General features: G+C 42.0%; 3 protein-coding genes and 1 long non-coding RNA gene across 4 annotated transcripts; 1 reads left to right on the top strand and 3 right to left on the bottom strand.

Moving 5' to 3' along the window:
• The first annotated feature begins 41,026 nt into the window (after positions 1-41,026).
• Positions 41,027-43,920, top strand: LOC141614795 (uncharacterized). The gene is made up of 4 exons (XR_012529375.1): positions 41,027-41,208; positions 41,310-41,407; positions 43,298-43,381; positions 43,476-43,920. It is a non-coding gene; the product is annotated as an uncharacterized LOC141614795 (long non-coding RNA).
• Positions 43,921-45,896: 1,976 nt separating this feature from the next.
• Positions 45,897-47,030, bottom strand: LOC141613250 (uncharacterized). Its single transcript, XM_074431989.1, has one exon. It carries the CDS (start codon positions 47,028-47,030, stop codon positions 45,897-45,899), a length of 1,134 nt encoding a protein of 377 aa, XP_074288090.1.
• Positions 47,031-47,188: 158 nt separating this feature from the next.
• On the bottom strand, positions 47,189-47,698 carry LOC141613249 (secreted RxLR effector protein 78-like). The gene has a single exon (XM_074431988.1). The coding sequence runs from the start codon at positions 47,696-47,698 to the stop codon at positions 47,189-47,191; it is 510 nt and encodes a 169-aa protein (XP_074288089.1).
• Positions 47,699-47,983: 285 nt separating this feature from the next.
• LOC141613248 (uncharacterized) lies at positions 47,984-48,985 on the bottom strand. Its single transcript, XM_074431986.1, has one exon. It carries the CDS (start codon positions 48,983-48,985, stop codon positions 47,984-47,986), a length of 1,002 nt encoding a protein of 333 aa, XP_074288087.1.
• Positions 48,986-67,933: the final 18,948 nt, after the last annotated feature.

The following is a 67,933-nucleotide window of genomic DNA, read 5'->3' as shown; positions in this document are numbered from 1 at the left end:
CGACGGGTGCCGGGTGGAGTTCGGGATCGTACCACCAGAGGCGGTATAATGATAAAACCCCCCTCGTCGTATCGGCCGCCGAGGTCTTCGCCCGAGCAAAACGAGGGCCGGAAGTGGGAAAGGCCCCCAAGCCGAAGGGAGACGGTGACACGAGCCGATCTTGTGAGTACCACGGCCACGGCCACACCGGCCACCTTATCGACAACCGCCGGCATCCGAAGAATGTCATTGAAGAGGCGATCCGGAAGGGGAGCCTCGGCAAGTACGTTGCCAAAAGCCAAAAGATCGACGCGGCGGTTCGGATAAGAAATCCGTCTTGAACGGATAGGAGTGATCCATGTTGTCATCGGGGCAACGAGAACGGAGGGTCCGCTCATGGGCACAAACGGCACCTGAACGAGCTATATCAGGCCATCAACTTTGTGCCCAACACAGCGATCCCCGCTTCCAACATCCCCGATATGACTATTGGAAGGATGGACTACGAAGGAGTGAGCGACCCACTTGTAGTCAATTTGGACATATCCAACCACCTGGTCAAGAGGTGTCTGATTGACACAGGCGCCTACACGAACATCATGTTCAGGGAGTGCTTCCTCGGCCTCGATGCGAAAGTCAAGGACTTAAGCCCCCGCACCAATCCACTATACAGCTTCTCTGGGGCCGGCCTGGTACCACTGGGGTCGATCAGACTGCCTATGATGTTCGGCGAAGGGAATGCGGCTAAGAATGTCCTAGCCGAGTTCGTGGTCATTGACGGCTCGTCCGCTTACAACGTTCTCATAGGCCGAGTCACTCTGAGCGAGGCCGACGAGTGATGTCCATCGGGCCCTAACACCGATGTATGTCTCGGACGGGGGAAGCGCATAAGCTCGTCTCCAAGGACGAGAAGGACGAGGTGGTCAACGTCCGATATAGGCGCGGAGGATGCAACATGCAATCCCTCAAAGTGGCAAAGAAGTCGGAGAAAGGAAAAAGTCCATCCTTACAACAGGAGGGCGACCTCATGGATGCAACTAGCGGTGGATCGGGAAGGTGTGCCTCGATGAGCCATTGGGGACGCTGGCAATCTCGGGAAAACTTTGTATAGCGGCGGAGGTGTCCAAGATAGCTGTGGGCACCCCAACGCATGTTTATACCTAATGAAAAATCGTCCAAGTCTTCCATCAAAGTGTCCATTTTTTCCCCATCAGTCGTTAACAGGAAGAAGATGCCGGCTCACACTGTCACACCGACAAGAGCGGTAATCTCCATAAAGAAGCAGACTACCGTCGCAGTCACCCCAAGTAGTAGACGCCACGGCAGTCACCCCAAGAGGTAGACGCCGTCGCAGTCACTCCAAGTGGTAGACGCCACGGCCGTCATCAAGAAATAGACGTCGGCTCACACTGTCACATCGACAAGAGCGGCAGTCATCAACAAGAAGCAGACTACCGTCGCAGTCACCCCAAGTAGTAGACGCCACGGCAGTCACCCCAAGAGGTAGACGCCGTCGCAGTCACTCCAAGTGGTAGACGCCACGGCCGTCATCAAGAAATAGACGCCGGCTCACACTGTCACATCGACAAGAGCGGCAGTCATCAACAAGAAGCAGACTATCGTCGCAGTCACCCCAAGTAGTAGACGCCACGGCAGTCACCCCAAGAGGTAGACGCCGTCGCAGTCACTCCAAGTGGTAGACGCCACGACCGTCATCAAGAAATAGACGCCGGCTCACACTGTCACATCGACAAGAGCGGCAGTCATCAACAAGAAGCAGACTATCGTCGCAGTCACCCCAAGTAGTAGACGCCACGACAATCACCCCAAGAGGTAGACGCCGTCGCAGTCACTCCAAGTGGTAGACGCCACGGCCGTCATCAAGAAATAGACGCCGGCTCACACTGTCACAGCGACAAGAGCGGCCGTCATTATCAAGAAGCAGACGCCGGCTCACACTGTCACACCGACAAGAGCGGTAGTCTCCATAAAGAAGCAGGCGTCGTCGCTGTCACCCCAAGTAGTAGACGCCACGGCAGTCACCCCAAGAGGTAGACGCCGTCGCAGTCACTCCAAGTGGTAGACGCCACGGCCGTCATCAAGAAACAGACGCCAGCTCGCACTGTCACATCGACAAGAGCGGCCGTCATTACCAAGAAGCAAACGCTGGCTCACACTGTCACACCGACAAGAGCGGCAATCACCCTCAGGAAGCAGACGCCGTGGCAGTTACGGCTAGCGCAGTTGATACTCGCTGAAACGATCGAAACGCCTTAAAAGCGTTTAAACACAGTTGGGACACGCACTCTAGACTGCCTCGGCCAAGCCGAGGCGGAAACAAAAAGGCAACTCAGACAAAGACGAAAAAAGACCTCGGCCAAGCCAGAGGCAAAGTGAAGATGCTAAGTACAGTTGATACGCTCAACTATTAGCGCAAGGAAACTCAAAGTAAGGTAAAGACCTCGGCCAAGCCGAAGACAAAAGAAACGAACTCTTATTAAAAATGATAAGTTACAAGTGAGGAGAATACAGACGACGGCCGTCCCCGTAAGGATAAGCCAAAACACAACCTACCAAAGTTGTACAAAATACAAGGAAAAGAAGAACAAAAGATTACAGGTATCATTTGAAGCGCCAAAAATGGCAGGGAGGGAAGGCTTAATAGTTGGCTCCCGAACAGCTGAAGCTGTCCGAGACGCCGGGTGAGCCTGGTGACGACCGCCCGTCTCCCTATGCCTGTTGCTGCTTGCCATCAGCAGCGGTAGCAGCACCTTCTTCGATGGGCAACCCAGCGGCGTTCTTAGCAGCCTCAGCTTCAGCAGCCTCAGCCTTAGCCTCGGCAGCCTCAGCTGCCCTTGCCTTCTCGGCTTCCTCCTTGGCCGCCTTAGCCTTCTCAGCAAGGGCTGCACTCTCCGCGGCCGCCTCTTTCTCTATCTTCACCCTCACCGCCTCCTTGGCCTTCTCCTCCACGGCTTTCTCCTTAGCTTCGAGCTTATCGTCAAACAGCTCGTCAAATTTGCCCACGGAAAGGAACCAGCAAGAGGGAAGAGCTCCTCAATCACTTCCCTGGCAGCTTCTTCGGCCAGATCCCGGAATTCGGTGCACATGTTAGGGAGCATGACGGTTTGGAGCATCTCAATGTCCTCCTCCTTTTGTCTAATAATGGCCTCCTTGCTCCGAATCACCTTCCCCTGGATCTGAAATTTGCCCCTAAATTCATTCTCTCTTTGGAGATAAAGGTCGGCGTGCCTCCGAACAAGGTCACACTTCTCCAGCAGACTTTGCAACTTGCAACTTCAGCCGCAGCAGCCTCGGCCTTGGCTCTCTCAGCAAGGACCTCCTTTTCAACGTCCTCCCTAAGTTTTCTCTCGGCCCAAGAGCGCTTTCTCAAAGCATCTCCCTAAGCCTCTGCTCATTGAGGAGATCCGCCTCGCCTTCGCGGCCACCTTCTTGGTGGCATTAAGCTCAAGAGCGGATCGAGCCACGGCCTTCTCTCGCTCTATAATACGAGCACCGGTCGGCTCGTTTCATCTCGACTCCTCGATCAACCTCGCTTTCCGCTACAAGCCGGGAGGGGAAGCCTTCGGGATGAAGGGTCGGTGGTGACGTTTCGATCACCGACTGCGGCCGAGGGGGAAGCCTTCTGGGATGAAGGGTCAGTGGTGACGTTTCGATCACCAGCCTGCAGCCGAGAGGGGGAAACCTTCTGGGATGAAGAGTCAATGGTGACGTTATGATCACCAGCCTGCGCGGGTTTCTCCTCCACTTGTTGCTCATTAAGAGCGACGGCCGACAGCGGCTGATCTGCAAAATTCAACGAAAGCATCAGTATCAACATGCATAGACATGCCAGAGAGCCCGTCATCGCGGCGCCTAATGGCAAGCTAAGGGCGAGCCAGAATAGATCAGTACCATGCTTGGCCTTCTTGTCCGGAGGACACGTTTCCTCGCCAGCAGCAGAAGCAACGACAGCGGTAGAGGTTGTCCCCTTTCTCTTACGGACAAGGGGAGACCCCTCCTCATCAGAGTCCTCCGCATTGGTGATATCAATGATCTCCACTGTTGCCTTCTGAACAGGGGGAATGGGAGGTGGAACTGATGTCGATGCCATCGCCGCCGAAGACCTTGTTTTTCGCGTGTGGCGCGGCACGTTACTAACAACCTTCGCCTGGGCCTCCACCACATTCAAGCTCTTGTGGCGATCCATGAGATCATTCGGCGACGTCCTGCGATCATGGGTTAGAGCCTTGGGATGCAAGTTAGCAACGGTTTTATCTTTGTGCAACCCCATTCTCCGGAGGATATCCTCAGACAGGTCCGGTCCAAAGTGGTCTGTGAAGGAAACAAAGCAAGAGTTAAGTAGAAGAAATAAATCGAAGTTCGAGAAATAGGAACATTGAGAGCGGTGATGGGCCTCACACCGACCCCACTCACCCTGTGCTAGGGCCGGTATGAGGCCGACATGGCAGAGCGGCTCATCCTGGAGGATGATCTGCGTTGGGGGAATCCATCTTTTCGGCACCCCACTCTTGTCCGCCTCAAAGAGCCTCATCGCCAGCTTCTCATCCTCCTTAAGAGGAACCTTGCCGGCATCCATCTTGAGCTTTTTCCGGGTGACCCATCTGTCGTGCTCCGCCTTAGTCTCACACCGCAAATTAACTTGGTGCTGAAAGGAGCGGGGCAGCGGATAGTCATCCGGCACCTTAACATACACCCACCGATCTTTCCAGTCCTTGCAAGAAGTAAGTTTGTCAACAGAGACATAACCCTGCTCCGTTTGCACACTGTACCATCCGACGCGGCCAGAGATTGATGGCCGGAGATGATGAAGCCGGCGGAATAAATTCACCGTTGGGGCCTCTCCCTTGAAGAGACAAAGCCAGACAAAGCCGACTATGGTCCTCATCGCCAACCGGTGCAGTTGGGCAACAGCAACGTTCATGGCCCTAATGATGGCCATAACGTACTCATTCAGCGGGAACCGGAGCCCGTACTCCAAGTGCCGCATGTATACGCCGGTGTAGCCCGGTGGAGGGCAATAGACGGCTTGACCCTCCTCAGGGATAACAATCTTATATCCCCTACCAAAGAAAAAATGGCCCTCGAAAAATTTCTCGCCGGAACAACTGGCGAGCTTATGGGTCCAAGCACGGTCAAGGCGGACCTTACAGGCGTCGCCGTGATCCATAACGTACTCCCTCCCCTTAGGACGAGCCCTTTCAGCAGCATCACCAAAATCGTCTGCGTCATCATCGACATCATCGTCGTCCTCCCATTCCTCCAAAATTTGAGGATCAACTTCAGGAGAAGGAGACCTAGGGCCCCCAGACCTTATCGGGATGGCGTCTGGTTTCTCCTCCTCATCAAGACGCGACGGGGAACCCCCCGGCGCAGAAGTGCTAGTCCCAGCGTCAGCAGAAGACATGATAGCAATGATTATTTAACAAAATAAGAAAGAAAATCTGTTTGTTTACCTTGAAGAAAAAACACTCGCCGGAGTAACAACTCTGAAAATTAGAAGACAAAGAAGCCCTTGAAAGTTTAGAGAGAAGAAAATTTTGGAGTGTGAAATTGGTGGCCAATTTCACGGAATAACTGCCCTATTTATAGGGAAAAGCCCATGAAGAAGGACCAATCGAGAATGACCCATGAAGCGCCAAACCAATCAAGAAAACCAGACACGTGTCAGACATGCAAGCATGGAAAGTCAATCGTCGCAACAGTCAAACGTCAATCAATGCAACAGTGATCAAGCGTCTTCAACACGCCCCTTCACCTCCCTTCGCCCATTCATCTTCCTCAACAAATTCCCAGGTATCTGCTCTCAGCCGGCCACATGATCAACCATGCTAGGGAGCACCGGCCTGGGGGCAATCAAAAACAACCGGCACTCTCAACCCTGGTCTCGGCCAGCGTCACTTTCTCTTCCACATCGGATGCCCTTTACACATCCATGCGGAGGGGGGATATATATGGTATGGCCTAATAAGAACCAGGCCGAGATAGAAGAAGCCGATACAGAAAAATTTCAGAAAATTACTTGCGCAGAATATACGCTCAAAGATACATCGGAGCCATATACCACGGCATAGACTACGCTGGGGCAAATTGATGGGGCATATTCGCCGCACCGACCAAGTCAACATATTGAGCAAGGTCAAGGATATCCACAGCAAAGTCAACGACTTAGACAGTCTAGCCGATGCAACCCATCGGCCTGTCACCTAGGGTCTCGGCCTGGCAACCAGCCAGCCGGGACACATATCCGCGCACTCATATCCAAGACCCTCGGCCGGCCTGCCATAGGTCCATCAGCCGAGGGTAGAACGGTCTTTCCACCTGCTAGCCACTTGGCCACTTGGCCACTACGTGACAAAAGGTGAAAGCCTATAAATACTCCTCAACCTTCATTGAGGAAAGGATCCATAAATTAACCTAAGAATCACTATTCATCTGGTAATATCTTCCTTATCTCTCTACAATATATCCTTAGCCAAGTAATAACAACTTATCCCTCTAAGTTCACTGACTTGAGCGTCGGAGTGAGTACGCTTGGCACAAAGCCAAGCCCTCAGTTCGTTCGTTGTTGCAGGAGAGGCCGAGAGGAACGATAGAGACGAGAGGGATCCAACTCAAGACATCATTCTACAAGCCACGGGTGGTAACAATACTTGCTCTGGAATTACACCCGGAACAGATACAATTCGATTACTCAGACCGTATCTCATTTAATCAAATTTCAATGTGATACGTAAATTTTACTTCCAAAATCGTCCGTCAATTTTCAAGTAATTTAATTAATTCGTAACATTATACGATTAATTAAATGATCAATTAAGAGTGTTGCCCTATAGGTATGACCTAGGGGGTCAACTGATCACCACCGTCGCACGACAGTACTGTCAAACTCTAGTCAGCCAATCATTACCGATATATGTTGACCAGTTGACAGTAAAAAAAAATTACTTCCCAATTGTATTCTTTATAATGAGATTTAAACATGTGATCATCATGATCAACAGTCGTGATCGCATTATTGTCGGAGGACACATATTCCAACAGTTATGCACCCTAAACCTAATATGGTAAATGGATGTTTAATTTCCGTCTTGCATGCAAATCAACCATTAATCCAACTCGACATTTTATACTTGATACTTGGATTAAATCAACCGACTTAGAAAGCTCTCACATGTTAGGTTTAAATTATTGGATGCGCATTCATGCATTTAAACCGTTTTATCAACTTTTGCATTCAACCAACCAAAATCGATCAGTAGAGGCCGCTAAACGCGGGCGGGATTGGGTGTCTAATTAGAGGGCTACCCAATACGTACCTTCACCTCTTACTCAGAAACTTTGGATAGTGGACGACCTTATCCAGGGCGTACGAGAGTCATTCTAGAGATAGGATGCTAAAGAGGGGCGATTTCCTTATCTTTAGTACCTATGTCAAACGTTGCTTTGTGCTTCGATTTGACCGAGGTATAAAGTGGAATTCGAACGGGTTCCAGGCATCTCACAAATGCTTGGTGGCGACTCCGAACATCTCTAATCGTTTTGAGACCCTTACCTTGACGAAACCGACCGATCTAAAACGATCCGGTCGAAAGTATCTTTACGCCAACGAGCGTGGCTTTCAAAAAGACCGTTGTATGTCCGCAGATCGAACCGGACCTGCAGGTGGGCCATGTCCACAGATTGGCGACTCTGCTGGGGAAAACTAGGACACTTACGTCTTTGTAATCCCTAGATGGTGAGACTCGAATGAGGTCTTGGTTGGAATGCATTAATTGATATTACGGTCACGGTCGGGTTCCTTATCCGGGCCCACAACCTAACCCTTTTCGACCAATTGGCTCGTTTCGTCGGCATGAGTCTTCTCATCCCCGCGTTTCGAATCCCGATTGAGTCAAGGATACCGTTGACGTTACATATTTCTGTTTCGTCAAAGAGCTTTCATCACTTTCGAGCACGAGGCTAGGGCACCCTCCTTACACATTTTGTTTGGATTGGTATCCCTCTCGCAAATCGGGGTTTGATTGCCTGGTGTGTAACCCACCCTTTTAAGCCAAAACCCGTGTCAGCATAATGCATAATATAATGAACTGTGAGTGCTTATGTGCTATCTGATCATAAGTCCTTCCGTGTCATTTTCAAACTTTCAAAAACACCCTTTTCGCGCCGTTATAATGGCCATTTCAAACCTCGGTCTTTCGCCGACCGATGCGCGCCTTTCTAGGCCGTCGTAATGACGATTTCCAAACCCAGTTTTGTATAACCATTTCAACACGCCTTTATAGGCCGATCTAATAACGATTTTCAAACCCGGTTTTGTATAACCATTTCAACACGCCTTTCTAGGCCGTCGTAATGACGATTTTCAAAATCGGTTTTGTATAACCATTTCAACACGCATTTCTAGGCCGTCGTAATGACGATCTTCAAACCCGGTTTTGTATAACCATTTCAAATCACCTTTTTACGCCGTTATAATCGCCGCGTCTAGACACGGATTTTAACCCGTTTCGCGCCGACAATGGCTCTTTCAAAAACCCGAGAAAAGCACACACCCTTTTCTCGAGACACTTTCGGGATCCCGAGGACCATGCACCGTCCCCGACACCTCTTCAAACATTTCAAACTCGATCTTCAAAACATACAATTTTTGAATTTCAAAACCGTTTTAGGAAACGACGCACTGTTTTCCGAACCAACTCAAACTCAAACCGTCTTTTGCAAATAAACTTAAGACAACCCCTTTCAACTGATCGACTTGTGGAGATTTCTATCTTCGGAAGCCGCCCATTTAAAGCGACAAACGAATCTTTTTGAAAATTTCTATTTTCGAAAACTTCAGTCCGCCATTCCAATTCCGCCTTGTGTCTATCGAGTCAAAGAAAACGTACTTATGGGTCTTTACTTATGAGTCGTCTCACCACGAGACGCGTCCAATGGCGTCGCGCCGTCATGATTGGACTCGTGTCAAAGGTTCGGTCAAACACCGTCACGTCATAAATCGAGTCAGCACCGAGGGACCACACACGGTCACCCCGTCTTGTTGAGTCGATATTTGTCTCGTCCTCTGTGTTGTCTGCGTTCAGTCTTGGAACCGTGTCGGATTGAGTTGTAATGTGAGCCTTTTTTCTGACTCAGAGCCATGACCCCATCTTCAGCTTCGTCCAACAACAACAATGATAACAACAGAGATGTCACAACTGATCAGCTAGCCAGCCTACTTACCGCTCTTCAGGTCACCCTAGATCGCATCGAGACCCGTATCGACGCCCTGGAGAACAAGGAAACTGGGGAACATAATACCCCACCTCTGACTGAAACTGGGAAGAGACTGAAACTCTTGGAAGAACAGCTCCTAGCCCGGGGTAACAATATCCATCTTGAGAACAACCGAAGGTTCGAGCCTGTCGGGGACCAGTTACCTGAAAACTTCACCCTGGCTGATGTGCCTAAGTTTAAGGGAGTGGAGGACCCACTCAACCATATCCGTGCTTTCAAAGACTACATGGCCATTAAGGGGGTCAAACAGGAGCTTTTTACCCGGATCTTCCCATCCTCTTTGGAGCCGATTCCTCGCCAATGGTACTACTCCTTGGACCCGAAAAACCTTACTACTTGGGATGAGATCGCAGTTGAGTTTGCCAAACAGTATGCCGACAACGTCGAAATCCAGGCCAACATCCGTACTCTCGAGGTGTTAACCCAAAACGACAAGGAAGGGTTCACTGAGTTCCTAACCCGCTGGAGGAGGGTGAGTACTCAATTGGTCAGTAAGCCGAGTGAATCAACTCTGGTCGAGAAGTTTGTCAACAATATCCGCCCGGTTTATGCCAACCTACTGAGGTATCAAAATATCAAAACTTTTCAAGATCTGCAGATTCTGGGGACACGTATTGAGGACGACCTCCGAAAGGGTGTCCTAGCAAAGACCACTGGCAGGGGTTACCAGGGATTCACCTCAATCGGATCTCGCCCTTACGATCATACAAACAAGATTGATGAGGTCAACCTCGTCGAACCATCTGCCAAGAAAACCGAGCGCGCCCAGAGAGTGTTCACCAACATAGGGTCGACTTATGCAAGTGCCCTGAAAAGGCTCATGGACCAAGGGAAGCTACAACCGATCTGACCCACCCCGGATCCGACCGACGCCAAGAAGTCCCGATTTTGGAACCCCAACGCCTACTGTTAGTATCATCGAGGGAAGGGCATGATACCGAAAATTGCTTCAAACTCAAGCATCTCATTCAAGACATGATTGAGAAGGGAGATTTGCCTATACCCCCACCAACTAAGCCGAACAACAAGACGAATCCTCTGGGAATTCACGCCATCTCTGACGATGAGCCGACCCTAGACCCCTCTCCCCTCATCCTGCCAATTGACGACGAGGTGAATGCTCTGGAAAAGGATCCTTCAGACAGAGTGTTTGTGTTTAGTGCTGCCACTATGCTCACTATGTTTCAGCAAGTTGAAGAGGCCATAGCCAGCCTCTTTGAGAGAATCACCCGACTCGACGACGCCTACCGTCGACTCATCTTCAATCCCCCAACACCGCGCCCAAGGGAGAATTCCCCAAGCATTGAAAACTACCCACCCCAGGATGGATTGCTCCCGCGACCATTCTGGCATAGACCTCACGAAAATCACCTTCAAGATAATCGCCCTCAAAATAACTACCCTCAAAATAACTACCCCCATAAAAATCGTCCTCACAAAAATATTCCCCACAAGAACTACCCACCGAGGAATACCACTCCAAGGAATCCTCGAGTCTCTGAAATTAACGGCATATGGCGGGATGATGTTGAGGATGTCTATATCATCCCAGGGAAGGAGACGCGGGCGAAAGAAATTGGGCATCTCACCCGGTCCGGACGTCCCTATCAAAATCCGAGCAACCCAACGGTCGTTCCAACAACGAATGACCAAGTCGTCCCGGAAGTGGACACTCAACCAAAGGCCCCCGAGAACTCAATCCTGAAACAGCTCCAGAAAGCAAAAGCCGAAATCTCAATTTGGCAAATGATCGCAACGTCTTTTGAGTATCGACAGGCCTTGCTGCAGGCCTTGGGAAAATTAACCGTGCCCTCCACCTCTTTCCCAGAAGAAATAGTGGCACACATGACGAGGGACGCCCCTGATCTGAGTAACCCGGCCGCCTTCTCCGACGAGGACATCCCTCCATTCGGAGCCAATCATAACCTGGCCCTGTACATCACCGTACAATGCCTCCAAAAGAATATACCAATAGTCCTCGTGGATGACGGTTCTGCCGTGAATGTCATCCCTCTCAAAACTGCCCACAGGCTGGGTGTCAAGGAATCTGATTTGATCCCACCAAATCAAGGAGTACACGCCTACGACGGCACTCGTCGCAAGGTCGCTGGGCTAGTCACTTTAACCGTCGCAACCGGACCCTTAGAAAGACAAACCAGTTTTCAAGTGGTCGAAATCGACGCGTCCTTCAACATGCTCCTGGGACGTCCCTGGATTCACGCCGTCAAGGCGGTCACATCAACGCTCCACCAAAAGATCAGGGTCCCCTTCAACGGGAAAACAACCACGATTCCCGCTTCCCCAGTCAAGGCAGTTATGAGAAGGGGGATAGCCTCCCAAGCCATTGAGGAGGACGACAATGAAATGTGGGGTTTCCAAGCCGTAAACGCCATAACTAATGAATCGGCAACCTCTGAGTGTGACCCGTTCAACAACCTCACGGTCAACCGTATCATGATGCGTCAGGGTTACTTCCCGGGTTTGCCGCTCAATCCACTAAAGGACCCATTGCCTCCCTTAAAACAGGCTAAGGTCCCCAACATTCCCTTTGGACTGGGGTACGAACCTACTGACCAAGATATCCGGGAGATGAACCTCCTAATCCGAAAACGAAAGAAGCACGGAGTCATCCTCCGTCCCTACCACCTGACTCTCAACGGATACTTTGTCCCCGAGGGAGAGTCTGAACTATACCACGGCTTTCCGGAGCCAATCTTGTGGGAAATAATCTGTATACTTCCCTTTAACATGAAGGATTATAACGATTTAATAAAGATGATCTAAGGTCATAAAATAAAGGACAAATTACAAATAACCACCCTGTATTTGCAATTTTTTACAAATTACCACCCTGTATTTGTATTTTTACAAATAACCCCCAAACTTTAACGTATATTCCCCAATCAACCCCGTATTTTTTCCCCGAACATGGTTTTTCTCATTTCCCGACTCGTTAAGTGACGATTTATGTAAAATACCAAAACTGCCCTCATTAATTTACACTAACACATCCTCCACAAATAACATAACATTTCCCCAATTTAATTAAGGGACCCTAACTCCCCAAATTCAAATAATTGATTTCCCTAATTCAATTAGAGAAATTAATCAACTTAAATTATCTCCATTATTCCTTTTGATGATTTTCGCAATTTCTACACCAGTCTGGCTGATTAACCCACCTGCATCACTGTCAAATATTTGAAAGTGCATGGATTTCCATAATCTCCCATAGCCCTCCTCCACAAAGCTAATGTTGTTTGAACGCATCTTAAGAACTTTAAGGTCCGTCATGTTTCTGAGCTGATTAATTTCCCCAATTTAATTGAAGAAATTTATTATTTGAATTTGGTGATTTAGGGTTCCTTGATTAAATTGGGGAAATGTTGTGTTTTTGTGGAGAGTGTGTTAGTGTTTAATGAGGGTAGTTTTGGTATTTTATTTAAATCGTCAGTTAACGAGTCGGGAAATGAAAAAAACCATGTTCGGGGTTAAAATACGGGGGTGATTGGGGAATATACATTAAAGTTTGGGGGTTATTTGTAAAAACGCAAATACGGGGTGGTAATTTGTAAAAAATCGCAAATACAAGGTGGTTATTTGTAATTTATCCTAAAATAAAATACATAAACAAAAGTAAAAGGATTTAGAATTAACCTCAGGTCCTAGCAAAATTGGCCTAAGAACAATATCAAAACTGATATTCGCCTATTAGTTGCACCCAAGACGATCTGAGATATACCCTTTGATTATGCTAGAAATCAATCTAAAATTTTCTGTAAAATTTTATTGTCTTTGTGTTTTTTTTTGTGCTGAGAAAGAGGAGGCAAGGTCAAGAAAAAGCATTAGGGTAGAAATAATTCTCTACCTTTCTTTTTATACAGACCGAAACTTGGAGTCAATTAGGAAAAGAAAAACTTTCCCTAATTTCGGCCAAGTGAACCGAAATAAGGAGTATTTTTTTTCCTTATTTTGGTCTTTCCAAAAATATATAAAGTGTGTTAAATTGTCATCTAGTGAGGATCGAACCCATGACCTCTTGGCTTGTGTACCCTCACTATTACCACTATGACACATTCAACTTGTTAATATTAAATACAACTGATTATATTTAACTACGAATTAACAGATTAATTCGTCCAAACTAACCTTATATATATTTAATTTAAATATAACTTATTATATTTAATTTACGAATTGACAGTTAATTCGTCTCAACTTAATATTATTTAATTTTCATTAAATAATTATCTCATCAACACATTGACTAACTTTTTAGTCATTTTGGGCATCAATGTAATTATATTTCTATAACCACATTTCTCAAACACGTCCTATAGGTGTGACCTTTAGGGACCAGTTGATCACCGCCATCTGTATGATAATAACGTCAAACTTTCTAGCAAGCCAACCGTTATTAGGTAAACGTTAATCAACTGATTAAATATACGAAGTATACCCTTGTGAACCTGTAAGAGATTTACAAATGTTATCACACTAATTTGTGGAGGACACCAGCTCCAACAAACTCCCACTTGTCCTCACAAGTGTATGTGCGATAACCGATTCTCAAATCCTTAAGCGGCATAGTACTCGGATTCAGTAGTAGAATCTGTTACAACACTCTGTTTGGAACTCTTCCAGCTGACCGCATCACCATTAAGAGTGAAGACGAACCCGGATTGAGATTTTGAATCATCTCGATCCGTTTGGAAGCTAGCATCTGCGTAACTGGTACCGCATAGCTTAGTATCGCCTCCATAAGTCAATACCCAATCCTTAGTCCTCCGTAGGTACTTGAGAATATTTTTGACTGCTATCTAGTGTGTTTCACCTGGAGTCTTTTGGTACCGACTCGTCATACTCAATGCATATGCCACGTCTGGACGTGTGCATATCATGGCATACATGATCGATCCTATTGCAGAAGCATAAGGAACATGACTCATGCGCTCAATACCTTCAGGCGTCGTGGGTGACTGAGACTTGCTCAACTGCATCCCAGTCGTCATAGGAAGGTTCCCATTCTTGGAGTTGGTCATGCTGAACCTCTCAAGAACCTTATCTAGATAAGACTCCTGACTAAGTGATAACGTCCGTCGTGATCTATTTTGGTAGATACGGATTCCCAAAATACATTGTGCCTCACCCAGATCTTTCATCTGGAAATGGTTCTTCAACCATTCTTTAACCGAAGAAAGGAGAGGAACGTCATTCCCAATCAAGAGTATGTCATCGACATACAATATCAAGAATAAATCTTGCTCCCACTCGACTTGATATATAAGAATGGTTCTTCGACCGATCGAGTGAAACCATACTCTTTTATCACTTGGTCGAAACGATGATTCCAACTCCGAGAAGCTTGCTTAAGTCCATAAATGGAACGCTTAAGCTTGCATACTTTCTTAGGATGTTTAGGATCTATGAAACCTTCGGGTTGCACCATGTACTGATGCGTGTCATTTATATGATGTTTTACACCCCATTTTACACGCATTTCAGAGCTCATTCATGTAGTTTATGCTACATTTCTCCCTATTTCCGTCTACTTCCATATTTTTGTATATTATTGCAGAAATGTGAAGAATCCAGCGGAAATCGAGCTAAATCCGTCCCCGAGTATCCTGCATTGCATATGACGTGAAGTATTCACCCGAGGAACGAGCTTGGTGCGCAATTCAAAGCCCAAAAGACAAGTCCACGAGTTTTCAGAAGTCAAATAGCAGCTAGAGCAGTCGATCGACCAATGCCATCAATCGATCGACCAACCATCGGGTTCGAAGCTCTCACATTTCTTGAAGACCGATCGATCGACCACCATGATCAGTCGATCGACCAAACTGCTATTCCAGACGAGAATTAAAAGACTGAGGAAGCATAAGCCCACTGTAACACCCCCATACTCCAAGTGCCTTACTAGGACCACTCAGGTATAGGGATGCCACCATCTCGGTTGCCCGAGGCAATGAATATCATAAGACAATAAAGAAATGCACTTTAAAAGTAATTACAGTTTAAGTGATTACATGTTCAAACCAAAACTGAGAAAAGGAACTACAAGTTCTCAAAACTATCTACTATCAAAATACTATCAAGCGTCAGACACAGCGGAAGACTTCTAAACTGCAACGTGGTGACTCATCCCAGCTATCCCATACGCATCGTCTCATACCTGCTCAATAACTGCTCACCACCCCCGAATGGATCACCACAGTTTTTAAAACATTTAAACGGGGTCAGTACTAATCACATAATTTATATGATCCAACAACACAACAAACAACATAGCTCAAACAGTCACACACACAATCACACCCACTCCAATCAATCTCCGTCACCGACTGTCCACTGGACCAGCCCTGCCAGTGGGGGACCGCAGCCGTTCCCACCTAAGCCCCGCTCATCATACCGAGCGATAACCCTGTCCCATTAATGTGCACATCCCCTTCCGTGGCGGGTTCCACGAAGGGCGAAACTAGGGCGTGAAGTCACTCCCGCAAGTGACCCCACTCAGCCGAGAACGCATCTCGAGAACCATAGACAACCAATCACAATCACAACATCAACAACCGTCCGAATCTATCAACAATGTACAATCACAATCACAGCCGTCACAATACAATTACTATATCAAACAATCAATCTCACACATCAACAATCATCCCATTATGGGACTAATACTGAGTAGGAAATCCTACCTGGAAAGCATAATTATCAGACGGTCTCTACAGCTGTATCAAAAAGGCTCTTCTACAAAACCTCCTCCTATCATACAAACATACAAACACTACCGAATCACAATCTACACAAAAACCCCCAAATCCCTAAATTAGGGTTTAACCAAATTAAAGGAAAGACAATAAAAATTATATTAAAAGCTTACCCTCGACGCAAGGAACTCAACGACACGAATAACGACAAGAACCGACCGTCTGAACTCCGGGAATTGCTAAGAATGCGATTAGGAAGATGAACTGGTTGCTTTCTCTCTTAAACAGGGTTTTAGGTTTTGTAAAAGTGATTTAAAACAATGACGACAAAGCTTATATACCTCAATCGCGTAATTAACAAAACCCGAGAAAACTCCCCCGCAAAACCGGCTACTCGATCGAGTACCCAAGGCTACTCGATCGAGTACCCCCTTACTCTATCGAGTACCTAAGGCTACTCGATCGAGTACCCCCTTACTCTATCGAGTACCTAAGGCTACTTGATAGAGTACCCCCTTACTCTATCGAGTACCTAAGGCTACTTGATAGAGTACCCTACAGGTCAGAAACTTTTCTAAAACGCAACTTACCCTTATTCGACAGAGTAAGGCCTACTCGATAGAGTACCCTAAGACTCCTAAATACGGAGTATTACACCCACTATGTTTTAGGTTTTGGAAATAAAAGTTACGTATGTTTGCTATATAACGTAAGAAAAACATTTAGTTTAGGTATCTCGATTTAGCCTCAAGTTTTCATACAATAATATTTAGTTTTGGAATTAGGGTTGGATTATTGTTAAGCATTGGATCTTTGGTTCTTATTCCTAATCTTTCCTCTGCAAATTCGGTATCCATCTGTCCTAATTTCAGTTTATTGTTTTATTTCATCATTAGTATAGAACTGCTAGCTAGATTCCCGCAACCAATTCATTGTTTATGTTAATTGTTTACTTTATCGTTTCAAGCATGAATTCAGTAGTTAGTTTCATCATCGTTATTATTGTTTTTACCCTTAGCATGAGTAGCTAGATTATTTGTGCTAGGATGTAGGTGAATTATAGCGTAGGCGGCAATAGATTGAACACGGCCTGATTCGCGTGTCAGTCGATCGACTGACATTCTTGGTCGATCGACTGACCTCGTGAGGCTACCCTTCGTTTTAATTGATTTTAATGTTGTATTTAACGAATCGAATGCATGCGACCAGTTAGATGCTTAATTTATGACTGACCCATTAGATCGAAAGATAGGGAAAGTTATTTGACCACCAATTAAGATGACTAAACTGTGGTGAGATCGAAAGATAGGTATAGTTTAGACCGTTAGTCACTTTTCAGGACGAGAGTCAGTATTAGTGATATTAGGGACCTATAGCGAGATCGAAAGATGCTATTTGTTAAGAGTGGACCGAGAGGACCTCTTGTTTCCCGCCTCACTTGTGTTCGATTTAGACCTGTTTAGTATGCTGCCGCCGAAGCTTTAATGAACCGACCATCCTAGTACCCCTTCTTTATCTGTTTAAACCGTCTTTTTAGTTTATTGTCTTTATTTATTCTTAGCTATAGACCATCTCAACTCAACCCCCACAATTGTTACCTTAGACTGAATATAAATCAACTAGAATTTACATCTGCCTCCTTGTGGTTCGACCCTGTTACCACTAGCCTAGGTTAGTCTTAATAGGAAATTATAAATCTTATTTTTGGTACTCACAACGACGGGTATCAAATTTTGGCGCCGTTGCCGGGGAGGCAATAGTTCTAATTTTAGTTGTTTTATTTTTAGTCTTTCTTAGTTTAAGGGACTTCTGTTCCTTAAACTTTTCTTATACTCTTTTTGTAGTTTCTTCTTATGCGCAGGTCACAGGGTGGTGAACTAGTACCATTTGATCCTGAGATAGAGAAATCTTTGCGCGAGTTGAGACGATCACAAAGGGTATTACCGACAGAGGAAGAGCTGAGTACCCTGTCAAGCTATCACGAGAACGATCTGTTCGAGGAAGACCCACAGTCTTCACCCGTTTCCACCTCTTCAGCCGAGTTAGTCACTTCTCCAGAAATTCCAGTCATGGCCGAGGAAGCGAGTATAGCTAGTCATTCTGAGCCGACAACCGAAAATTTATATAAGGGGTTCGAATTACCAGGAGATGCCAGGAAGTTCGAACCAAAGCCTTCATACATCAATATGGTTGAGAGAAACCAGTTCGGGGGAGCTGCAAAATGAAGATGCAGCTAAGCATATGGAGACCTTTATTGACTACTACTGTTCCATACCCCCACCAGCCGGTGTGACCCAAGACCAGATCAAGGAGACCATGTTTATCTTCTCCCTTCGTGATGCTGCAAGGGAGTGGTATAGAGATCTGGACCGAGCCATTCATGGGATTACTGACTGGAATTCCTTGGCATTGGCATTCTATAAGAAGTACTTTTCTGCTTCTAAGACGATCGCTATTAGAGCTCAAATCACAAGTTTCAAACAAGGGCCGGATGAGAACTTCCACGAGGCATGGGTCTGATTTAAGAAGCTGGTGCGAACCATACCGCACCATGGTTTCGAAAAATGGAGCTTGTGCAATCATTTCTATAATGGGCTGTATGACGATCAGAGGGCTATTTTGGATGCTGCAGCCAATGGCCGATTTGCTGAAAATTTGGGAGCAACCAAGGGTTGGAAGATCATTAACGATCTAGCTACCCACAAGGCGGAGTATGGGAATTCTAGAGGGAACCAGAGGAGAGCTGCTGAATCTTCCTCTATTGCTGCACTTGAAGCCCTCACCGCGAGATTTGACAAGTATGAACTGTGAGGAGCTTCAAAGGGAGGTATTTATCAAGTAAATGCTGTGTCAGACGGTCCTTTCGTCTGTGAAAGGTGTGGAGCTGAGGGACACGTTTCGAAGAATTGCCCTAGTCCTTTTGAGTCTTGTGTTGCCTTTCAACACTATAGGCAGACGAACACCTACTATGAGCCCAATGTTCATCCCAACCTGAGGTGGAGTAGCCAGAATGTCCAAAATGCCACTCCACCTCCGCAGCAGCAACCCTATGTGCCCCCTCATCAAAAGTAACAACAATATCAGAAACCTCCTTATGTGCCGCAGCAGCAACAACAATCTCATAGTTCTGATTTTGCTGAGTTCAAGAACTTGTTGATGAAGGAGTCCCAAGCACGAGAGGCCGGGATGAAGCTGCTAGAGAGCCAAATTGCTCAATTGGCTAGTAAGAGTACCTCTCGAGCTCCGGGACACTTGCCGACTCAAACCGACCAAAAGGAGACCTTGAACGTCATCACGTTGAGGAGTGGGTCCACCCTGGAGGGGCCTGCCATGGTCGAGGATGCTGTTGAAAAGAATGAGGCAGATCCGAGTCAAAAGAAAGCTGAAACGAATAATTCAAAGAAAAAGGCGTCTACCAGGTATATCAGTCGATCGACTGATACACCTGGTCGATCGACTGATACACGGGTTACAGCAGCTTCTGGAACTGTACACCTTGGTCGATCGACCAAGATTACTGCTGATAGCGAGTTTGTTCGTCCTCCGATGCCCGACAACTTGAGGGATTATTTGTTTCGGGGCACGACAGCTCCGAAAGTGTTAGGGCCAGACCCGAGTGCTGATGGGTCCGTCCCAATTCCGAAGTTCGATCCGACGACGGTTAATGGCTCACATTTGAGACGGTCTGAGGAGGATTCGAGCTTCAACAAGGAGAAAGCAGTGGAATTCCAGCCTAAGTCCACGGATGCCGGTATGCGCAACCTAGAGGAGAGGGCTAAGGTACTTCTTACAGCCCCATATCCGGAGAGACTAGTGCCAAAAAGGAACAGGTATCTTTCAGTAAATTTGAAAAAGTTATTCGTAGCTTGAATGTACAGGTACCCTTCCTTGAGTTAGTTAACCAAGTGCCAGCATACACTAAATTCATGAAACAACTCCTGTCAAAGAAAAAGTCGCTTGAACATGTTCACACTGTCGCCTTAACTAAAGAGTCATGCTCTTACTTGTCTCACACTGCACCCCATAAGCTAGAGGACCCGGGTAGCTTTTCTGTTCCTTGCAATATAGGTACCTTCTCTATTGAGAAGGCATTATGTGACTTAGGAGCTAGTATAAGCGTCATGCCTTTGAGTCTAGCTAGGAAGCTTAAATTGACTAGGTTCGCAGTGACAGATATGACAGTTCAGATGGCTGACCGATCTGCGGTCCAGCCAATAGGGGTCTTAGAAGACATCCCTGTCCAAATAGGGAAGTTCTTTTTCCCCGTTGACTTTGTTGTACTTAACATGCCTGAGGATGCTCATATACCCATTATTTTGGGTAGGCCATTTCGCACACTTTCTTTGGTGCGATCATAGATGTCGATCTAGGAACCTTGACTTTCAAAGTGGGAAAGCATTCTATTGTCTTTTTGACTGCTAAGAAAAAGGATCCCATGTGGCCTGTGACTTGTAACACGGTTTCTGAAAAGAAATCGTACTTTGTGCTTCCTGAATTGCCTGTCTCTATTATCACTCCTGTGTTAACCCCTCCGCCCCAGATTGGGAGCAAAAAGGAGGAAGAATCTGTTGTTTTAGATGTTGCAGGAGCTGGTTTGGGGAAGGAAGTGCTGCAAGTTGCTCCAACTGTAACGAAGCCTATCATTCAAAGAGGAGGTCTTGGTTGCCTGAGCTATAGAATTGATGAAGTTGTTGATGACGAGCCCGGTCAAAGCCAGAAAGTCTGATTTGGATTCTGACAAGCCCGAAGAGATCCTTGACTGGGGAGATGATGAGAAGGTTGATCCGTTGAGCCATACAGACGTGGAAGCTAAGAAGGGTGCAGCTGCTCAAATAAGCACCGTTGAGGCTACCTCTAGTAGCCAGAAGCCGACGAAGTGGGCCATACCGTGGTCTTTCTTGATCAACTATTAGTTGATCGAGTTCGTTATAAACTTCATTTTATTTGTTTTTGTTAAGACACTTTTTATTGCTTTTGTGTGCGCGAAAACTTCGCATTTTATTTTGCTTGCTTAGGATTTTATACGTTAGAGACTTTGTTTTGGGTTTTGCGCATTTTTGGGCGCGTATTATTGTGCACTTGCAGGTTTTTAGACCTCATTTGCTCAGGTTATTGAGCAAATACGAAGAAATAAGGAGTACAGCAGCACTTTCAGTCGATCGACTGGCCACATTGGTCGATCGACTGAGTTGCACTTTCCAGGAGCTACTGTTCCTTGACACATGGGTCGATCGACTGCCATCCTTGGTCGATCGACCGAGGACACTGCTGTACCTATTCACGACCTTTCCTCTGCTGTGTTTGGTCGATATGCGGACTTAAGGGAGTTTTCTACTCCACTTTATTTTCCGTCCAATTATTTATTTCTTCTATTTTCTCATTTGTGCACACTTTTACCGCTTTAAAATTGTTTTCTCGATTTTATGCGTGGGTTTTACTTGTCTTTCAGGTACCTTTTAGTAGCACTGCTGGCTACTGAAACCTCCTAGCTCACGCTGGTTTGGGGAGGTTTCCTTTTTGCTGCGCTTAAAGTCTTGTGAGTTCCCGATTACCACTTCATGTCTTGTTTGTTTAATTTAACGCAAATTCCCGTTTCTCTTCTTTCATTACATGATTTTGCACAATGGGGACATTGTGCGATTTGGTTTGGGGAAGGGTTTTGCGTCGCATTTCATTTGCTTGCATTCACGTTTACATTTTGTTTTGCATTGCTTTTTCATTTCATATATATATATATATATATACGAAAAATCCAAAAAATTGATTGAAAATTTCACAAAATTTCAAAAAAATGCACGTTTATTTTAGCATATAGGTCGAGTCGGAACGGTAGTATTTCAAGGATGATATTGCATTTTGCACCTGTTTTTGCCCAAGCCTTGCTTGATTAACATGTTATTAGTAGAATCGTAATTGCATATCTACGAGTTTTCGTTAATTATTTGCTGAACTTGAGACTTGACTTTGAAAATTGGCAAACTACTTATATATTCTGAGATTTAGAGCTTATAACTGGTGTCATTCATGACCGGTTTATTTAGGAATGTGAGTAGCACTCCTTATGAGGCATGTCACATAAATGTGCATAAATATGAACTTAATCTACTTAATACCTGTACGCATTCGATCTGTAGTTAGTTGACACATGTGGTAGAGGTTTCCCCTTATTCGTTTTGCCCATGAACTCCACACTGCCAAAAACACCTCTTTTTTGTCCCATTTACTACATCCTACATTTAGCCTGTCCTTTGTCAAGCTAGTAGTCTGTGTTCTTGGGGTTGTTACTCATTTTTGGTGGCATATGCTCATGTTTGAGATGATATTGGGGAGAAAGAAAATAAAGGAGAAAAAGGAAAGAAAGAAATAGAAAAGAAAAGAAGTGAAAAAGAAATTATTCGAAAAAAAAAAGAAAAAAGAAAAAGAGAGTTTTGTACTGTTTAGCCTGTCGATCGACTGCCCTTATAGGTCGATCGACCGAGGTTCGAGAAAGAGCAAGAATCAATTCGCATAATTCAATCCTTTATCTTTTGGCGATTTTTGCTCCCATGTATTATTCATATTTTATGGAGAGTTAGTTGATTACTTTTATCTCTGGAAATTGTGAGATTTGTGCTTGCTATAGCACCGTTTCGTTTGATTATGAGCAAGAAGAAGGATGTTGCCATTTGGTTTCGTTTTGGTACTAGCTTGATCACCTGTACCTCCACTTTACCATAAATGTTTTGCCTCTTCTTACCCATACCTCACATATCCACATATATACCTCGGCATGTGTCATGGTCTCTTGTTGGTTGGAATGCGTATGTACGGTTGTAGAGATTGCTTTCATGTTATATTGCAGGCATGTTCTTATAGGTCGTAGTTAGGTGAGCGTCATTACAATTACTTCTTTCTATCTTACATATATTCACCTGTACTTATTGAGTGATTTGAGCGACCCGTGAGAGTCCAATTTGATAAGTTTCTACAGTTGACGGTTCAACATGTTTTTAACGACTCCATAACTCGTTTGCATGATTCGCATTGCTAATTGATTGTTGGTTAAAGCATTAAAATGGTTTAGGCTTCACATGTTGTAATTCGCTCTGAGATTGAACTCGTTCCATTAGGTCATTAGATCGAGTCTAGTTCTTGCTTGGGGACAAGCAAGGGTTTGGTTTGGGGAAGTTTGATGCGTGTCATTTATATGATGTTTTACACCCCATTTTACACGCATTTCAGAGCTCATTCATGTAGTTTATGCTACATTTCTCCCTATTTCCGTCTACTTCCATATTTTTGTATATTATTGCAGAAATGTGAAGAATCCAGCGGAAATCGATAAATCCGTCCCCGAGTATCCTGCATTGCATATGACGTGAAGTATTCACCCGAGCAACGAGCTTGGTGCGCAATTCAAAGCCCAAAAGACAAGTCCACGAGTTTTCAGAAGTCAAATAGCAGCTAGAGCAGTCGATCGACCAATGCCATCAGTCGATCGACCAACCATCGGGTTCGAAGCTCATTTTTCGAAGACCGATCGATCGACCACCATGATCAGTCGATCGACCAAACTGCTATTCCAGACGAGAATTAAAAGACCGAGGAAGCATAAGCCCACTATGTTTTAGGTTTTGGAAATAAAAGTTACGTATGTTTGCTATATAACGTAAGAAAAACATTCAGTTTAGGTATCTCGATTTAGCCTCAAGTTTTCATACAATAATATTTAGTTTTGGAATTAGGGTTGGATTATTGTTAAGCATTGGATCTTTGGTTCTTATTCCTAATCTTTCCTCTGCAAATTCGGTATCCATCTGTCCTAATTTCAGTTTATTGTTTTATTTCATCATTAGTATAGAACTGCTAGCTAGATTCCCGCAACCAATTCATTGTTTATGTTAATTGTTTACTTTATCGTTTCAAGCATGAATTCAGTAGTTAGTTTCATCATCGTTATTATTGTTTTTACCCTTAGCATGAGTAACTAGATTATTTGTGCTAGGATGTAGGTGAATTATAGCATAGGCGGCAATAGATTGAACACGGCCTGATTCGTGTGTCAGTCGATCGACTGACATTCTTGGTCGATCGACTGACCTCGTGAGGTTACCCTTCGTTTTAATTGATTTTAATGTTGTATTTAACGAATCGAATGCATGCGACCAGTTAGATGCTTAATTTATGACTGACCCATTAGATCGAAAGATAGGGAAAGTTATTTGACCACAAATTAAGATGACTAAACTGTGCTGAGATCGAAAGATAGGTATAGTTTAGACCGTTAGTCACTTTTCAGGACGAGAGTCAGTATTAGTGATATTAGGGGACCTATAGCGAGATCGAAAGATGCTATTTGTTAAGAGTGGACCGAGAGGACCTTTTGTTTCCCGCCTCACTTGTGTTCGATTTAGACCTGTTTAGTATGCTGCCGCCGAAGCTTTAATGAGCCGACCATCCTAGTACCCCTTCTTTATCTGTTTAAACCGTCTTTTTAGTTTATTGTCTTTATTTATTCTTAGCTATAGACCATCTCAACTCAACCCTCACAATTGTTACCTTAGACTGAATATAAATCAACTAGAATTTACATCTGCCTCCTTGTGGTTCGACCCTGTTACCACTAGCCTAGGTTAGTCTTAATAGGAAATTATAAATCTTATTTTTGGTACTCACAACGACGGGTATCATGTACAACTCTTCCTCCAAATAACCGTTTAAGAAGGCGGTTTTCACATCCATTTGCCAAATCTCATAATCATGAAATGCGGCAATCGCTAAGATTATCCGAATGGAACGTAGCATGACTACAGGATCAAAAATCTCATCATAATGCAATCCTTGCACTTGAGTGAAACCTTTTGCCACAAGTCGTGCCTTATAGATATCTGGTTGCGCGTCTACAGAACGTTTTATTTTGTAAAGCCATTTGCACTGTAGAGGTTTTACCTTATTAAGTAAATCAACTAGATCCCATACGTTATTCTCATACATGGAGTCCATCTCGGATTGCATGGCTTCGAGCCATAGCTTTGAGTCGGAACAGGCCATAGCACCTTTATAGGTAGCGGGTTCATTACTTTCTAGAAGTAAAACGTCATTCTCCTCGACCATACTAATGTATCTGTCCGGAGGATGAGAGACTCTACCCGACCTCCTAGGTTCCTCAGGAATATTAACCGTATCATCAGTTGGAGGTACAGCTTCCTCCATCTGTTCCTCGGTTGTTGGTTCTGGAATCTCCGACAGCTCGAAGGTTCTATTACTCGACTTGTTCTCGAGAAATTCTTTCTCTAAGAACGTCGCACTAGCCGCAACAAAAACTCGATGTTCGGTAGGCGAGTGGAAGTAATGACCAAATGTTCCTTTTGGGTAACCTATAAAGTATGTCTTGACCGATCGCGGGCCGAGCTTATCCTCGTGTCTCCACTTGACATAAGCCTCACAGCCCCAAACCCGAATAAAGGACAACTTAGGTACCGTTCCCTTCCACATTTCATATGGAGTCTTGTCGACAGCTTTAGACGGACTTCGGTTAAGTATAAGAGCAGCTGACAAAAGAGCATAACCCCATAATGAATCAGGCACTACGGTGTGACTCATTATGGATCGAACCATATCAAGTAAGGTTTGATTTCTCCGTTCGGACACATCATTTAATTGAGGTGTTCCAGGTGGAGTTAACTGTAGAGCGATTCCACAGTCTTTCAGGTGTTGATCAAACTCATTTGAAAGATATTCGCCACCCCAATCTGAACGGAGTGCTTTAATCTTTCTACCCAGTTGGTTCTGTACCCTATTCTGGTATTCCTTGAATTTCTCAAAGGACTCACTTTTATGCTTCATTAAGTAGACATATCCGTATCTACTCAAATCGTCCGTAAAAGTGATAAAATATCTATAGCCATCTCTAGCGGTAATTGACATAGGTCCACATACGTCCGTATGTATGAGTCCTAATAGGTAACTAGCGCGCATTCCAACACCTTTGAAGGAAATTCGAGTCATCTTGCCGATGAGACATGATTCACACGTGCCATATGCAGAAAATCCGAATGAGGGAATAGTCCCATTATCGACGAGTTTCTTTACGCGTTTCTCATTTATGTGTCCCATTCGACAATGGCATAGATAAGTTTGATCTTTGTCACCAACCTTTAATTTCTTATTATTCATGTGTAATACTTCCGTGGTTTGATCTAAGATATAAATTCCATTCATGGAAACTGCTTTGCCATAAATCATTTCATTAAAAGAGAAAATACAACTATTATCCTTTATTGAAAATGTAAAACCGTCTTTAGCAAGTACGGAAACAGAAATAATGTTCTTAGATAAACTGTGTACATAGTAACAGTTATTTAAAGATAACTCAAAACCACTAGGGAGTTGGATTACATATGTTCCCTTCGAGGGCGTGACTACTCGTGCTCCATTCCCGACTCGCAGGTCCACATCACCTTTTTCGAGAGGTATGATGTTTTTTAGGCCCTGCAAATGATTACACAGATGAGAACCACAACCGGTATCAAGTACCCAAGTTTCGAAACTTGCATGGTTAATCTCAATCATATGAATATAAGATGACATACCAACAGGAACGACGCGGCCTGCCTTGATGTCCTCACGATAGACGGGACAGTTCCTCCTCCAATGTCCAGTCTTGTGACAATGGTGGCACTCTATGTCACCGCCCTTGCTCTTTGTCTTGCCCTGTGAGCCACTAGTCTCACCAGGCGCACTCTTACCGTTTCCTGGCTTCTTAAACTTTGGCTTACCTACAGCTAGGTCGCCATGAGCCTTGCCCTTACCTTTACTCTTGTTGTGAATCGTGAGAACATCCTGCTTCATGCTCCCACTCAATTTCATATCCTTCTCGGTCTGTACGAGAAGGGAGTGTAGCTCATGAGGACTCTTTTTCAAGTCATTCATGTAGTAGTTCGCCCAGAAAAGGGCAAAACCATCGTGAAGAGAATGAAGCATTCGGTCAATGACAATGCTCTCACTGATTCTACAATTTAGTGACTCCAGTTTCTCGACATTCTCAATCATGTGAAGAATGTGTGGGCTAACCGGTTGGCCCTTCTGGAGTTTCGCATCAAAGAAGCGACAGGTATGCTCATATGTGATGATTCTCGGTGCCTTTGAGAACTCATTAGTGAGCGTGGTGAAAATCTTGTTTACACCTTGGGCAATGAAGCGTCTCTGCAAATTGGTTTTCATTGCAAAGATGAGTACGTTCTTTATCGCACCCGCTTCCATAACGAAATCACTATAAGCGAGTGACTCGTTGGCTCCTGCATTTGGGCCTGGGTTGACCGGTATTGGCTCAGTTAAATACCTGAGCTTACCGTCAGTTATGACAGCATTCCGTAGTGCCGCCTCCCAGTCCGCAAAGTTGGACCCATCATTCTTCAGTCGCGTGGACTAATTCATTTGGTCCATGAATACTTTTAGCCAGGATGAACGATCTAGTGTGGCACTAGGCATTGGGATTGCGTTATTTCCAGCCATTTGTTATAACAGTATTATTGATAATTAGCGTGTTCTACACTGCGAAAGAAGAATAAAATAATAAGCATGCATCGTTTTTATTTTAAGTCTAATGAACTAATGTCATAACGCGAAGACTCAAAAACATTTATACAATTGACCTCCCTCAAGAATTATATAAATGACCCCAAGACTCAATTCTCTGTAAATTGATAAGCTAACCTGTTAGCTAATTCTACCGTTAGAATTCCTGGTCGATAAATTTCTGTAAATTTTATCTTTAGTCCATCATAATCACGAGAAACTCTTCGGACTATGATGTTGAGATAAACTAAGTCAACACAACTACTTACCCAACGTAGAAGGGGTCATATTAGGCCTACCGACGAAGAAGGGACTCATAGATGTTTGCCCTTATAAAGACTAATCTCAATTTCCGTTTAGGAGGAAGATCCCATCAACTATTTTTAATTCATTTTAAGTGAACTATAATCTAGCATGCGAGAATGATTTAAACTAAAGTGATGGCTTATAGACTGTGACATCTGCATGTCTATGAAAACTAACATACAACTATATGAGTCAATTTTCATGCATTTTAGTAGTAGGTGGTTTGGTTTTAGGCGGAATATGATGCAATTACTAGCAAGTGAATGAAAAGCAATAAAATGAAAAATGTAAAAAAAACAGTAAAAGTCCTAGTGTGGCCTATCCTATCAAAATGAACAATAAATACAAGTTTGGAATCCATCCTTGGACCCGAGAAGCTTGTCTTGATGTTCCATCTTGATCCATGTAGCGGGAGTGAGCTTGAATCTTCATCTTTAGTCTTCTTTGAAATTACAATAAATAAAATTACATAATTGACCTATTAATTACATTCTAATTTCAAAACCCAAAACTAAAATAAAGGAGATTCGAGATCTCATAATTACATAAAAATCATGTTTCATTCATTACGAAAACATAATTGACTAAGGCCACACTAAGTATTACAAATTACAACCGATTGCAAAATTAAATACGTAAATAAAATTCATTCATTCGATTCATTCAACATAATTAAAAGCATCAACTAAAATAAATTAAACATACATAATACAATACATTAATTATGTTGATTAATTTATCCAAACCACCTATTTAAATTAAATTAAGTGACAATTCCGCAATTTAATCACATTAATTTCATTTCAATCCATATTAAACTTGTAATATGAATTCTATCCGTCAAAATTTTAAACCGCTTTAAAATAACTCGGTATGTTTAAATTGTGAACCGATTCACAATAACTAATTGGCCAAAAAAAAAAACAAAAACCAATTAAAATTGGTTCGGCTGAAAAAAATAAACAATTTTTTATTTTAATTTTATTTTTAACAGCTACTACACGGCTGATCATAAAAAAAACAGCCCCTTCCCCTTTTTTATTCGGCAATTAAAAAAAAAAAAACTTCCATAATTTTTTTTCGGAAAAAAAACTTTCCTTCTTTTCTTTTTTTTCTGATTCGGTAATAGAGAAAAAAAAACCTAAAAACGTTTTTTTTTTTCACGGCATACCTAAAAAAAATTGAGCCATCAAAATTATTTTCCTTTTGCGGCAAAAAGCCCTAATACAAAAATTGATGAAGAACAAAGTTTATAGTTGCTAATAGAACATGGTTTAGCAAATGAATTAACAATCATGATTAATCTTATATGCTAAAACTATATAGCAAAAACAAGTTCTTGTATCAATGACATGATGATACTATTTTTATTTTAACTTAATCTGCATTAAATCAAAATCTACCAATTCTCATATGATAATTTTAACCGATTAAAACAATGATATGATCTAAAGAAATTGGATATAAATCATCAAACAAAAGGAAAAACGAAAGAAGAAAAAAACAGGCCGAAAGATAAAAAAACTCGGCCAAAAAAAAAACTTTTTTTTTTTTTTTAGCCGAAAAAAAAAAACGAAACCCTAATTTTTTCGAGGATAAGGTTATTGTTTACATACAATTTTTATGAAAATCATCAAAATCAAAAACGTGGCCTTGTGCTCTGATACCACTTGTGGGAAATAATCTGTATACTTCCCTTTAACATGAAGGATTATAACGATTTAATAAAGATGATCTAAGGTCATAAAATAAAATACATAAACAAAAGTAAAAGGATTTAGAATTAACCTCAGGTCCTAGCAAAATTGGCCTAAGAACAATATCAAAACTGATATTCGCCAATTAGTTGCACCCAAGACGATCTGAGATATACCCTTTGATTATGCTAGAAATCAATCTAAAATTTTCTGTAAAATTTTATTGTCTTTGTGTTTTTTTTGTGATGAGAAAGAGGAGGCAAGGTCAAGAAAAAGCATTAGGGTAGAAATAATTCTCTACCTTTCTTTTTATACAGACCGAAACTTGGAGTCAATTAGGAAAAGAAAAACTTTCCCTAATTTCGGCCAAGTGAACCGAAATAAGGAGTATTTTTTTTCCTTATTTTGGTCTTTCCAAAAATATATAAAGTGTGTTAAATTGTCATCTAGTGAGGATCGAACCCATGACCTCTTGGCTTGTGTACCCTCACTATTACCACTATGACACATTCAACTTGTTAATATTAAATACAACTGATTATATTTAACTACGAATTAACAGATTAATTCGTCCAAACTAACCTTATATATATTTAATTTAAATATAACTTATTATATTTAATTTTTGAATTGACAGTTAATTCGTCTCAACTTAATATTATTTAATTTTCATTAAATAATTATCTCATCAACACATTGACTAACTTTTTAGTCATTTTGGGCATCAATGTAATTATATTTCTATAACCACATTTCTCAAGCACGTCCTATAGGTGTGACCTTTAGGGACCAGTTGATCACCGCCATCTGTATGATAATAACGTCAAACTTTCTAGCAAGCCAACCGTTATTAGGTAAACGTTAATCAATTGATTAAATATACGAAGTATACCCTTGTGAACCTGTAAGAGATTTATAAATGTTATCACACTAATTTGTGGAGGACACCAGCTCCAACAAATCTATGACTCTGTGGCCAGAGCTAGATACCCGGGAGTGGAAGTCTTCCAGGACTGCTACTTTATCCCCGACAACATCGAAGCTTCATCAACTGAGTCCAAACCGTCACCATGCCTTGACGGACAAGCTGTCACACTCCTATTTGGGGAAGATAACGTCTAACACCTCGACTATGAGGACATTATCAACATCGCCCTGAAGGATAACCAGTTCGATCCAACCGCCTTGATCTCCGATACTGACCCGGAGAAAGCTACCCAGGGCTGGAGGAAGACCGTCAAGTGGACCGATCTCTAGGGCCGCATTCTCAAGATAACAACTGGAGAAGGCCCTATGTTCAAGGAGGGAAGTGAAGAAGGATCTGAGTCTGAGTCTGAGTCGGAGTCGGAGGTAGAGTCTATCGTAGCTCCTAACACTCCGGATGTCCCAGTCAAGGTCCCCTTCCCACTGTTTTATCACAAAGTCGTGGCTGATTCAGAGGCTGAGTCCACTAGGGTCACCCCTACTCCCATGAAAGGTGACAACCTGGAGCCTGTTCCAGGGGCCGCTTCCTCTGTTGTGTCGCCTCTGACTGACCACGAGATGTCTGTCCTCTCCTAGCTTTTCGCTCGTGTCAACTTAATGAACGCTAAGTTTGCTTATGACTCGTCTCAATTTAACTGCAATGCAATTCTGAATGACTATGAGGAATTTGACTTGAGTGACTACCCACCTGTTGGAATATGTGTCCTCCGACAATAATGCGATCACGACTGTTGATCATGATGATCACATGTTTAAGTCTCATTAAAATGAATGCAATTGGGAAGTAATATTGTTCTTGTCAATGGTCAACATATATCGGTAATGATTGGTGACTAGAGTTTGACATTACTGTCGTGTGACGGTGGTGATCGATTGACCCCTAGGTCATACCTAAAGGGCAATACTCTTAATTGATTATTTAATTAATCGTATAATGTTACGAGTTAATTAAATTACTTGAAAATTGACGGACGATTTTGGAAGTATTATTTACGTATCAAATTGAAATGTGAATAAATGAGATACGGTCTGAGTAATCAAATTGTATAATTACTCGGATGAAGTAATTGTTTAATGTAACAATTAAATTGAATGAATTATTATAAATACAATCTGTTGTGATTTATAAAATGGTAAAATTTTTGGCACAAGTAATTATGAAATTACTAAGTCGATTTTGTATGTGACGTATTTTTATTAATACGTTGATTTTTAATATGTTAAAAATTACATAACAAATTTATGTCACATATGACATGTGACATATTGACAATTGACAAAAATAATATGGATTCCATATTACCAAATGGACCGAAATAAAAGAAGAGGATTAAGCTAATTAATTGTTTAATTAGTAGCTAAACATAATGATTGTTTTGCTTTAGTAGCCATGCAACCCTACTACTCCTTGTGAAGACAAATGTGGGCATGCATTGGCTCCCCTAAACCTCTCCACTTACACGGTTTAGAGAAGAAAAATCATCATTGTTTTTCTTATAATTTTACCTAATAATATACTAAGGGTTATGCATTATTATTCATTCAACTAATCATCCAAAATAGAAGTTCTAGTGAGAAGAAAAATCCTCCTCTTCTTCTCTCTTAAAAACCGAAATATTCAAGGGTTAAATAATATTTTTGGTTCAATTTTCTCCTAGATTAATATTATACTAGTACTTATAATATTAATTAGATTAAGTGTTAAGCCTTGGGTATAAAGCTTAGGGAGAGATCTTATACTTAGATCTTATTCATCCATAAGAAAAAGCTCAAGATCAAAAGAGAAAGGTGATCTCTTTTGTGCCCTTAAATCCGAAATCCACAATGTAAGGACATGATTTCTCTTCTATTATATTATTTGTTTGCATGCATAAAATCCGTTTTAATTTTATGATAAATTAATTTAGACATATATGAGTATGTTAATATGTATATGAATCTACATTTCCTTCAATCGGTATCAAGAGCCACGGTTGTTTGCATGCAAATTGGTTAAAAGTTTTTCCGAGTTATAAGAATAACAAATAAAACTTGTAAAATTTGTGTTATTATGAGATATCACGAAATTAATCCATGCATGTTAATATTTCTGGTCCTAAAATGTTTTAGGATATTTTGGTTAATTTTTCGGATTTTTATTGTTCATAATTTACAATAATGGCATTTAAATGTGATTTTATGAGTAAAAATGTCATTTTTGGTCTAAAATTAGCTATACTTCGAATTTTCACTTGGTTTTTGGATATGTTGTCACATATATTATTTTGAGATAACCTGTAAATTTTCATAATTTTTGGACTTGTTATGCTCTAAAAATGAATTTTTCATTATTAAATTCGGATTTAAGTGAAAAATAGGTTAATATGAGTTAAATTTCGAATCTGGTCATAAAAAATTTATATGTTGTCACATGAAATTTTACAAGATGTGTGTAAAATAATTGGCTATAAAGAAGTCTTTTTGCATGATTTATGGATTTTTGAAGAAAAATAGCATAAATAGTGACATTATTAGTGGAAAATTAATAAATCATAATCTATGACTTAGGAAAAACGTCTAATGTTGCATTTTATTATATTTTTTAGTTCTAAAATTGAAAAGTTAATGAAAATAATTTTTCCATGTTTTTATGATTATTTTATTAAAAATCGATAAACCGCAACATTGTTTTTCCGGGGGGGAATTTCGAAATTTTTAACCTAAGATTTTGAACATTATGAGTGTCATGGTAATTTTCCAGAATGTTCATGAATTTAAATTTCAAATTTTGAATTTATTTGAAGTTTTGTGATTTATTTGAAGTTTAATAGCTTATTTTTGTAATTTTGGTCCTTTTATGAACAATTTTATAAAATATGGGTTAATTATGGTCAAATTATTAGTGAAGACTAAATTTTGAGTCCTAAGAGGTTAGGGTAATTAAGTTATGCATAAATATGAGTTTATGTATTTTTGTGATTGTAAAATGTTGAAATCACGCAAATCCGTAAAAACCGAGTAATATACGATATTGGCAATTTAAAGGCGATTTAGCATAAAATTGAGCATGTTCATACATATTATAATGCTGCATTTTCTTTATGATTGTCATAATTTTAATTTATGTAATTTTTGAATTATGTAATTTTACTTAGTATGGCCTTAGATTTAATTGGTATTTCCCGAAATGTATGGGAATATCGATTCGGTTGTAATTTTTATTGTGATCTCATATCACCGTTTTGTAATTTAATAGATTTATTTTATTTTAGTTACAAACGTATAATAGGAAATTATGTAATTTATTATGTAATTTTATTCATTCCGGAGTTCCAAAAGACGGATTTCTTCAAGAATGGCGATACATAAAGACGGTGTTACCTCGAGATGTGTGCCACAACCGAAGTTCAAGGGACCAATGGAGTTGGTTTCCGAATATGTAATAGTTAAATAGTTTTTCTATTTTAGGAAAGGCCATACTAGGATTTATTTATCTTTATGCTTGCATTTTATTTTATGTCACATGCATCGCTAAATCGCCATAACTAAACATGCATTGTCTTTTTATCGAGTTTATCGACCGTGTCAATTAGAATTATCGTAGTTCACCGCTTTAGTTCACTTAAAACGTGATAGATAATAAATTGACATGACCTCTCGCTAAAACTATCAATTGAGACATAGCCTTACCAAATAGTAGAAACCATGAAAACCTATTTCGTGAGGGAGTGCACTCGGCCACACCGGGTACAAACCTTGTTACGTAGGGGAAGTGGGTGATGAATGTTAATCCACCGAATTCATGTTGATGAGGGATGTATCGGCCCCACCGTGCCCAAGTTAATGTGGGTTTGGATCATGGACACATTTATTCGAAATTTGGATTGAACTCAACAAAAGTATTTGATAAGGGATGTATCGCCCCACCGTGCCCTTGTCGATGTGTTTTGGGCTATAGATAATTGTTAATGTAATATTATCGACCAAGAGTTCTAAAAGTAGAATCGATTAAACGTTAATCCACCGAGTTATATTGATAAAGGATGTATCGGCCCCACCATGCCTAAGTCGATATGAATTTGGGTCTTGGAATCATTTATCTAGTTGGGTAGAGGTCACTAGAAAAATGCATATAACTTGTTTAAATCATACATTTTTACGAGTATTATTAAAACGACAATTGTTTTACTCCTTATATTTTGTTTTGTAGACCACTTCTTTTTCATAACAAATGGCAACACCAACTCCTAATGCTACACCTCTCGCTAGTTCGTCTTGGCTCCGATCCTTCATGGATCGATGTAAACTTGAAAAGAATGGGTCAAATTTCTCCGAATGGGATGCCCAACTCAAATTAGCCGCCGAAGGTGACGACAAGCTTCGTTACCTTACCGAGGCCTCTCCACCCGAACCCTCCACTAGGTCCACCGCGGCCACTAGGGAAGCATATGAGGCTTACCAAAAGGAGTCCGCCGCAATGAAAAATGTCTTAATATTTGCGATGGAGGCGGACCTCCAAAGGAGAGCCTTTAAAATGGGCAATGCTAATGAGATTTACTCCAAACTTGTGACCATGTTTTCACAAACTCCGCGGATCGTCCAATATGAGGCGGCCGCGGCATTCTTTGATCTCGACTTCAAAGAGGGCCAAAAGGTTAGCCCTCATGTGCTCAAACTCATGGAGCTTGTCGAGACCTTGAAAATTCAAAAGGTTGAAATCCCCAAAGAACTCATCGTAGATAGGATTCTACACTCCTTGTCCAAAGTCAAGGCATATGTGCAATTCCGGGTGAATTTCAACATGCAAGACAAGGACGTGTCTCTTGAGGAGTTGCACAAGTTACTTGTGCAAGCCGAGAGGGACATGGGGTTAAATGTGAACCCTCCCAAAGATGTGCTTAACATAAGCACAAAGAGTAAGGGGAAGTTCAAGAAGAATGGGAGAAAGGGCAAGAAGCAAGCTCCCACATTCACCAAAGCTAAGTCTTGTGAAGCTAGCACCTCCAAAGTCAAGAAGGGTCCTCTTGATAAGTGCCATTATTGTAATGGCATGGGTCATTGGAAAAGAAATTGTTCCAAATACCTTGGTGATATCAAAGCTGGAAAGATCACTCCAGTAGGTAAATGACTATCCTTCTTTTATGTTTCAAATTCAACTATGGTAATATGATGCAAAGTTGTGATAATGTATCTCCCTTTTTATTGTAAATAGGGCCTCCACCAAGCAAAGACAAAGGAAAGGAAAAGCAAGCATGAGAAACCATGGAGAAGCTAAGGATAGCTTTTATGGAGCTTTGTTTTTCATTGTCTTATTTTAAGTAATGTTTTGGATTTTAGAACTTTAAGTTTCCGTGTTCAACATGGAAAAGTATTTTGGATAATGAGTTGTATTTTGGATGATGGTGACTTGGTTTGCAACCCAAGTCACCCGTTTTATCATTTATCCTTTTAATGTTCTAAAATTCATCTTTAAATGCTTGCGTTTTGAAACATAAGATCATTCACTTAAAGGTGATCTAATAGACAATTATAATGACGGGTTTCATTATATGTCCACATGCTTAAGGCTTGTGTATGATCATTTATGAAGCGATTTTGAGTCTATGAACTCTCTTAAAGGTATGTCAATCACCAAGTACACATATGAAATCAATTACTATTAGTCTATCCATGAGATAGTTCTCCTTATACTTCAACATCATTAATTAGTGTCTCAAATGCTATCTTTGAATATATAGTGTATTTATTCTAAAGATAGAGTGGGAGAAAAATGAGGACACAACACACAAGGCAAGATTAAAATTGTGTACTTGTGTAAATGAAAATCTACGCAAGAGAAAATGATTTGAATGAAGGTATATCTATTTATATAGTATGCCGAATAGATGAGATCTATGGTCTCAAGTTAATTCTATATGACTAAAGAGACCAAGTGTAGTTAACATAAGAGTATATTCTCAAGATAACTACACGAGGAGACCAAAAGAAAGTTTTGGAAGAAAATGACTAATGTAAAGTCTCAACAAGTTTTTGACTAAGTTTATGAAACAATTGACCAATAGTTTCAACCTTGAGATTTACTTAAGAGCCTAAATGAATCATAGTAACATACTAGTTATGATCGAGTTGCAAGGATTGATATACCGATATCTTCAATGGCCAAAGTTTTAACCACGCAGATGTCATGCTTAACCTCACTATGAAATGGTTAAACCTCCTTCCAAAAGGGTATTTGCGAAGGATGCATTCTAAATATTGTTTATATTTGAAAATGACATTACTACACATCATTACGACATGAGTGTATTGGAGATTTAAAATCTCTTTCCGTATGGTTAAGATAAGACCACTTCAAAATAGGCATTTTGAAAGGATATGATGGGAACATATATGGTTTTATCCTAATAACTTGGCAATGCGATTTATATTTCACTTCTTGAATAAATTTCAATTGAGAAGTCAATTTCAAAATGTGTAGAATTGAGTGGGAGTTAGGAAATTCTCATGTGAAGACATGGAATTTAGTGGGAGCTATCATCCTTGAATGTTTACAACTCATCACTCATTAAAGAATGACGAGCTAATACCTTCTTACATAAAGAAGCTTTTGAGTTTTCAATTCTGGATGAAAATGGACTATGATGAATCCAATTACATCAAGGGATGTTGGATTAGTATTAAGAGATACACATCGTATCAACATATACATAGGTTATTCATATGAATGAAAATGGGATTACCATTAGCAGTCATGGTAGTTCATTGAACCTAAAAACGGTTGATCTCATGATTATTAGTAACTAATGTTTCCGCCATTAGAATAATCATGTACATGTCCAATTATGAATCATATGCATAAGAGCATGATGATTGATTTGTGAGCCATAATAGAAACGTCATGAATTCTCGAGTAGAATCCGATGAGCGATTTCAGTGATTGACGGAATGTTCTATTGTGTGTCAAGAGGTTGCACATATTGTGGAAAATCCGAGCACATATGAGGATTTATGAGAATCCCAAATCTTTCAAGCCTAGAAAGAGAAATGAGAAGTTTTGGAAAGATGCTTGGTTGAATAAGAGGTTATTCAAAAACAATCTTTCCTAGTACAGCTAGGACTTGTGAGAAGTGCTAAGCTAAATAATCTTGTCAATTGTTACAAGATTCTACAAAACATATACCTAGTGCATTGTGTGTGGATGGAATACTTGATCGGTACAAGTTGTATTATTCATCGCAAATTCGTTCGTTATGAGATGATCGATAAGAAAGTTCTTTCAAGTTAAAGAACCGAAACCAAGGTTGGGAACCTTGATGTGTACTTGGTAAGATTCATGCTATGAGAGAGAACATGAATGTGAAGGAGATTGCAAGTGTAAGAAGTTTGAACACATGGACACATGACATGTTAAACTTCTATTGCAATCAAAAGGTGGTTACACTTATGATATACATCACAAGGTTGTAATATGATATTGACTACCCGAGTGTGATGTCGACATTTGTCGTTTGAGTTATTATTAACTCACCTTATACTTTGTTACATCCAAACGGGTTGTGAAGACAATTGAACCCCGTTAAAGTGAACGCGGATTAACAAAGTATTTGCCCATAGTCACTTGTATGAGGTGACGTCTCGAAGTGACTAGAGTGTGAGGCGATTGATGGCAAGTTCAAGTGCCATAGAGTCATGTGAGATGACTAGCCGATCACATAGGCGGACTGTTAGGAACATTTTGTCGGGCCTAATGACCGCTTATAGAGTTCTGGCAAATTTATATAGCCTGGTCGTGGCGAGAGCTACTATAGTATTCAAATGAGTCGATTCTTTTGACTAAAGACTATTCTCCTAAGATAGCACGAGTTTTGAGATTAACTTTGATTTGTGTTACTACGACCTTCGTAAATGGGGTCAAATGGGCATATTTTGGGTTATGATGGCTGTGGCTAGTCGAAGGGAATGAGTGCGATAGGAATTGTCCACCCCTAGTCAGGGTTATAACAATATCTCAGGGCCACTCGAGGAGTAATGAACTGGAAATGCGTGGCCACGCTCGGATGGCATCCAGAGTGGATAAATCCGGTCAATCAGTTATTCTCCAGATCGAGGAAACCACTCTCGATATGATCACTTGAAAGTACGACCTGAAAGACACCTTGCACTGAGTGGGAGATAGTAATAGGACAAGAGAATTGGTGACGCACACTTGTCGAGGACAAGTGGGAGATTGTTGGAATATGTGTCCTCCGACAATAATGCGATCACGACTGTTGATCATGATGATCACATGTTTAAGTCTCATTAAAATGAATGCAATTGGGAAGTAATATTGTTCTTGTCATCAACTGGTCAACATATATCGGTAATGATTGGCTGACTAGAGTTTGACATTACTGTCGTGTGACGGTGGTGATCAGTTGACCCCCTAGGTCATACCTAAAGGGCAATACTCTTAATTGATTATTTAATTAATCGTATAATGTTACGAGTTAATTAAATTACTTGAAAATTGACGGACGATTTTGGAAGTATTATTTACGTATCAAATTGAAATGTGAATAAATGAGATACGGTCTGAGTAATCAAATTGTATAATTACTCGGATGAAGTAATTGTTTAATGTAACAATTAAATTGAATGAATTATTATAAATACAATCTGTTGTGATTTATAAAATGGTAAAATTTTTGGCACAAGTAATTATGAAATTACTAAGTCGATTTTGTATGTGACGTATTTTTATTAATACGTTGATTTTTAATATGTTAAAAATTACATAACAAATTTATGTCACATATGACATGTGACATATTGACAATTGACAAAAATAATATGGATTCCATATTACCAAATGGACCGAAATAAAAGAAGAGGATTAAGCTAATTAATTGTTTAATTAGTAGCTAAACATAATGATTGTTTTGCTTTAGTAGCCATGCAACCCTACTACTCCTTGTGAAGACAAATGTGGGCATGCATTGGCTCCCCTAAACCTCTCCACTTACACGGTTTAGAGAAGAAAAATCATCATTGTTTTTCTTATAATTTTACCTAATAATATACTAAGGGTTATGCATTATTATTCATTCAACTAATCATCCAAAATAGAAGTTCTAGTGAGAAGAAAAATCCTCCTCTTCTTCTCTCTTAAAAACCGAAATATTCAAGGGTTAAATAATATTTTTGGTTCAATTTTCTCCTAGATTAATATTATACTAGTACTTATAATATTAATTAGATTAAGTGTTAAGCCTTGGGTATAAAGCTTAGGGAGAGATCTTATACTTAGATCTTATTCATCCATAAGAAAAAGCTCAAGATCAAAAGAGAAAGGTGATCTCTTTTGTGCCCTTAAATCCGAAATCCACAATGTAAGGACATGATTTCTCTTCTATTATATTATTTGTTTGCATGCATAAAATCCGTTTTAATTTTATGATAAATTAATTTAGACATATATGAGTATGTTAATATGTATATGAATCTACATTTCCTTCACCACCTCACTTAGCCAAAGAACTTGACAAACGGGAAACCAGAACCCTCATCATTGAGGAGACCGAACCTATTAACGTAGGAACCGACAATACACCTCAAGAACTTAGGATAGGGACAACCCTGGACCCCTCGGAAAGACAACAGTTCATTGACCTCCTCCACGAATACAAGGACGTGTTCGCCTGGTCTTACAGAGATATGCCTGGGATTGACAGAGAAATCGCGGAGCACCGGATACCCATTAAACCTGGGGCTAAACCTGTGAAACAGAAGCTATGCCGGATGCGTCCGGAGTGGGCCCTAAAAATCAAGGAAGAAGTGGATAAACAGTTCAAGGCTGGGTTCATCAAAGTGTCCGAATACTCGGATTGGGTGGCCAACATTGTTCCTGTACCGAAGAAAGACGGGAGAATTCGGGTTTGCGTCGACTTCAGGGATCTGAACAAGGCGAGTCCAAAAGACGACTTCCCTTTGCCACATGTTGACATTCTAGTGGACAACACTGCCGAACATGCTCTCCTATCATTCATGGACGGGTATGCCGGGTACAACCAGATTAAGATGGCTGAGGAAGACATGCACAAGACCGCGTTCACTACACAGTGGGGTACATATTGCTACATGGTCATGCCTTTCGGCCTCATCAACGCCGGAGCGACCTATCAAAGAATAGCTACCACTCTCCTACATGATATGATGCCCAAGGAGGTATATACACTAGTAGAAAAACCCCCTATCACGTCGCTGCTATTATGGCGGTTTTATTAGAAACGACGCGAAAAGTAGTTAACAAATTATTCGTGTCATTTGTAATTAAAAACCGACGCGATAAAAGAAAGTATTGTGGCGGTTTGATTTTAAAACCGCCGTTATAAAGCTTTTGTGACGGTTTTTATCTAAAACCGACGGTCTTAAGATAGCGTTGTCAAAAGGTTTTACGTCAGTTTATTTTAAAACCGGCACTAAAAATATCAAATCCCTATTCATAAACGCGGCCCCTTCTAATCTCATCGCATATATCAAATTACCTAAATCTTCTATGATTCCCAAATTCCCATTCTAAATCTCCTAATCTCAATCGCTGCTCCCCACTGCTGATTGTTCACCATGTCTGGCGGTCACAAATCCCTCCAACGCCACCACTGTTACTTCAAACTTCGAATGCCAGCATTACGCTTCCAGTTCCTCGACCAGACAACGTTATTTTTCGATCTGATCATTTTAATCTTCTATATTTTTTCTTAATTTGATTTTGATTTCATAGATTTGATAATCTCATTTTTAGGGTTCTTTTTTGCAGTCAAACTGGGGAAATGTAACGATTCATCTACAATCCAATCGCAGAAATACATCCGCCTTCTTTTTTACTACAATTCTTTTTTAGAGTGTGTAATATCGGTTCGTTTTTTTATCTACCCACTTCTCCGTCTGTTAATTTCTCATTGTTTCACTGCTTTATTTGTTCCAATTATAATCAATTGCTTATTTTTTTCATTTTGATTAGTATTGTACTCGCCAATTATTTGATCTATCCTACCCTTTTCATTTTGTTAACTCTTGTGCCAGGTATTTAGTGTTTTTTTTAATGATTTTATTATTTGGTCAATGATTAGAGTAGTTTAAGGTAAATAATGATGTTGAATGAGTAATTTGGAGATTAATATGAGTTGAATGAGTTAGTAATTCGCGCTCGAAAACTAGTACGGAATAGTAGAGAGGCAGTATGATACTATGTGGTAGACAACATAGTCTACTGAGTGTGAAGTGTGAACAATTTGTTACTGTGATATTTTTGTTGTAATTGGAGTACCCTGAATTGATAAGGTAAATATGGTATCCCATTTAGTAGTATGTACTCCCTCCGTTCCAGTCATATGTTTACACTTCCTTTATTTCCCCCTCACAAAATAAAGGAAGTGTAAACATCTCACTGAAACGGAAGGAGTAGTTATTAACTTACTATCAGTAGGGTGATATTATTGATTAGTTATAAAGATGACTTTTCTTTCAGATTGAGTATTCTCTGGGATTGAGTAGTTTTGTACTTTTGTACAGTTTTCTGGAGGTGTTTTTATTAAGAGACTTGTCTTTATCAATGTAAGTGACATGTATTTGACCCATTTTAGTCTTAAGACGGATACTTACATTTTAAAGGAAATTTAATGAATTAAGACATGTACTGATGGGATTGATGGTGATTTTATGTAATTTTTACTACATGCTTCTTGTACCTTGCTAGGGCGCTTTCTAAAATTAATCAGGTAGACTTTATTAATCTTAAAGTAGTAGAAGAGTATGATCAATGCGTAACAATATTCATCCATGTTCTTCCATGTAATAATACAAAGTACTAAACCAAAAAAACGAGGGCATGTGAAGTAGACAACTTGACTTCACTTGGGATCATTGAATTATTTCACTGTATGTCTTAGGTGTTACAATTACATATTGGTTTATAATGAAGATAAGCAAGCATATGAGAGTTTCGGTAGTGTTAACTGTCAAGTGTTTCACATAGCCTTAATTTTTTTTTTCATGATATCAAACTGTGATGTGCACCTCCACCCCATGAAGATTTAATTATTAATGTATATGTCATATATGAAGGTCACCAATTTTCAATCATAACTTGACTATGGATGATTTTTCAATCACCTTAGGTTATAGTAGCATACTAGCAAACCGCCAAGTGACTTTAAAATTATGTGTATAGCTTTACTTAAATTCTAAACACGGGGGTTTCTCATAGTGGTAGAACTTAGATATAATGCTTTAATGAATATAATATTCAAGTTAACAAGAATTTTGATATTAAAAGTCTATATATATTGAATATAGTACTCAAATGCTTTCATGAATATATGTTTTTCTTAGTTTAGAATGGTTCACTAATGCTTTACAGAATATAGTACTCGTAAAATTGTGGATTATCTTCATCTCTACTCCCCTTCCTCCACCCTCTCTTTCTGTAGCTGGTGTTTGCGGAACAACAAATATTGACACGAGTTTAAATTGAATCTCTTCCATTTTTCAGGGGTAAGTTGTTAGAAATCCATCTTATTATGACAGAAAATAGATGTGGGGTGTGGTGCTATAAAAAACTTCGAAGTTATTTATCTTGTTTTTGCTTTATATATATTTTTTCAGTTTTTTACCAAGATTTGTTTGCGTTTTTTGAATCCTTGGCTAACTAGTCATTCTCGTCTCTGCTTATGTGCTTAATTGCTATCTATATTTTGCATTTAACATTATTATTTAGTTCTTTACCATTTCTCTAATTTGAACTAGGTACCACTTTCCACCAGGCACCACAAGCCACAATGTACCCAGTAACAACACCAATCCTCAGCCTATTAGTTTACTCTCTTTAAGGTACTATTTTATCCCCTCTATAATAAGCACCTTTTTTTTTCACTGTTTGATAGTTGGTGCCACTCTACTGTTTAACATTGATGTATGATTGCAGATTTGTTAATGTAGAATGGCAGATTTAAGATTGTCATTTGACGAGATGAAGGATGTTAAAGAGGTGTAGGCTAGCAACTACTCCCTCCCATCCAGACCAAAGGTTACAGTTGCTTTTTGGCACTATTCATGGTCGTAGGGAATCTTTGATATTATTCTTAATCTATAAGACAAAATATAGTCATGTGAGATTTTGTTTGATTTATCGTCATGAATGCTATAAGAATATCAAATTTTTATAATTTTTAATAATATGTAACTAAAGATATGCACGTTACAAAACGTGCCTCGACAAGTGTGATAAAGCAACTGTAACCTTTGGTCTGGATGAGAGGAAGTATTTAGGGAATATGTAATGCTGATTAGTCTATTAACTAAGATTATTTATACACTTGGATGTATAATTTTGAACATCGACATTATTGTTCTGTCGGATGATATGCAAGTTCGTTGATTAGCATTCTTTTGTATGTATTTTTTGTTTATTTCGCATTTCTACCAAAATTTTGGTAGCAAATAATAATAATTATTATTTTTTTAAAATAATCTATCTATGGTGGCGGTTCATAATATGAAACGCCACTATTAGTTCACTTTTAGTGGCGGTTCTTTACTAACAACCGACGTCATAATTACCTTTAGTGGCGGTTCTTTAACAACAACCGACTTTATAGAGAACATGTAGTGGCGGGTTGTGGTGGAAAGTTATTATTGAAATACCTATAGTGGCGGTTTTCTAAAAATAACCGCCACTATAAATGAGTTACAGTGGCGGTTCTTGTCTAACAACCGTCGTATTATATAAATTATAATGGCGGTTTTGTATAACAACCGCCACTATAGCAGAGCTATTGCGGCGGTTCAACAACCGCCTACAACCGCCGTAAAGTTTATACGATGCCGTGATAAACGACGGACTCTAAATCTCTAAAAACCGCCACAAAAGGTCATTTATAACCGCCACCGTAGGGGAGTTTTCTACTAGAGGTATATGTCGATGACATGATTGTCAAATCAAAAGAACGGGACGGCCATGTCAGTGCCCTCCGGAATTCTTCGTTCGTCTGCGGAAATACAATATGAGACTAAATCCTCAGAAGTGTGCATTCGGGGTCACCTCCGGAAAACTCTTGGGACATGTCGTTAGCAAAAGAGGCATTGAGATTGATCCAACCAAAATCAAAGCCCTTCAACAAATGCCTCGGCCTAAGAACGAGAAGGAGATTCGGGGATTTCTCGGTCAGGTCCAATATATCAGTCGCTTCATTGCCAAGCTCACTATGATTTGTGAACCAATATTCAAAAAGTTTCGTGCCTCCGATCACACCGATTGGGACGACGACTGTTAGAAAGCCTTCGACAGGATAAAAGAAATCCTATCCAAACCTCCTGTCCTCATGCCACCTCAACCGGGGATTCCTCTATCCCTATACCTGACTGTTACCAACACAGCCATGGGAGCAATGCTAGCACAAACAGTTGTCAACGAAGAGCGAGCCATCTACTACATCAGCAAAAAGTTCATTGAGTACGAGACGAGGTATACCCAACTGGAAAAGACATGCCTTGCCCTAGTATGGTCAACAAAGAAGCTGCGGCATTACATGCTCAGCTACTCGGTCCACATCTACTCCAAGATGGACCCGGTTAAATACATCTTCGAAAAACCCGTACTAAACGGAAGGCTGTCTAGATGGACACTCATGCTGTCCGAATTTGACCTCAAGTTTGTACCCCTCAAGGTTATCAAGGGAAGAGCGATCGCCGACTTCTGGCGAGAAAATCCCGTCAACGAGGATCCAACGACCGACACATGGTCACTTCCTGACGAAGACATCCTTTATGCCGACTCCGACGCATGGGACCTATACTTTGATGGTGCATCTAATCTGAGAGGCTTCGGGGTAGGAATCCTTCTAATATCACCAGAGGGAGAACATGTTTCGATCTCGGTCAAGCTAGACTTCGCCGTCACCAACAATGCCGCTGAATATGAAGCATGTCTCATCGGCCTACAAACAGCCATCACACTTGGCATCAAGAGACTGAGGGTCCATGGCGATTCCTCACTCATCATCAATCAGGTATCCGGATCATTGAAAATCCGATCTGACAGCTTAGCTCCCTACCGAGCAAAGATCAATCAAGAGGCCGAATTCTCGACCAAATCGACTACTTTCACTTGCCACGAGAGGAAAATCAATTTGCTGATGCCCTGGCAAAACTTGCCGCGCTCGTCAACATACCTGACGACATGACATCGATGCCCCTATGTGTCGAGAGAAGGAGCGAGCCAGCTCACATTTGTGCCATTATCGACGACGAGGAAAGCCATGATGAACCTTTTTTTTTTTTTGGGAAAGTGTAAGTATTATATTAAGCATAGCCCGAACAATTGATTAACTAGGGAGATAGCCCTTAGTTAATTTACACCATCACAAATTCGTTCTAACCATAATTGAACTCTCCTATTTCTTCCTATTACATTCCGCACTTTTAATCTCAAAACTATCCCCCTCTGTACCAGTCTGACTAGCACAGTGGGCAGAACCAAACAACTCTCTACTCGACTTCTATTTCTGGCATGCCAGATCTCATACATTAGATAAGCTATACTCGCAGCAATCACTTGCCTAACCAACAGAGATCTAGTTCTATATTTAAGCCACCACTCCATCACATCTTGAACTGGAATATGTATCTGCAACCAGTTTTCAACCAGTTTTAGACATTTCCTGCTATAAGTACAGGAGAAGAACAAGTGTTTATGACACTCCTCCTCTTGCCCACATAACCAGCATACGTTGCTTTGAAGGAAACCCATCTTCACCATCCTGTCCTGAGTAAGAAGACGCTGCTGTACAGCTAGCCAAATGAAAAATTCATGTTTAGGAGCCATGATCCTGTTACTAACCCAAGGATACCAGGGCACATCAACTCCTGGCTGTTCTAGCCACTGATAACCCATCCTCACAGTATATTCTATACCTGTATTCCTCCATTGTTCATCATACATGAACGGTTTGAGAATGTTCTTAACACCACATAATCTTCGCCAAGCCCAACTTGCTCCACTAGAGGGTTCATAATACTGCCATTCCTGATTTTTCATATAAATGGCATGTATCCACTTCACCCACAAGTGATCAGACTTTTGTTCAATCCACCAAACATACTTACCAAGGGAAGCTATGTTCCATTGGTGCAAATTTTTCAAACCCAATCCTCCTTGCCTTTTGGTCCTGCAAATATTCCTCCATGCCACCAGAGCAGGACTCCTTACATCTGTGCCATGCCACAAAAACTTCCTACACATGGCATCAATCTTATCCAACACAGTTTTTGGTAAGATAAAGATTCGTGCCCAGTAGTTATGTAAAGTGCTCAACACAGCCTTAACAAGTACAACTCTCCCAGCATAAGACAACTTCTTTGTCCCCAATCTAGCAATCCTCTCAGTAATCTTATCAACCAAACATTGGCAATCCATTACCCCCAGTCTCTTAGGGATAATGTTGACCCCAAGATACCTGAAAGGTAAGGATCCTCTCTTCATACCTGTAGCCTGGGCAATTGCATGAACAATGGACTCAGGTATCCCATTGCAATAGAAGTTGGATTTCCCAAAGACTCATCTTCAAACAGAAGTGGAGGAGAACAGCTCAAAAGCCCCGATCATGATACTAACAGACTGGAGATCACCTCTGCTGAACATCACGGATCATCCGCAGAGAGGTGAGTGAGATTAATTTTAGAGCAAAGGGAATGATGTTTAAACCCTTTGAACTGAGGTAGGAGTTGCATCAGCCTACTCAAGTACTCCAAGCAAATGGTGAAAAGCAAGGGAGAGAGGGGATCCCCCTGTCTAAGACCTCTCCTACCCTTAAAGAAGCCAAAGACCTCACCATTCAATGCCAAGGAATAAGAAGGAGAGGTGACACACTCCATTATCAATTTAATACAATTTGTTGGGAAATTTAACCCCTCAAGCATCTCATGAAGGAATTGCCACTCAATGGAGTCATACGCCTTCTGCAAATCAATCTTCATCATTAATCTTGGGGAACAAGCTTTCCTATTATATAATTTGATCAAATCCTGACAAATAAGGATATTTCCAACAATATCTCTCCCCTTAACAAAAGCACTTTGAGCAGGATTGATAATAGCAGGAAGAATTTGACTTAGCCTACCACAAATGACTTTGGCAAGGCATTTGTACATCGTGTTACAAAGACATGCAATTGGCTGAATCGTAGCACGGTGGCAGGCATCTCCACTTTAGGGATGAGAGTCAGAATAGTGTTGTTAGACTCTTTCAAAACATTCCCAGTCTCATAAGCATTCCCGATCGCCTTACACACATCGATCCAACTATATGCCGCTATCCTTGAAAAATTGGCTACTATAGCCATCGGCCCAGGAGCCTTGGTTCTGGAATAGAAAACATAGCAGCCTTAATCTCCTCATCAGTCACTGGAGCACTCAACATCTCCCTCTGTTCATCGGTCAAACACTTGCCCCCGATTTTATAACTCCAGGTTTCACGTGCTTAACTTCAGTAGATGTACCAAGTAAACCCTTATAGAACTGTTCAAAAGCCACTTTGATGTCCTCAGGGGTAGTGCACAACTTTCCTGCAGCATCAGAAATTTGGTACACCCTATTCATTGACCTCCTTCTTTTGATACTTGAGTGAAAAAATGAAGTGTTATAATCCCCATCTTTAACCCAACTTTCTTTGGCTTTCTGAGCTAGATACATCTCCCTAGCCTTCCTTAAACCCATCAGCTCCTGAGCACAAGCTCTTTCAGTTTTACACATCTCTTTGTTAAGAGGATCATGCCTTAATTGCTCCTGAAAGTTCTGAAGAGCAATTTCAGTGACATGGGTTAAATTCTCAATGTCACTAAATTGCTCTCTATTCAACTCCTGCAACCTGTGCTTCAGACTTTTGAGTTTTTTGGTGACCCTAAACATAGGAGAACCATCAATATCCTCCTGCCATCCATGTTGCACAACCTCATCAAAATTATCAGCAAGTGCCCACATAGTGAAGTACTTGAAAGGTGCCTTTTTCCTTGCACTGATCCTATTGAACTGGATCACACAAGGACAGTGATCAAAAAGCCCCTCAGGGAGGAAATGAGCCACTGAGTCAGGAAACCTCTGAAGCCAAGCATCATTAATCAACACCCTATCTATCTTACTATAGACTCTAGTCCCATCATCTTGCTTATTGTTCCACGTGAAATAAGACCCAATCATTTTCCCTTCTTGTAACTGACAATCATCCAAGGCTTTCCTCATAGGTAAGATCTCAGCCAATGTAACATCAGTTCCTCCAATCCTTTCCCCCATTCTCAGTACACTATTGAAATCCCCACCCACAAGCCAAGGACCAGTAGCTGTGGTGGCATAATTCCTCAAATCCTGCCATAAGCTTTCTCTCTCACCAATTTTATTAAAACCATACACTAGAGTAAAGTAGAAGACAGATCCTTGCATCATGTCCTTCACTTGTGTATGAATACATTGAGCTTGATTGTATGAAGCATGTCCACCTGGAAAAGTTTAGGATTCCACAAAAGCCAAACTCTCCCCCCTTTGTGAAAACTATTATTAGTACAAATAGCCCAATCACCACATATATTATTCCTAGTATTAATCCACTTATCCCCTTTTATTTTAGTTTCTAACAAACCAAACAGCCCAACATTATTCTGGTGCATAAACCACCTTATTTCATTTTGTTTGGAAATGCTGTTCAGTCCTCTCACATTCCAGAAGCCCAGACTACCCATGATCAGTTAGGCTCCTCTGACCAACCATTTTCTGCTGACAATCATTTTTAACTTTCTGAATGGACAAAGTGAGTGCATCCATAAAGGTGATCCCCCTGGGTGTAAAAATCCTGGCCTCACCTGCATCATTCCTGAGCATCCTAGTAATAAATCTCCTAGGTGCAGACTGTGCAGTGGACCCTTGTTCAGTACCCCCATTTGTACCCCCATTAGCTTTGTCACCACCCTCTGCTCGTCTGACAGGCACACTAGGTGTCACCACCGCACGGGAGAGAGAGGGTTTTGGAGTGGTAGCTGGGATAGGAGTCTTTGGAACCTTTTTTAGGACTGTAGGAGCCTTCTGTTTAGGCCTCCATACCTTCTTCACTTTAGCATCACTCTCCTTCCTACAATGATCAGCTAAGTGACCCATTCCTTTACATTTCACACAGCTAAGAGGCAGCCAATCATAAACAACCCTAATCCTCTGAGTGTTTCCTAGTTCATCCAGAAACACTAACTCTGTAGGGAAGGGCTGTCCAACCTTGACCTCAACCATGACCCTAGCATAGCCAGAAAAGCCTTATGAGTCGTAGCATCATCACATTTGATGAACTTCCCTACCAACCCACTAATCTTCTGCAAGCACACACTACCCCAAAATTTGATGTCTAAGCCGTAAAGTTTCATCCAGATGGGAACAATGGATATGTCATGTTTAATCAATTCTGCATTTGGACTCCACTCTTTAACGATTACAGGCTTATTATCAAACATAAGGTGGCCATTGTTAACAACCTCCTGCTGTTTTTCCTTAGTCTTAAACCGCACAAGGAACAAACCATTAGGCATGAACGATATACGGTCTATCCCATAACATTGCCAAACTCTTTTCACAAACCCAAAAATAACAGAACTCGGAGGATTCGCACCCAAAATGTAACAATAAACCGCAGTAGACCAGTACTGAATCTCACCTGCTACATCATCAGAAGAGAGGCGGAGTGCTGGCGGTTGCGCTTCATCCTCATCTTGTGATACAGCTTCCTCCTCGTCATCAATATCCTCCACGATAACTTCCAATTCAGACTCAAAATCCGCCGGATTATATCGTAAATTGATCTTCCGCGGAGATTTTGATCCTGAAACGATCCCTTTGCTGCTACTCGCTACATTAGTATCTACTTGTTTTTGATTTTTTGATAATTGAGGCGTTTTTGAAGAATTAATAGGTGATTTACTGTTAGATTGAAGATTTTTGGTAAAGTTTTTCTTGTGTTTCGCCATTGCTGAAACCTAGAAAACCCTTTTTTAGATTTTTTGAGGTTTTTCTCTCTCTAAAATCTCTCTCATCTTCCCAGTTTTGGTCATGACATGACACCATGATGAACCTTGGTACCAAGCCATCCTCAATTACAAAACCAAAAACGAATTCCCTCCCAACTCTGACCAAAGAGGACAAAGAGCCATCCGTTTACTTGCATCACGATTCGTGATAAACCAAAATCAACTCTACAAAAGAACACCCCAAGGAATTCTCCTCCTTTGCATTGACCATCACAAAGCCAAGAGGGTCATGGAAGAGGTTCACGACGGAGAATGTGGCCCTTACATGAGCGCAATGATGCTTACACGGAAACTCATGCGGCTAGGTTACTACTGGACCACCATGGAAGCCGATTGCCGTAACTACGTCAAACATTGCCACAATTGCCAAACCTTCGCCAACATACAACACATACCACCATCCCTTTTATACACCATGACATCACCCTGGCCATTCTCAACCTAGGGCATCGACATCATCGGGAAAGTCAACCTGATAGGCACCAAGGGGCATTGCTTCGTCCTCGTCGATATCGATTACTTCACCAAATGGGTGGAAGCACAGTCATATGCAGTCTTGACCGCCAAACAAGTGGCCAAGTTCATTCAAAACAACATCATCTGCCAATATGGGGTACCCCATGAAATCATCAGCGATCAAGGCTCTCACTTCCGGGCGGAAACTCAAGATTTGCTGGACAAGTACAAGATCAAACGACATCGATCATCCCTCTATCGTCCCCAAACCAACGGAGCGGTGGAGGCAGCGAACAAAACTCTTGTCACCATCATCAAGAAAATGCAAGACAACTGCCGCGATTGGCCGAGCAAACTCCCATTCGCACTCTGGGGATACCGAACCTCCATTCGAACACCGACGGGCGCCACACCCTTCTACCTAGCATACGGTATGGAGGCGGTTCAACCGGTAGAGTTAGAGGTCCCTTCTCTATGCATCCTACTGGAGAGTCAAGTCCCTGAGGCGGAATGGACCCGTCAAAGGTACGAACAACTCACTCTCCTAGACGAACGACGACTCAACGCCTTGCACAACGTCCAGCTATACCAACGACGTATACAACGGGCATTCAACAAGAAGGTTAAACCCAGAAATATCCAGGAGGGCGACTTGGTCCTCAAGTCAGTTCGAGCACCATTACCCGTCGATCCGAGGGGAAAATTCAAACCCAACTGGGCCGGACCATACCTGGTCAATGAAATACTTTCGAGGGGCGCGGTGAGACTGAGTGACCTAGACGGGGAGGACTTTACAAACCCGACCAACCTAGACCAACTCAAGAAGTACTACCCTTGAACCCTAGCAACCAACAACCTAGCCTAGTTTTACAACTAAAAACGACCTCAACCCTTTTCAAGTCAAGTTCCTCAACGTGTTCTGATTTGAAATTGCATGTTTTATCGAGTCTAAGCCGCGACACCTTGCCCGTTTCGAATGTCCTTTGATCCGTCAAAGGCAACGTTCATTTGCACTAAAACAAAACAACCCTGAACTACGAGCATGGTTTGATTTCACCTCTTCAGGTAAATACGTAGGCAGTCCCTCTTATGCCTGAGGGATACAACCACAAAACCCCATCAAATTCACAAAACATTTCGAACTACGATCATGGTTTGATTTCACCTCTTCAGGTGAATACGTAAGCAGTCCTTTCTTACACAAGAAGGATAACACCATTCCCACAATAAAAAAAAACATTTCCCACATACAAAAACATCCCTAAAAAAAGAAGAAAGGGAAAACCGCCCTTTCCCACAGACATACAAAATGAGCCTTTCTCCCTTTCCACAAAATACCACTTTCCCAAGTGCAAATGTTTAGGATGATTCAAATCGAATTGCCTTTACCAAATGGATTGAAGAAACAAGCGTTCACAACTTTCTACACGAGCAATCCTCTTATTTAATTAATAATGGAGGTATTATAATTTAAACAATAAATAAAGCTCGACGAGTCTACAACTTGTCAAAGCTAAGGTGTCAACTAAAACACCTCACATAATAAAACTAGCACAAAACACACAATAACTAGCTACTACAACATAATAAAAACCTACAACAATAATACAACATAATAATAATGTGGGTAATGGAGGTCTTCACTCTTCCATTCTACCCTTGCCTTTTCCCTCGGGGTACATCTTCCCTTTGTTCTTCTTGTTGGCCCGCCTAGCTTGGACTTCTTCCTCGGAACGGATCCTAAACGGATCTAAGACGGCAACGGCCTCCGGTCTAGCACAAGACCTTATGTTCGACCCAAAAGGGCCAATGCACGGCCCACCATATTCGTGGGACCTGAACTCCTCCTCTTCGGTGGTCTCATCACATCGGGGGTAGCTCCATCAACATACTCCTCAAAGAAGGCACGGTTGGCCTTGCCACCCTCTCGGTACTTCAAGTCGACAACCTCGTCCTTAAGGAATTTGGATCTCTCTTCCAAGGACGGAGCTCGTGACCATTTGACATAAGCGGGAGTCACCCATGTCGTGGCAATGGGGTTTGGTTGTAACACCCCCATATCCAGAGGAGCCTTAACTAGGCCTTCCTTAGCATATAAGGGCATTACCATCTCGGTTGCCCGAGGACAGTAATAATCAAATGTCGATAAAAGAACTATTATGTTATATTACAAGTGATTTAAAACCAACTGATGATACAAACGATACAACTCAAAGACTACTCGCTACAACTATCAAATCTCGTGAAGACTCATCCCTGCCCGGACTCCAGCTATCAACGATATCAACACCTGCTAAGACAGACTGCTCACCATAAGGGATCACGGCAGACACATACAACAACAAGACAACCACACAAGGTCAGTACTGAGATAAGATACAACAATGCCAACAACACCTAACAATACAATACAACACAATCAGTCACACACAAGCACACCCACACCGACCAATCTCCGTCACCGACTGTCCACTGGACCCCCCCGCGATGGGGGACCGCAGCCGTACCCACCAAATCCCCGCTCATCATACCGAGCGATAACCTTGTCCCATTAATGTGCACATCCCCTTCCGTGGCGGGTTCCACGAAGGGCGAAACTAGGGCGTGAAGCCACTCCCGCAAGTGACTCCACTCAGCCGAGAACGCATCTCGAGAACCAGAGACAAGCAATCAGCAATCACAATACAACATCAACAACCGTCATAATACAATTGCGATAATATACAACCACCACAACAACCGACGTACTAAACCATCTACAGAGACTGAGTAGGCGAACCTACCTTTACGCAACTGCAACCATTCCATGCCAACATATGACATATCCAGCAATCAAGCAAAGCCTATAACCACAACACAATCACTTATTACTATCAAGCAAACCCTAATTGTAAAGACAAGGATACAGATGATGATGACAACTTGCCTACAAGGAGAAACCCGGCAAAAGACCGGTACCCGGCTCAAGCTATGCTCTCCTAACGCACAAGAACCTTCAAAAGGGCTTCCACAGAGGTTTTATGGTGAAGGGAAGGGAAAGAGGCGACTAAAGGGTAGGAGGAATGAGGCGGAAATGATTTGCGGATTTAACAAAACGCGATTAAAAACCCTCGCTGAAAACCCGATACTCGATCGAGTACCACACATACTCGAACGAGTGACCCCCTACTCGATCGAGTAACCACGCTACTCGATCGAGTAGCCTCTACTCTATCGAGTACCACCCATAACTCGTAACCCAAGATAGCTTTGGCACGCACTTCTAAGAATTATTCCCGTTCCCAAGGTCAGTCAATGTTGGTCAAAGGGTCCCTAAAAAGGCGGGTATTACAGTCTTCCCTCCTTAAAAAGAACTTCATCCCCGAAGTTCAACTCACCAATCTCAACACACAAGACCCGGGAACAACGACCTCACCACTCTTTCGACACAAGTCACCTACTTTCTTGAAACGCCATCCCCCATGTCATCATCATCATTATCTAACGTACTAAGTATATGTACATCAGCTCTTACAAACCATCATATAAACATCATCATCATCAACTGTCACTCTATATGTATACATCCACTCTTACAAACTATCATATATAAAGCATCAACCTCGCAATACGAACCAGCACAAACAACGATCACCCATCTTATATGAGATTACCCCCCCCCCCCCCCCTACTGGTAACAACTATCCACCCGAAACATATCTCATAACGACTTCATGCTGCACAACTAATACCACTATGTTACTCAACAACGCGATTCCATTACGACACATGGCACCACATTTATCACTTTATGACCGTCCTTTAAAACATACTATCATATTCACTTCAACTCATGAATTACTCAACAAACTAAGGTAACCAATTACAACTTCATACAAGCAAAGTGACCAAGGTACTAGAAAATTTTGTAATTAAACAACAAAGTATTATAAACGAACAACAACATAATTTCAAAATCAGCCTTTTTATTTTGCGACATTACTCTTCCCCTCTAAAAAGGAACTTCGTCCCCGAAGTTCACCACCCAATTAACACACACGTTACTTATTATTTGTATCGTAACATAAATTAAAACTATATTATTTATTATGGACATTACTCACTAAGCATATACTCATTAAATTAGAAATCATACACAAACCACCGGAATAACTAGCTGCCGTCGATAAAGCATGTTGATATCGTATGCACAATTGTATGAAAAGAAGTAATTCCGATGAATAGATAGTAATATGGCGGATGTAATATTGAAAATAATAAGAAACCATCACCACTTCACTACTTGTGACAAATATGCATATAAAACCCAAGCGCAGCGTCTAACATATGAAATTAACGGTTCAAAGGTGTTACTAAGGATCACTAACCATGCTAAACATCATACATGTAATTATATAACAATTAAACAATTTTAATTTTTCAAAAGTTCCTGTAACAGTGCTACTCGATCGAGTATGCAGTGGTACTCGATCGAGTGCCCTGCTACTCGATCGAGTGTCTTGGCTACTCGATCGAGTAGCCCTGAGATCAGAATGCATCAATTCCGTCATACCTGTAGCTACTCGACCGAGTATGGGGTACTCTGTCGAGTACCTACAGGTCAAACACCTTGGAAAAACCTGTCATAAACCACATGTATATACACAAAATCGTCACATAACTTGAGTCGGAACGACCTCCCGACTCACAAAATCCTGCCACCAAGTCAACTAGTAAATCCGGCCTTATGGCCAAGCATACAAATCCGAGAATAAAGGTTTTAACAACCAACAACTACCAACATCCAAGACCAACAATCATAACAAAGATAAAGAAATAGGAGTGTCACTCCTGCTGCTGCTGCTGCTGCTCCTCCATCACCTCACCACCACCACCATCACCTCCTGATGTGCCCGCTCCAGATGACCCAATCCCCGCATCAACTCCCGCTCCATCTCCCGGACCTACGTGCCATGGGGTCAAACCACCATAGGGAAAGGATTGAGGCGTCCCCCAAGCTGACTGATCCACCCCGTAAGAGTGGAAAACCCCACTATAGTCCCCAACACCACTCCACCAAACCGGATGCGGTCCCTCGGTCCCAATCCCCTGGGTGTACGCCATCTTGTGAATATTCCTGAGTGTCAAAGTAGATGACACTCTCTCTGCCAAGTAACTCGATCGCGTCTCCGGGGTGTCAAGGTAGGGGTAGCACGGATAAGGGTGCTGCTGTGGTGGTGCTACCGGCCGTGGTCTAGTCTCAGCGGTCCTCTCTCTCACTCTACGGGGTCCTCTCCCCAATCTGGGCCTCTCCTCCCTGACCGCCGCGTTCTCCCCCTTCTTCGGCTCGGGCATCACCTGGAGAATCATGTCATCAATGAGATAGGTCTGCAACCGGCGGAGCACGTCATCATCCTCCTCTTCCTCCTCGTCGGGGTCAACAGCTGTCACCACCGGCTCTAACGGCTCGGTCGGTGGAAGGTGCTCAGGAGCCGGGATCCCCATCCAACTCATCCCCCACACTCTCCAGGCTAGGCTGCCGTTGGCCAAAGTTCTCAACCATTTCAGGTCGAGATAGTAGTCACGGTCCATCGTAGGCACCGGTGTAGCCAGAGGCACATAATCCGCAGAAGCCTCAAAGGAGGTTAGCTTTTCAGCTAACCGAGTAGCGATAGCACCACAACTCAGGTACTGGTAAGAGGCAGTGGCCATCAAAGAAAGGCTAGCGCAGACGATGGAAGGAGCATTAAAGACCACTTTCCTGGCCCGCTCCGGGTTGAGGTAAGACATCAGAAGAAACACCTCATGATTGTTCAGTTTACTGATATCCGGTCTATCATAAAGGAGGTTCGAAAGAAAACGGAGAAAGACCCTCAAGGTAACATGCTGAACGTCATTTATCAACGTGTTACTTGAGGTGGGAGCTGGCTTTCCGGTCAGACAAGGCATTAGGCGGCAGACACCGCACTCAGCAGGAATATCAGTGATAGAATCCTTGGAAGGCTTGGCCAACCAAAGGTGAGACGCAAAAAGATCCATAGTCAACAGGAAACTGGTGTTCATCAACCTAAACTCGACGGTTTGGGCAGCTGGGTCATAACTAAAGGAGCTCATAAACTCCAAGGTAAGAAAAGGGTAGGAATGTTTCCTCAGCCTATACAACCCCGTAAAACCCAAAGTCTCGAATATATGACGGACATCCGTCTCTATTCCCAAATCCTCCAAAAGTGTAGTGTATACACACCTCGCCGGCCTCATTTTGCGTTTTTGCAAAGCTACAAAACGCTCTCTTTGCTTGAAATCTACAAACACTACTAAAGGGTATTCCGGTACCGCGGGTACCACAAGTCCACTCCCTTCCCCAATCTCAGGCTGTGTCACCCTTCCCCGTTTACTCTGACGGGTCCCTACGTTCGGTCTCGGCATCTTTTTCAGCGTATGACTTAAGCAACTTACATAAACATGTAAAGCATATACTTCACGCAATTGGATTTTACATGCTCAGCTAGGTACACAAATCCACCAACAAGTTCGACATGTGAAGCACATAATTCATGCCATTAAACTTTGAATACTCAGCTAGGTACACACATTCACCAACAAGTTCCCAATTCGATATATAATTTCAGTTTATAGCAACTCATAACAATAGTTGGGAAAAGTTCATCATGGAAAACACACATACCCAACCACTTCTAACACCCTGGCATGATTCTATTGTTACTCTATACACACACTTAATAACATGTGAGGCATTTGAACAAGCTCATGGAAAAGTAATTTAGGACATATCATCATCAACCTTCAATATTAGAAACAAACAACTCAATTAAACTTGTCAGACGGTCTCTACAGCTGTATCTATTTTGACATATTCTTCATCAATTAACAGTACCACTACTATATTAAAGTTCCACCTTTACTTAAACATTCATATACAACACCGAATTTCAAATATAGATAACGAATTTCCATTTGGAGCACTTTTAAGACGGAGTTTTAAGGCAACTTTTTAAGGTGAAAATCATCAAAATTCATCCTTCAACATGTTATAAACAAGGTATAGTACTCAATTTCATCATCTAATCCATGTAAAACAACCATAATCGATTTTGATTTTTGTAAACCCTAGAAATTTCGGTTTCAATTTGGCAATTTCTAGTCTATTTTTCAGCAATTAATCACCAACAATCAAGGAAAGAAGGCATGTGAATCATATTACAACAATTAAAAGCAACAAATTGATCATATGAATCGAAATTTCAGAATATGCAATCATCCCAACAATTTAAAGGCATAAAAACATGTAAATATGGAAGAAATCCTACCTTGATTAAGTAGTAAAGTAAAGGAACGAAATTAAACAAAGAAAATAACCCCAAATTAACCCCTACCAACACAAGAATATGAGAGATTTTGAGGAGTTTGAGAGCCTAGGGTTCGAATAAAGGAGAAGGAATGAGAGGGATTAGAAAGGATAGGGGTTTTAAGAAACCCGTAAGAATCACTGTACAGTAACCTACTCGATCGAGTGTCTATGGTACTCGAACGAGTACCACCTTACTCGATCGAGTAGGAGCTATTTCGTTGAGTATCTGCAGAATTTTTTTTTTCCACATCCCGACGTCATAGCTTCCTAACTAGATCGAGTGAGGTCTACTCGGTCTAGTAAGCACTCGCACTCGGTCAAGTATAGCTAAGTACTCGGTCAGAAATACGAAGTAACTTGAAGATTCCTGCAAAAACAATATCGCGTGTTGATTCCAAACTAAGTTCGGATTCGTCACTAGTTATCATGCTCGTTCACGCATTACCATTATTACTCCAGCCTAACGTATCGTCTCAACAAATAAGGTGTATGTCACATTTCGCTACACAAATTACCCAACTCGGTTTACCTGCTACCGAGTCATTCATAAGCATAATCACGTCATCATACTACCCTTAAACTCATTTTACCACATTACTACCAGACTCGTGTTCACTTCAACTTGAAACATATAATTAACATTAATTCATTCTTTCATATATCATATAAATGCATACTCTTCATAACAAATTAATATATCATGTTCCAATTTCAATCATAAGCAAATCATCTTACACAAATCGATTGTCACGCAGCGGAAAAATTACTATATGCTATGTTTCATATTATAACTCAACAATTCCATAACTATCATCGTTGTAATTACGGTAGGGCTTATAAACTCATACATGGCTACCGTTATTATCAACTTAAAGCCAACACCAACATGTTCACTCTTCTTTTATAGCATACACTTTCACATTTCCACGCATTAACACCACCTTTACTCACTAATTCCACCAACGATTACCCTGCACGGCCCAAATACAGCTATCACACCCCTATTAACTCTAACAAAGACTCAACCAGAGGTAGCTCTGAAACAATTAGCATACACGTCACATACAAACACGAGAACTCCACATTCCCATACCCTGTGACTGGCTTAAGTACCATGGGGCCAAGACTTTGAAATGAGGGCGCCTACTCACCCAAAATCTAGCATCAGCTGGGGCTCCCATTATACATACACCAGGTTCATTTTATTAGACTCGCTAAGTTCATTAAGTTCATTGGTTACAGGTTCCAAAATCGTCGCTCTGATACCACTTTGTAGCACCCCCATATCCAGAGGAGCCTTAACTAGGCCTTCCTTAGCATATAAGGGCATTACCATCTCGGTTGCCCGAGGACAGTAATAATCAAATGTCGATAAAAAAACTATTATGTTATATTACAAGTGATTTAAAACCAACTGATGATACAAACGATACAACTCAAAGACTACTCGCTACAACTATCAAATCTCGTGAAGACTCATCCCTGCCCGGACTCCAGCTATCAACGATATCAACACCTGCTAAGACAGACTGCTCACCATAAGGGATCACGGCAGACACATACAACAACAAGACAACCACAAGGTCAGTACTGAGATAAGATACAACAATGCCAACAACACCTAACAATACAATATAACACAATCAGTCACACACAAGCACACCCACACCAACCAATCTCCGTCACCGGCTGTCCACTGGACCATCCCTGCCAGTGGGGGACCGCAGCCGTACCCACCAAATCCCCGCTCATCATACCGAGCGATAACCCTGTCCCATTAATGTGCACATCCCCTTCCGTGGCGGGTTCCACGAAGGGCGAAACTAAGGCGTGAAGCCACTCCCGCAAGTGACTCCACTCAGCCGAGAACGCATGTCGAGAACCAGAGACAAACAATCAGCAATCACAATACAACATCAACAACCGTCATAATACAATTGCGATAATATACAACAACCACAACAACCGACGCACTAAACCATCTACAGAGACTGAGTAGGCGAACCTAACTTTACGCAACTGCAACCATTCCATGCCAACATATGACATATCCAGCAATCAAGCAAAGCCTATAACCACAACACAATCACCTATTACTATCAAGCAAACCCTAATTGTAAAGACAAGGATACAGATGATGATGACAACTTACCTACAAGGAGAAACCCGGCAAAAGACCGCTACCCGACTCAAGCTATGCTCTCCTAACGCACAAGAACCTTCAAAAGGGCTTCCACAGAGGTTTTATGGTGAAGGGAAGGGAAAGAGGCGACTAAAGGGTAGGAGGAATGAGGCGGAAATGATTTGCGTTTAACAAAACGCGATTAAAAACCCTCGCTGAAAACCCGATACTCGATCGAGTACCACACATACTCGATCGAGTGACCCCATACTCGATCGAGTAACCATGCTACTCGATCGAGTAGCCTCTACTCTATCGAGTACCACCCATAACTCGTAACCCAAGATAGCTTTGGCACGCACTTCTAAGAACTATTCCCGTTCCCAAGGTCAATCAATGCTGGTCAAAGGGTCCCTAAAAGGGCGGATATTACATTGGTACCTCCCAAAGCGGCCGAGTGGCCCACCACCTTTCAAAGAACTCCACAAGCTCGGAGTTCCGGAAAACATTCTCTTGGACAAGAGTATCTTGAGCGGGCACCTTTTGTTGACGCCCCATTTGCCTCATGAGCCTTTCGGGATAAATGAAGGAAACAACCTTCAAGCCCACCACCATCAAAGAACGAGGACTAGCACCCGAAGCGGGCAACCCGGTGAAGGACCTCAAGTGCCACCACGGCACCACCCAACGGATATGAGGACCACCCTCCTCCGCCAATATTGCAGCCCAATAGGCCTCGGTGGAAGCAAAACTATCCGGGTACAACTTCTTCCTCATAGTGAGGTGACGGAAGGAGTAAGAAGAAGGATTAACCGGAGGCTCTACATACCTTAGCCTCTCCAATAGCCACACTTGGAGGATCCTTGGCGATCCGAAAGAAGGAGCTTCTCCACAAGAGCCTTCCTTGTCCAAAGCTTGGATAATCTCTCCAAGCACCAACCATGATGGATCTCTACCATGCTCCATTTGCTCAATCACATGGATAAGGGTCATGCTACCATGGCATCTTGGCCCCTCCTTCTTCAAGACATCAACAAAGAGGTACACATGGACAAGGCAAAATGCAAGAGCCCTTCTCCTAGCCACCTCCGAGACATTAACATCTAATCGGTTTGAAAAGATGTTGATAAGAGCCAACATATCCACACCATGTGGAGCAAGAAGAAAGTTGACTTGGCTTGTTGACAAGCCCAACATGGAACGTAATTTCTCCTTGTAGCACAACCGAGTCGGAGGAAGCACCAGAACACAACCCGGCCACCCACCAATGGCTCCAACTTCTTCGGCAAGAGGACAAAGCTCCCCTTTCGGGAAAACGAAAACATGATGTTTCGAATCCCAAAACCGAGAACATGCTTCAAGAAACGAAGGTTGCACCTTGACTTGACGAAGCACCAACAATTGACCAACTCCCATGCTAACGAGTTGATGCTTTTCGGGAGGCGACAAATCCCGACACCATTGTCGCAAGGCGTTCTCAAAAGCATCCATGAAATATTTTTGTGGAAGAAGAAGAGGTTTGTAGAGATGATTTTGTGTTTCGGATGATGGATCAATGAAGCGCAAACGTCCCTATTTATACAAAATGACCAGCGCATTTTTCAGAAAAAGGGGAGAGCCGGCTTCCATCGCCAGGCTGCTCGCGCCTCTTTGGACCATCTCCAGGATTCCCGCTGTTGACTTGTCTCTTTCAATATGTGTTTTCTCCTGACACCTCAAACCTCCCGCCAGGAACCCCGCGCCTATTCGGGATGATCCGGAACATTTTGTGTTTCCTCACACTCACATTTCCTTGTTTTCGCGTTTTACGAAACCCGACACGGTTTCCATGACGCAGCTTTAAACATACGAATTTTTCTTTCTTTTTTTTAAGGGGGGAAGGGCTAGTCACCCCGATCCGCGATGGATCATTTCCATGTCAGTCGAAATTCCGAAAATTTTTCGCTTTTTCGCAATTTGCAAAAAAATCAAAATCGAAGATTGATAACACGACGTCAATTTTCCTCAAAAATTCAAGCACTCACAAATTCGAGTCTTGACATCAAAAACCAAATATACTCGCAAAAACCCTTTTCTAAAATTCTTTCCTGACGGTTTGAGTTTGAATTTTTCGAGTCAATTTCAATAATTTCGACGTAATTTAATTCACGGCACGAGTTAATTGCTCAAATTTTCAAATCATTTCCTTTTGAATTCCGAACGTGACGATTTGTCATGGAATTTTCAATTCATTTCAAAATTTCAAATTTTAACTTCAAGTCATCTTGGTTAATTTTTGTTTTCCAATCAAATGCTTTTATGTGTTTACGTTTATGCGTATGTATGCTATCTGTTGCCTGTTTTCTACATTAACGATGCAAGAACTGGTGCAAAGCAAAAGGAGAATCAACAGCCGACAACGTTCCTCCGAAACACAACACAAAAAAGCCAAAAAATCACAAAATGAACCACAGTCCAAAAACACATATATACAACACCGCCTTACGCAAAATACATCGACAAACGTCTATCATACAGACACTGGCCTAAAACAAACGTCTATCATACAGACACTGGCCTAAGACAACGAACTGGGGGCTATCCGCCACCTACCGAACTAAGCACTCCCTACCCTTCCGATCAGAAAAGAAAGGGAGCAACATGGGAAACAGAGGAGCAACAACGGAAGCAGAGGTGGTTACCATGACGGTAACACCTCGTTCCTGCTCCACGACAAAAAGAAAAATGGTGCCTGGCAGATTTTGGACGACGCGATAATCAAGGCTCGTAGCTCAGCACGCTGCCCCGGCGTTGGCCTCCAATCGTCAGAATTCGGAGATGAAAGGGGATCAGGACAACGGATACTACCCCGATGTTGAACCCCACTCACCTGAATTCAATAGCAACCGAAAGCAACAACGTGGGATAACACACTCGTACTGAACCCCACTCATCGGACGTCCGGACCTCCGTAGGCAACGACCAACGATCGATACCCGATCATTGGCCGGACAAAGGCCGCTAGGCAGAAACACAACCAAGCCTGTAACAAAAAACAGTCGTCTTTCCCCCTCCAGGATCGACTTCCTCCTCCAAAGCCTCAACGACGGACCCCATAGGTCCCAGACGATACCCTGCGATCAAAACAACAACAAAAAAAAAACGTAAGCCGGAATTTCGGCATTACGACGGCATGGAATGGATAAATCCAAAAAACAAAAATAACCTGCAATGCAAAAAACAAGGGCAATCCCGCCCAAAATCCAACCAAACAAAACCATTCACAAAAAAAAACACAAAAACGACTCGCCCCTCTTTTCAAGCAAAAGACGAGTCAAAACCACAAAAACGACATTTCAAGACCCATACAAGGTCCGCCTACAACCCAAAATAAATTCCCGACACAATGGGGATTTTACATTCCCGACACAATGGGGATTTTTCTACGGCTCAAAAAGGCAATTCATACGCTAATTTGAGCCCAAACCGGTCAAAATTTCAAAACGACCGCAAAAAGGCAAACGTGATTTTATCACGCCTCAAGGTGACCTAAAATGCCAATAAGGTCCATTTCAAGGCAGACTGACTCAATTCATGCCCAAACAGGCGCTTATTTGGTCAGACGTAAGACCGTCGCAAAAGGCAAAAATCCAATCTTCCCCACAAACATCCAACGAAGGTCCTTAAATGACAAATACGGGTTTTCCCAACTACAATGCAACCTAGTTGGACCCACTACCCAAGCAAATAAACTTGGCATTGTGAAATGAGACGGTTTCTCGCCTCACTCACGTTTTTCGAGACTAGGAGCGGGAACGTAAACCAAAATGCAAACTAAAAGCACCCATATACTCCTAAACAGGTTTCTAACCTAATGCAAGCATCAATTTCACTCGAAATGGGCTCAATTAAAAAACGCCCAATTTGATTTTTAGGGCAAAATTCGCCCTAATTCAATCAAGCTAAAAATCAACGAATTTGAATGGATTCAAGAGGAAATACTTACCTTGAGATGATATTGTTGATGAAGGCAAGAACTCGAACAAGCAAGAAGGTCCTTCAATGGCGATTTTTGCAGATTTATGTCGAAAATGAAGAAGACGAGGTTATGAATGATATGCGGCCTGACCGCGCGTCTTTTACAGAAAATAGGGAAGCCCCTTCGGTTCGCCAGGTGGCTCGCACCTCAATCAGGCGTCCCTTGCTTTTTCAGCGAAATTTGGGCTTTAGCCCAATTTCCACATAACAAACTTCGAATTTCCATTTGACGATATTAAAGGTCGTCATTTTTCTCAAAAAACAAATAGTGAAAATTCAAATTCACTATTTTCGGAAGCTTTAAACGACGGCACATAAACCGTCCCTCCAATCGAATGGTGAAAATTTAAATTCACTACTTTCAAGAATTTTCAAGCAAACGGCGATCAAAACCGCCAATTTCAAAAATAATGGTGAAATCAAAATTCACCATTTTCCTTCAAAATTTCAAAATAATGGCGAAAATTCAAAAACCGCTATTTCTCCAAATTTTAGACGACGGCAATTAAAACCGTCATTTTCAAAATTGTAGTTGGGATTTGAATTCCACTATTTTCACCACACATGTCAACGGCGACACATAAACCGTCACTTCAATCAATAGTGAAGATTCCAAATTCACTATTTCCATCAAATGTCAACGGCGGCACATAAACCGTCACTTCAATCAATAGTGAAAATTCCAAATTCCCTATTTCCATCAAATGTCAACGGCGGCACATAAACCGTCACTTCAATCAATAGTGAAGATTCCAAATTCCCTATTTCCATCAAATGTCAACGGCGGCACATAAACCGTCACTTCAATCAATAGTGAAGATTCCAAATTCACTATTTCCATCAAATGTCAACGGCGGCACATAAACCGTCACTTCAATCAATAGTGAAGATTCCAAATTCACTATTTCCATCAAATGTCAACGGCAGCACATAAACCGTCACTTCAATCAATAGTGAAGATTCCAAATTCACTATTTCCATCAAATGTCAACGACGGCACAAAACCGTCACTTCAATCACTAGTGAAGATTTCAAATTCACTATTTCCATCAAATGTCAACGGCGACACATAAACCGTCACTTCAATCAATAGTGAAGATTCCAAATTCATTATTTCCATCAAATGTCAACGGCGGCACATAAACCGTCACTTCAATCAATAGTGAAGATTCCAAATTCACTATTTCCATCAAATGTCAACGACGACACATAAACCGTCACTTCAATCAATAGTGAAGATTCCAAATTCACTATTTCCATCAAATGTCAACGGCGGCATATAAACCGTCATTTCAAGCGCAATAGCAGATTTAAAATTTGCTATTTTCCTTCAAAATTCAAACAAACGGCGATCAAAACCGCCACTTCAAGCTCAAAGAAGAAAGACGAATGGTGAAGATGCCAAATTCACTATTCTTTCAAATACCAGCAGGGGGCTTCCTCGGGGAACCCACTCATTCCAAAAACAGTAATAGTGAGAATCCATACTCACTATTTACCTAGCGACATCACGAGTTCGCTACTTTCAAAACAAGCCCATTCGACACGGCTACTCCCATGGTCCATTAACCGATCGTACCATTGGCTGGCGAGCCTTTGTCCGCGAACATTCAAGGACAGATCCCGAAGATGCCTCGGGTACGTTTCCTTACTAATGGCTGGCGAGCCTTTGTCCGCAAACATTCAAGGACAGATCCCGAAGATGCCTCGGGTACATTTCCTTACCTATGGCTGGCGAGCCTCTGTCCGCAAACATTCAAGGACAAATCCCGAAGATGCCTCGGGTACGTTTCTTTATCACTGGCTGGCGAGCCTTTCTCCGCAATCCTTCAAGGACAGATCCCGAAAATGCCTCGGGTACATTTCCTTACCATTGGCTGGTGAGCCTTTGTCCGCAACCTTCCAAAGGCAGATCCCGAAGATGCCTCGGGTACATTTCCTTGTCATGGCTGGCGAGCCTTTGTCCGCAACTGTCCAAGGACAGATCCCGAAGATGCCTCGGGTACATTTCCCTACCATCAGCTGGCGAGCCTTTGTCCGCAAACGCGCAAGGACATATCCGAAGATGCCTCAGGTATGGCTCCTTCTTATGGTTGGCGAGCCTTTGTACGTAGTCTAACGGACTTTAAACGACCCGCACGGACAGTCGACAGACTCAAAACTGTTCCCGACGACAAGTCCTTGGCTCGTACCCTCGAGTCACCTTGGCTTCGCCCTTCCCGACGGCAGGTCCTTGGCCCGAATCCTTTCGAGCCGCCTCAACGTCGCTTGGGTCTCCAGGTTGTAATCTTCGATTGACCTGGGGGCTCTACTTTGACTTTCGCCCTGTCCAAGCCTCAGTCAAAGTGGGGGCTGTAGATACCCGATGATCTGCCGAGACTCCAACAAACACCCGATGATTATCGGACTACAACATGTTTTGGAATCGCGGCGTTTGATCGACAGTTTGTGTACAACTTTACGTCGGAAAACTTAAAACAATTTCGAAAATAAAACATTTCAAAACATTTCAAAAATACCTGGAGTGTTTAATGCACGGCGACGGGGTCGCAATGACACTAACTAGAGTCAAAACCGGCACCGGACCAAAAACCGACTCAAAAATTCAAATCCCGACTCCAACAACGAGTCAAACCGAGTCAACCACAAAAACCAAACATTTCAAACCTTCTACCTTAAGTTTTCCCGGATTCATGAATGGTCAAGTACCAAACATGTGACTACAAAACCTAGGATAGAACAAATCATGATTGCGTTTGTTGTGAAAGCGACAACACAGCTCGAAGACCCGCGACGTGGCTCGCGCCTCTTTGAGCAGCCCAGGTGGCCACGTCGCTCAAAACTCACACAACCACTCATTCTCCTATAAATACCCCTCAAATGCCACCCATTTGAGAGTTACGCGAGTGTCCGCCCCCTCTTTTCTCCCTTAAAATTCTCGACTCGACTTCTTAAGTCACAATCCGACGCGTATTTACGACCTACCGATCGTAAACACGAGCCTTACACATTGTTTGGTACCGTCATCGTACATTAAACCACTTGACCGACCATTTCGACCACTACACCATCACTAAACTTTTAAAACACTCTTTTACTTATCAAAACGGTTTTAAACCGAGTTTTTTTCAATCAAACGAGTTATTACACTTACGTCGGTCACTCGCCATAACCAAACATGTAAGTATGAGGGTTTAAAAATCCTCCTTCATTATGTTTTCATTTGTTTCATGACTCTAACATGCTAAAACATGCATAACATGAACCAAAACATGGAATAAACGAGCCAAAACTGATTTTTGATCTGAGGCAGAAGCCCCTTAGGTCGCCAACTGGCCCGCGCCTAAATGGGATATTCAGACCAAAAATCAACCGTGTTTGTTCTC

Source organism: Silene latifolia, chromosome 11, assembly GCF_048544455.1.
Source record: "Silene latifolia isolate original U9 population chromosome 11, ASM4854445v1, whole genome shotgun sequence".
In the NCBI taxonomy this organism is placed as follows: Eukaryota; Viridiplantae; Streptophyta; class Magnoliopsida; order Caryophyllales; family Caryophyllaceae; genus Silene; species Silene latifolia.
The sequence above is the reverse complement of the archived record's forward strand: the minus strand, read 5'-3'. Positions and strand labels throughout refer to the sequence as shown.

Coding starts and splice junctions, on each gene's coding strand:
- LOC141613250 (XM_074431989.1), bottom strand. CDS start 47,030: ATGAAGAGAGGATCCTTACCTTTCAGGTATCTTGGGGTCAACATTATC.
- LOC141613249 (XM_074431988.1), bottom strand. CDS start 47,698: ATGTACAAATGCCTTGCCAAAGTCATTTGTGGTAGGCTAAGTCAAATT.
- LOC141613248 (XM_074431986.1), bottom strand. CDS start 48,985: ATGATGCAAGGATCTGTCTTCTACTTTACTCTAGTGTATGGTTTTAAT.